Raw genomic sequence first — 72089 nt, forward strand, 5'->3', positions numbered from 1 at the left:
TCAATGTTTCTAAATGATTATATAATGTCAATAAAGACAACCACAAATAGAGTTTATGAGACGCTGTTTACAATTCTAACACCCTGCTGTTTTTGTCACTTTACAAAGTTTGCACAGAGAAGAATAATAAATGGTGTTCAACTGCAAATAACTTCGGGTAAAGGACAAAATGTGTATGTTTTCTTTTCATGTGATGCTAAAATAATATCTAAGATACACTAACGTCACAGGTTTGATAAAAATATATAAAACCAATCGGCATCAATTCGTGAACAGTGTAATGGCGCCATCCTAAGTATGCAACTCATTCATAGAGGAGCCAGAATGACATCACCATACAATCAAAACTTTAAACTGGTGTAAACATGATTATTTTTTTCTTCTTTATATTTCTTGTGTTTAACATTTTTTATATCCAAGCGTAAGTAGGATGCGAAATAGAACAGCGTTAAACGAAAATCGGCAGCGGAAGTAATCTTCGCTTGATAAAAATAGCATTAGTTGCCTCCCTTATTTAGTCGTGTAAAGATATAATTAATATTGGTAAGGGCGGTGAACACAGGTTTTGTCGTTTTAAATCGAATATTAATTTGACTTGCATTGCGTGTTAACAAAAGACAATTATATATTCCTTATTTTTCATCATAATTATGTACAAGACTTTGTATAACACACCACTAAGAATGACAGTGCGAGAAAACTTCTTTTATTTAGTGGTATTTATGCGTATGAGATTTAGCTGTCATACCTGATAGAAATCAGTAAAATCCTATCAATAAAATAACTCAGTTATACTTAAGCATGCACATCTTCATTAAATGCGTATACAGACACCTAGGTGGTAAAACAGTATATCAATAAAAAATTTATTTAATTTTCTTTGCATGATTTTAGAATGAAATACAATTTTAGTGAAATTATATTCTACTCGACTGCTTGCTTCAACCTGATTTATTTCTATGGAAAATATGACACACAAGGCCGTAGCACAACGACCTTTATTAAGAAACCCGGTCTCTGTTTGTTATAAAGTGTTTTTTTTTCCTTAAAGGTGTTTCAATCGTTGTCATAAGTGAAACAAAACCATGTTTTATTACTCAAGTATGGTTATTAGCCCAATATGGGGTATTTTATTTGTATGTATTACAGAACTTTGGAATTGATTATTAAATTCAATGGATAGCTATAGACACTTCAATTACTTTTTGTGGAACACCACATGAGTTAATGCGACCAAATTGTTTTCTTGGGAATTATTTCAGATTATAAAATGTGAGCAAGTTTGGGTAAATAACAACATCTACAAATAAATTATAGCACAATGGATAAAAGAATACTATGCGGCCTTTACAAATAACGACACCCACACTATGAGGAGCGAAAGTGATTGTCTTCAAAAATACATATCATTTGATTTCTCAGTATCTTAATATCTATACCATATCAGTTGTCATACATAAAATGTTGTATTTGTTAAACATATCTAACAATATTATAACTTTGGTAGAGTCTAAAATATTCACTTATGTGAAATACAAACATAAGCAGTATTTCTGTTTTAAACTAAACTATATAGTTATTATCATTTTAGCCAAATACAATTACATGTAGTTAAAATAACCCAGTTCTGTTTAGAATATAATACAAAAATGTTAACCAAACGAAACTAAGAGACTGTACAATTATTGCAATTGAAATATCACCCTGGATATGTAGTTGTATGGCCTGAATGCACTACTTACTATTAAATCAATGCATTAATGTTTACAGTGCAGAATTTATCTTACATGTAGTTTAACCAGCATTTCTTTACTAACTGGGCGGCTTATAGTGCATGTGCGGTTCAAATTGTTTGTAACAAACAAAGTGTATTACTATTTTTTAGATAATCGCGGACAATTAAAATAGCTTATGCTAACACGAAATTATCATGAACGTTATAGCTCAGCAGTCTTCAGTCATAGCTAATATATATTGAAGAAGTAAAATCTTAATGGTACGTACATAAAAATGATATTATTTCTCAATAATCTAGCAATTAGCATACTAATATATTAACAAGCAACGGTAGGTAAAGCCTACCATTCCGTATGTTTTGCTCAATTCATTGATGTCAATCATATAAATGGGAAACGTTCCAAGCCATTAAAGTGATGTCTGATTGTGATCTACCATGAAATTGAAATTGTCAGATATCTTAAATTGAAATCAGTGTAATCCAATATGTCTACAAAACAACCACAATATTTTTATCATATTTTATAATGTAGTGTTTATTTGTATATACTAAAGAAACGTTTCATTTATTGCCCAGACATTCATCACTTAAACGGGACATTTAACAAGAAGATGCTTTTTGCTGCCACACATTTTATTAGTTTTAGATACAATTGTATAACTTACTACTTTCATTCCCCAATACGAAAACAATAATAAGTAATTTTTCGATTTCATAAGTATACTGCTTATGCTCATTAAAAGACAAATTATGCCTCAGAAATGAATACATTTTGCATCTTTAGATACGCAAACATGACTTTCAAAATGAATAAATAACGGTTGTAGAGCATGTTAGATACTTATCATCTGCAAAATGTGAAAAAAAATTGTCATAAAAGTCGCAACATGCAAATAGATTAGTTTTTTGACTTCCATAAGAAATAACAAATCACTATAACTACACTAATTAACAAAAGCGACAAAAGCAAAAGTTGTCTGAGGTTTTGGGAAATTATTAAAAGATCTGGAAACTGTAACACGACATTAAAAATATAAAGCTTTTGAAAAATAAAATTAAAAGGATTTCTGAGGCATAATGAGTCTTTAACTACCAATACCTTATAGTATTAATATAAGAACACCAATACTATGCTCCTAGTACAGGCCTCGCAAATGTAACACCACACTCCAATGACAGTTTCGTGATAGGCCGGCAATATGTGCTCTCAATAATGTTATTACTAATGTGCAAATGCGGTAAGGTAGGACAGCAATGCCAAAGAATGGCATCCACACACAACGAATTATCACCAAAAATACAGAATGTTGAATATAAATGTACTCCTTCATTAAATACCAGTGAGTAAAATGTAACAGATCTTCAAATCTACATTACGTTTTGTTATCTCATTACTTTTTTTCTGATATATCTTTTTTCCAAATAATGTCAATACACGGTTTTATAATCTTTATGTAATTGGATAATTCATATCGGATAAGTCAAGCAACAGATTGCATATCAATATGTTTTACAGATTTTTCTAATGAATAGCTCTACTCTTGTAAGTGTTTAAACAATAGCAGCAAAAACTATTGAATTAAAAATTGTTTTAATAGTTATTTGATGTATAAAATTAATAAAATATTATACCTTAAATGGTAACCGCCAATTATACTACAAACAATATTGTTTACAGATAATAAAGCGGAAATTATTCACGGAATCTCTCTGATACATTTATATGGTACATAAGTCATAAGAGCTTTGTTTGATCTCATACTTACGTTGTTTTTTTCTTGAAAGAAATAGATATGGTTGGCGTTTTTAAAGTAGCGTTGTTGATTTTAAATTATAAATTATATGCACTTTGTTTATTGGTGTTGCCTTTTTTTGATCATGTTTTTAACAAAATTGTATCTTTTATAAAAATATTTCAAATATATTGCATATAGTTTGGTTATTTTCATGAAGTGCCGACACATATCTGATATATTTTTGTAAAGACAAAAGTACCAGGGTAAAAAAAAACATCGATTTTTATTACAAAAAGCAGTTGATTGTTATATATTGTTACACAAGTGTTTATTTTATAGTGCAAATACACCCTCTTTATCAATTGTGTAAATAAGAATTTATTAACATAACACAATTCATACTTACTCAATTATTTTCAAACAACATGTGGCATTTACTTAAGTTTTGTAATAATTTATACAATTATTTATTTAATGAATTTCATACTATCGACATCTCAGTTATGTTTACGGTTAACCACATGAGTTAATGAGACCAATATGTTTTTACTGTAAAGTAAATGAATCCGGATAAGTAATATGTGTCAATAATTACATCTACAAATAACATGAAGTGCAATTTCTCAAGTAACCGAATTTCACAATTGTAATAAGTGAAAGTAATTATCCATCGGCAGATCAATCGCCAAATTCGTGTATATGTTAAGTGCTTCTTCTTTATTATAATTATTAACACGAAATAGTGTGTTAAAGCCCATTAGGTGTCCAAACAGTTGTTTTAATCTTAATTGTCTTAAAATCACTTTTGTTGGTGTCCCTGTTATAACAGAATACTCATGGCCATATATATAGATAACCCGTATTTTGCTTCTGTTGCTTTACATAAAAATGATTTATTCATTTGTTGTACGTAAAATCACTAAACTTCATAATTACAATAAAATGTGAACATTTAAACCAGTGTTTGGTTTTACTTAAATGTGAGCACTTAAATCGATATATGTTTACTTTAAAGAAACATCCAAAAAGTGATATTATAAATGTGCTAACGTAATAGTACCTATTGCCTTCACTCTTTTATTCTGAGAACTAAGTTAAGAGTGTAATGGAACGTTCCAAATCAGTTTGGCTTCAATATATACAGATAATATTTCGTAAGATCTTGTAATGCCAAATTTGAAGTGTTGCCGTGATTATTTTGGCATAGAAGATAATATAAAAAACATATAGTTCCAATGAGTTCTATCTGGTAAATGTTATCATAATATGTGATCTATGCTTAAAGAATGCGTCTGAAACTTTCCACATTGTAAGTTTTGTTAAATTAATATACGGTGTAAATGCACTTTGTTTTTGGAAGTATTAAGGTAGATATAAGCAATTGAAACATGTATTAATGCGTTTTTGTTTGGTGTCTTGATTTGTACATATGTTCATAATAGTTTTATTTGTTGCTATTGATGCTGCTAAGTTTCTGTTGATATTTTATACTATTTATTTATTTATTTATTTATTTATTTATTTATTTATCTATTCATTTATATATCTATTTATCTATTATAATTATTTTTATTGAATGCATTTACGTTTACCACCTACAAGTAATGTCTCCAATGAGCTAATTAACATTTTCCCACATGTCCAACCAACCGGTCTGTAGAATGATGATACAGTATTAAAATTGATTATAATTTTAAATTAATTTCAAACCAACCAGTCAAAATATAGTTATTTCTGACAAAATTTACGAACAGTTTCACAGCTCAGAAGTCTTTGGCTATTTAAGAAAACTAATCGTCTAAAGATCTTGGTCTATTGTTTCTCAATGTCAAATCAATTATTGTGCATGGAATATAAATATTATTGCCAATTCAAAAGTTAATGGTGAGTACACAGGTGAAACTCAAAATTATTTTCCATTTTTCCATCATTGTGTTCAAATTTATATTTTGCTATGCAAAGCTGATTAAGTATTCACATGACCATGACATTTCCAGACATATCGTCCTGAATGTAACGTTAGCGGATAATTTTTAAAAAATAATGAAGTAGTACTTTTTATAATTTCGGTAGTTTTTATGATCAATTATTGATCAGTGACCATTAAAAACAAACAAGAATCTTCATAAATATATTACTAATTCAACTCAACTTAATAGCGAAAATCTAAGCATAAAACTAGTGTAATATAATGAATATATAATGGAAAGCAACCTCTATCATTTTAAGGGATTATGTAAGTATTAATTCATCGTTGTCAATATAATAAATTGACAAAAGCTCTACTATTGATTATGCCAGAATTTTGTCCATTTGACAACAAATTTATATACATGTATGTTTGTCATATATGATGGTGTATTGATCAGTGTTTTTGTTTATACAAAAAGTTGTACTTAAATATTTATTAATTCCCAAACACTAAATTTAAAGGCATATAATGCTCAGATTTGAGGTTTCCCTTCATTTGCTTATAAATGTGGAAACATGAGATAAATATCGTGTTAATAGTGATTTTAGAGATTTTTTGATGCAGAATGTACCACTGACTATGGAGTGATTTGCCATTAAAAAGGCAAATGTGAACAAAGCAGTATTTTGCCACGAAATAATAAATGACTATAATTGTTCTTAGTAGAAAGGAAACAGAAGCAAAGTATGGCTCAGACGAATATTGATTTTGAAACTATTTCTTGATACTAAAACAGATTATTTTGAAAAAACAAATATAAAGGCATTTCAGGAGCAGCATAGTCCTAAAATAAAACCAATCCAGGATCCATCATTAACAATAATATTTTTCTCATGAACTCACTTCCTCTTATAGTTCGCCGAGGTAAAAAATGAATTTTGTTTACTATCATAGCAAAAACACGCATTTTATAAAGTGCAGTGCAGATAGTGTTAAGGAAATAGGGATGACTCTTAATAATGCCACCTGTCACCTATTAAAGACCAAACGAACATTCAACATTCAGCAACAACAGCAAGTCAAATATGACTTCCTAAATTGAATTATTTGTAATAACGCCACATTCCATGCTTTACCCTTGTATTTCCTACTCCTTTTTCTAAGCCCCCAAAAAGGGCTCCTTGCCGATGTTATTGTCTTGCCGATTTTTGTTGGAGGATACATTTATTGAATGTGGCCCTTCCTTGTTGATCTTTGATTTCATATTATGACGTGAAATGTGTAGGACGCTCTTGATCGGTATATTTATAGCAACAAACATGAACTTGCATACATTGACGAACACAAAGTGAGGTTTAAGGGGCGTGGACGGTAGATTGCAAGTTACAGTACCGTCTATGAACAGGCTCTGCCACATTTTCAATTTTGTTGTGTTGGGCTTCCTTTGGGATTCTTATTTTTCTCTACTTTGAACATGAAAGGACAGGAATATTTGTTCGAGTTTGGTACGAGGATATCATCTGATTAAGGTCTAGGCAATTTTTTTGTGTGTTACATTTCAAATGAGTTACTTATTTGTTTTGTATCAAGAATAATATTTGTTATTTTTTGCACCGTTTGTCTCAAGTATTGACTCGTCGCTTGTATTTTTAGATTTGAATAATATTTTCTCATTATATTTTAACATAATTATATTAAAACCATTAAGAACACACAATTTTGAATCGTACATTTCTCGCAAAATAATTACTTTATACAGTATTCGGTACATTCCTTTGGTTTATTTTATTAATCATGTTTAATGTGTCTCTTCGTTATGATCACAAATCACATGAATGCACAACAAATGCTTAAAATGTACCATAAGCAATGATCTGGACCTAGACATTGTTCATCCCAGCGGCGTTACATATTCATCTTAATATGTCAATGTTGGCAATAAGTGTATATTACAATGGCTGGAATGCAGTTTTCAGACAAGCTCTGATTTAGTTTAATAATTAAGTTCTCTTTAAGATGCCGTCATTTTGATATTCAGTGTCACCATTTAGAGTTAATACAGACATTGTATTATAATCTATGCAGAAAAAAGGCAGTAGAATGAAATAAAAATAAAAGTAAATTAGATTATAGTATAGCATTTTAGGAAATTAGTATGTTTATGGAATCACTTTATACAGTTAATAATATCAAAACCAATATCAAATTTATTTACGTATTCTTATTCGATTGGTTCACATGTTATAATAATAAGTTCTTTGGAAGGTATTTGAGGACATTCTAGAATGATAAATAAACTATGACTGGTGTAATAAAACGTACAGTTAGATAATAGTTAATGTATTAAGTTATACGCAAGAAAGTGTTTTTTACAAAATGAACTATTGTGTATAAACAGTAATCTTAGACTTATTTGGAACAATCAACTATTACCAAAATTAAGATAATGCCTATGAAATATCAGTTTGAAGTACTAATTTTCAAATTTTGTTGGCTTACGATTACAGATGCATTTAACAAGGCAATAGCAACGTTCACAGACTGCAGCCCCATAACACAACCAAGCTACGAGAACTGAGCACCCAGAAGGCCGGAAGGAAGGGAGGGACACATTATGCGTGAAATAATAAAAACTGAAAGCTCGTATGGGTATTAAGGGATAAGGGATAAGTGTGAATAGAGGAGAAGGAATGGAAGAAGTCGGAGGAGGAAATACTTAAAGTTAAAGACAATTGAATTAGGTAGACATCACAAACATGCAAACATTCAAAACAAGAAACAGAACAGACATGTTTTCATAAAAAAAATAGGAGGTCATACGGTTGTTGTGACATGATAATAATTTATATAAGTCATAATTGCTGGTAAATTATAGGAAGCTTGTTAAAGAGTGATTGAAGAAAGTTTAAAAACATAAAATCGTATTTCAGCAAGAATGTAAATGTTTAAACACTCCCTCAAGGATAAACAACGTGGATAAATGATAACATAAACTATGGTGGCTGATTTGTGCCATTTCGCGTTTTCGCCCCGCGACCCCGCCAAGCGAAAAGTCGAGAATTAACAAGTTAAAATGGCGGGGGCGCGGAGCGAAAACACGCTAATAAGCGGTGGCGCGGGGCGAAAAGTCGAGATTTAATTGTAAAACCGCGGGGCCGCGAAGCGAAATATTTATTGTTATAGGGCGCTAATTAGCGTGCAGTTGTTCGCGCCCCGCCAAATTATTCTTAAAAACCTCGACTTTTCGCTCCGCGCCCCCGCAAATTAGCGTGTTATCGCTACGCGCCCACGCCGTTTTTGTAGTTAAAATCTCGTCTTTTCGCCCCGCGCCCCCGCTAATTAGCGTGTTTTCGCTCCGCGCCCCGCCGTTTTATACATTTATTAAACCTCGTTCGGCGCCCCCGCTAATTAGCGTGTTTTCGCTCCGCGTCCCCACCGTTTAATTTCTTAAATCTCGTCCCGCGACCCCGCGGGGCGAAGTTTAATTTCTTTTATAAGCGTGTTTTCGCCCCGCGACCCCGCCGTTTTATTTATTAAATTATTAAAACCCATTTTGAAATGATAAAACATATTTTTTCAATTTTTAGACCGCTTTCGACTTTCACTGCAATGCAATATCTTCTCTCCTCAACTGACCTAGAAGATAAATATCAAATACCGTAATTCTGTCTTTTTTAAGCAATTACATTCTACTGCATGTTTTGTGATGCAAATACTAAAATTGGAGCTCAGCAACACGAAAGCAACGTAATAAAATATTTAAAATATAAAATATTTTTGTAAGCTATCTATCCTTGACTTTACAGACCCAATCGATCCGCGTCTGCAATTTTCATGTAATTTTGTGCTGCTTTTAATGCTTCCGAGGTATCACGTTTTTTATCGCAAAACCAGGTGTCTGGTGCCGTGTGGCAGCCGTAAAAAGTTGCCCCGTACTTCACTTCAGACGTTTTAATGTTCTGGTCCTTCGGGATCATTGATATTTGTTAGTATTAGAAATTGAGTACAGCTCAAGCCAGTGCTAAGGGGGCATAAGTGACGTTTAAGCACCTTTTCATTATCCAATATACAGAGTGAATCAAACCAAGTCTGCGATTGGCATGTAATTTTGCTGCTTTTTATTTTTTCGAGGGATCACTTTATTGCAGATATTTAATTAATAACTGATTGAATTTTTAATGCCATGTTTCTTGTTGCTGGATCGTGAGGGTTTGCGTTCATTGAACGTTGATCTTTTTATCATATTTAAACAACCGTAAGGACTGTCTTTTCGAATTTTCACAATTTTATGACTTGTTAACTTTAGGACCTTTATTAGGACTTACAACTATCAGGGTAATTAGTAATCACAGCTATCAATTGGTTTACTATTCATCCGACAAGGAGAATTAATTAGTATCATCAGTAAAATGATTACAAAACATTTTATTCTTGTGTATCTTGTTTTTGTGTAATTCGGAATAAACGTTATCTATCTTCTACCTACACTATTTTGCATTGATTTGCAAAACATATATTTAAAATGCTTTTGCAAGAATTAAATAATAAACCATGTGCATGTACGGATTGTCACACAAAGCAAATTTAAGTCTTGATTTGCACTTCCTATTTTCTTGTCTGTAAAATTATAATACATCATGATGAATAAATGTACCGATACCTATATTTAGGAAATAGATATCAAATCTGAGTGCATTGTTGTAGAATAATGCACGGTTTGAGTTCAAATGCGTAGTAATATAATCACGAAGGCCGATAGGCCTGAGTGATTAATTACAAAGCATTTGAACGAAAAACGTGCATTATTGTACAATAATGCACGAAAAATTAATATTTATTTCCATTCTAACACGCCAAGAAAAAATATAATTATTATTATAAAGTTGGACTTTATGTCTGGTGGTTAAATTTGTTTTCGCCTGAGAGTTTCCCATAGAAACGTTCTTTAAAGGCTGTTCCAGTGGGTTGAAAAAACTGTCGTTAAATCTACCGTGTGTAGAAACATTTTCAGAATAACGAACTTTGAAAACGTTGATAAAACTTTGTTTGTTTACTTTATTTCACTCTATAATTTTTCAAGCGAAATACAAATTATTAAAAGTGAAATAAATGTAAAACTTAACTCGTTTGCGACATTGAAATAGCGTACTTGATTTGATTGTTTTGCACGTGCTGTTTGGCGCTACATTGTGACGTCACGTAAACAACACTTTAAAAGTCTGTACAGCGTTAACGACTGAATTTAAGATTTTGGTGTTCGGATTCATTTTCTTAGTTAGACCGTTTTCTTTCATTCTAGATATCTTTCACAACAAAATTCGACAAAAATTGTTTTTATTTATCAGATTTTTTAAACGAAATGGCGCCCTAAATGTGAAAATACACAGGGTGATAGGAAGAACGGCGAGTGCATTGTTGTAGAATAATGCACGCTTCAGGCCTTCTTTGTTTAGGAAATACATGTAGATATCAATTCTGAGTGCATTGTTGTAGAATAATGCACGGTTTGAGTTCAAATGCGTAGTAATATAATCACGAAGGCCGATAGGCCTGAGTGATTAATTACAAAGCATTTGAACGAAAAACGTGCATTATTATACAATAATGCACGAGTATAATAATGCACGAAGAATTAATATCTATTTCCATTCTAACACGTCAAGAAAAAATATAATCATTATTATAAAGTTGGACTTTATGTTTGGTGGTTTAATTTGTTTTCGCCTGAGAGTTTCCCATAGAAAAGTTTTGTAGAATAATGCACGCTTCGGGCCTTCTTTGTTTATATAGAAAAAAATCCGATAGTGTTAGAATTATATAGAAAAAAAATCCGATAGTGTTAGAATATGTCCCGAAATTATATAGTTGTTTTATTTCCATGTGCAGACTTGTATTTCAGTTTTATTCTTACTTTATGGTATTAATACAGGAGACAGGGCAGTAGTAGATATCCCATTATCATGCGACGTATAATGCTAACTCGTCAAGCTATAAATCAGAAAATAACCTATTTGTAATGTCAGTAATATCAAGATATTTTCAAGAGTTTCTCCTATGTAATGACGGTATTTTCGTAGGTAAAACATAAACGGACATTTTTATCTAAGATTTGGAAAAGCCATTAATATCTGATAAAATATTGGACTTGTTTAGGAAACTACGGAAGAGTATACTGATCCCCTTATATATTTTATATGCCTGTTTAAAATACGACGATACATGATAACAACATAGTTCGTAATGGTTTTTTAAAAGTTATATATATAGTACATATTGATCTTTTCTGTTTTTGGCTACTATACTCTTTAAGATACGTATTATAAACTTAAGTCTTTCTTAAGACCTTACTTTTATTTATAAGAAATATGTTTTTTCTTATTTTCATTGAAATTCTACCTCACGAAGCAGACTTTTTCATGGAGTAAACGCTTTTATTTATTTGAAAACAGTATGTTTTCGAGGCACTATTTATTTGACTGATATAGAGTTGATAAAATCATATATAATATATATATTCTTTACCTGAGTTTTAGGCTTAGATGATGTTTTATATGTTTCCTAAAATAAGTTGACCGTTATGATAACACGTTTGCGGTACAGGCGTACCTTGCCAGTATTATATAAAATATTATAATTTAACTGATATATATTATTATTATATAAATGGTATTGAAACTTTGAGTAACTTATACTATAAATATTTCTTACATCTTTTTTCAATGATTATACATGTTTTTTTATTATATCAAAACGAGAAAAGGGTCATTTAATATTATATTAATAGATGCGACTTATTATACCAAGAGAATCTAATTTAATTTATAAATTCATACATTTTTTTTTCACGAGATTCATATGATAAAGGCTAAAAAGTACAACTACTGTATGTTAAGAAGAACATTCTGTTCTCTTAAATTTCCAAATATCATCGAAGAAACAATGCATATTTGTGATTTATGGTGTATAATAACAGATAAAACTCTGCAAGATCTATTTTAGATATCATATAACTTGTCAAATTTTTAAAGATATGTATTATACAAAGTTTTTTTTTTTCTTGAAGGCATAAAAATATATAAGGGGGGTCAGTATACTCTTCCGTAGGAAACAGTACAGGCTTCAGTTGCACAGTTATCTCTGAACTGACATTCGAGGTAATAATATACTATAAATGGGACCTGTTTTTGTTTTGTTTTGTTTTTTTTGCTTTTGGGTATCTAGTTAGGCAAATGATGTACTGATATTTTTCGGCAAGTTTCCAAATGTACTGATAGAGTATTAAGTATATATCTAGGTCAATCTAAATATACATTGACTTGTACTTGTTTATGGCTCCATCAGGCTTGTTAGAAAATATTTCCTGACATATATACTTTTCATATTAAGGTAAATAACATTTGAGAGCTTTTTACAAATAAACTACTTAAACTGAAAATGAATTTACAAATGTTTAATAAGCCAATAGTTTCTGCTAAATTGAAGTAGAATAACGGATTAAAAGGGAAATTAAATATGTGTGATTCAATATTGCCAAATATAATAATAATAAACATTACATTTCATAGAAATAAGATACCGCTTATTGCTTTCAAGTTTAGATATTAAATCACACTGACATCATAAAACTGTAAATAAAGGCATCTTAAAGATTTGTTGAAATTTCCATGATGTATATTTGTTGTTTTGACATATGTTTAAAGGATATAATAACATATGTATTTAGATATATTTCTCTTAATCTAGAATAGATATAGCCAAAGATCTGACTTGGTGGCTTTAATAATGTATATAAAATAAAAAAAACTGTAGACCTAGTACTTAACTTTACCAAATGCTTAGGTAAATATACATAAAACTTTCCTTAAAACCTTTATTCTAACACTATCGGATTTTTTTCTATATAAATTAAGAAGGCCCGAAGCGTGCATTATTCTGCAACAATGCACTCGTCGTTCTTATTATCTCCTTGTGTATATTCTCATTGAGGGCGCCATTTTGTTTGAAAAATCTGAATAAAAAACATTTTTGTCGAGTTTTGTTGTGAAAACTATCTAGAATGAAATCCAGCTAGCTTACGGAACGTCGGTGGTTCTACTCATGTGCCCGTTCGTGCCTGAAATAATGCACGGAGGGGCACCTGAGGTCTTTCTCCACCAGTAAAAGCTGGAACGTCGCGATATGACCTATACTGTGTCGATGTGACGTAAAACCCAATCAAACAAACAAACAATCTAGAATGATAGAAAATGGTGTAACTAAGAAAATGAATCAGCACACCAATAACTTTAATTCAGTCTTTAACACTGTACAAACGTATAAAGTGTTGTTTACATGACGTCACAATATAGCGCCAAACAGCACGTGCAAAACAATCAAATCAAGTACGCTATTTTAATGTCGCGAACGAGTTAAGTTTTACATTTATTTCACTTTTAATAATTTCTATTTCGCTTGAAAAATTATAGAGTGAAATAAAATAAACAAACAAAGTTTAATCAACGTTTTCAAAATTCGTTATTTTTAAAATGTTTCTACACAAGGTAGATGTAACGAAAGTTTTTTTCAACCCAATGGAACAGCCTTTAACGAACGTTTCTATTGGAAACTCTGAGGCGTAAACAAATTTAACCACCAAACATAAAGTGCAACTTTATAATGATAATTATATTTGTCTTGACGTGTTAGAATGGAAATAGATATTAATTCTCCGTGCATTATTGTATAATAATGCACGTTTTTCGTTCAAATGCTTTGTAATTATTCACTACATGCACTAAGGCCTATCGGCCTTCGTGGTATAAGCATTTGAACTCAAACCGTGCATTATTCTACAACAAAGCACTCAGAGTTGATATCTATTTCTTTGTGATCACAGTTCTTTGTTAATTTCCTTATGAAATAGTGTATTTTCATCTATGACTGATACGCCCCTGACTTTGCCCTTGTGTACTTCTTTTTGCTTGTTTTATGCTGGTTGCCTTACCGGTGGTCCAGTGTGACTGTGTGTTGTTTAGGCTGCTTTAAGTGGATATCGCTCTCCCTTGATGATCCTTCTTTAAATTCTCAAACAAACTTACGAAAATTAAATTTAATGACATAAAAAAGTCAAAAAAGACTTATTGTGTTAATCTTTGTCATCTCATACAACTGAATGTTATTTGCAAGTTTAAAGATAAACACTAAGAAGTTGTCATTGTTTGCGTTTAAACTTAAATAAAATATATATTTGATATTCTAGCCTAGTAATGTTTTTACTAACATTAAGAGGGGCGTCCGTGGCCGAGTGGTTAAGGTCGTTGTCTTCAAACCACTTGCCCCTCACCGCTGTGGGTTCGAATCCCGACAGGGACTTTGGATTCTTTCATGTGAGGAAGCTATCCAGCTAGCTTACGTGACGTCGGTGGTTCTACTCAGGTGCCCGTTCGTGCCTGAAATAATGCACGGAGGGGCACCTGAGGTCTTCCTCCACCAGTTAAGCTGGAACGTCGCGATATGACCTATACTGTGTCGTTGTGACGTAAAACCCAAAACAAACAAAAAACAAAACTAACAGTAAGATGTTATATCAAACATTTAAGTTGAAAACAAAATGTTTCCCTTTTTTCTGGCTCAATACAGAAAATGTTGAGGCCATTCTAGTCGAATGATATATAATGTCCAAATCGCGATTGTGACAAACAATCGCAAATCTGAATGCAAATATAGTTGAACATATAAGAGAAGTAACAAATACAGATATACTGATATTATTATCGATAAACTTAAGTGTTTATGTTTTTAATAACTTACAATTGTTGGATTACACTATATTTAACTTAAAAAACGTATGTTGCTTTCCTCGTTGCATGCAAAACAATACAGCAATATTACAATTTTGTTCCAAGGAATTTAAATCCTTCCTAGCCATTATTATGGTTATTAGATTATCTTAATGTACGTATTGAATGTCTTCTCTGTCACCTTTTAGTGTTCATTTCCTCTTATTAGAAGGTTTTATAAAATGAATTTTGCACAATGATTAAATGTTTTTTAAGATATTGTGATTCACCATTATATACATAATTAGGGTGATATATATACGTGACACTCATATATGGATAATAAGTTCACGATTCTTTCATTTAACGCTTATTTATTACTATTTACCTAAATAAGTGCATATATGTAGGTTCTGGTCATGATATGCATTATTGACTAAACAGTCAGTACATACTCTAAACATTTCCCTTACATGATGACTAGTTTTGTCCAGATTGAAATATCCTCTTAGTATAATTATATAAAACGGTAATGTCCAGTTATTTCGGCTTAGCAACATGCATTCCTCTAACAAATAGTAAAACACCCATAATATTGATCATTTAGATATTGTAGCAGAACGTTTAACAAATTTCGTAATAAAATTATTTAAAATTTTGTAACTAGAAAAACAAGAGCGATCGGTGATCACATGTGTCGCCTTATGATGGCCAATTTCATGTTGGGACAAGTTTTGTGACAGGCGGACAGACAGACGGACAGTGCACAACTAGACTTGATACTGATCATTCCTGTAAAGTTTGGATAAAATTGCACCAGTAGTTTATGAGGAGTAGTCCGGGCAAGCTTTTGTGTATCTGGCAACACACAGAAAAAACACCTTTTTATCAAAGGGCCATAACTCGGCTAAAAATCATTCAACCGGAAAACCTGTGCAATATGCACAAGGACTTGAGCTGCAGATCAATTCTGTAAAGTTTCATTGAAATTGCATTAGTGGTATAAGAGAAGTAGTCCAGACACACTTTAAAAATAAAAATTATTAAAGGGCCATAACTCTGACAAAATCATTAAAACAGAAAATGCTGACAATATGCACAACTAGACTTGGTACTGATCATTCCTGTAAAGTTTGGATGAAATTGCACTAGTAGTTAATGAGGAGTAGTCCAAACAAGTTTGGTGACGGACGGACAGAAGGACGGACAGACAGACGACGGAGAAGTGATCCCTATATGTCCCTACTACTCCGTAGAGGCGACACAGAAACAAAAATTAGTAAATAAAAGACATAAACATATCACAGCAAGGACAGGAATGTTTTTCTATTAACTTTTTAATAAATAGAAAAAAAAAACACTATAATAATAATTATTCCTTTGCGGAAAGAGGTTATTATTTGATAATACTGGCGGGAAAGAAATATCACATGTACTTTTAGAAAGAAATCTTCCCAAAACAAAGTGACAACGTTAGGATTTAATAACACATTGCACTTTAAGCATGTTTTTTGAAATATGTTATCTTCTCCCTACATACGTCTGAACATAATATATCAAATATATCAAAGAATTGACACGCAAACTTGCAATGTTCGTAGACTGCGCAAAATCTAATTGTATTTGCAAATGGCAAGATAGTGGAACGTGTTATTGTGTGTGAGGAGGTGGGGGGTGGGGGCGCTCATTTTTTAGATACATGTATTCTCAATAGAAATATTAACAAACAGATATGTTAGCAATTCCAAATATGTTCTGAACAATTATGTTAGTACATTTCATTTGAGAGTAACAAAAAGATGATTGTCAGAGATGTTGAGCAGATAAAGATTGGTAAATGGTGATAATGACGATAATAATGGTGACGATAATGATGGTAATGATGATGATGATGTTTATGATGATGTCATGCAACACCTTACAAACCGATGACAGACGGCTAAATTATTGAAATAATTATATAGTTGATGTTGCTGATGATGAGTAGCAGAACATTTATGATAATTATGACGTTGAACATAATGATGATGTTGATGATTTCTTATTGGTGTCATGTCAGCTATTCATTATAATTCTGGATAATGATTATGAAAACAATTATGTTTATGTTATTGCTAGAAATATAATATTGTCTGAATGATGATATTTTTTTCCCTTTACACCAGAACAATTTAAATTGACAATATATCGAAAAATATTCTGCTAAAAGGTCCGTTAAACATCCCGAAATATGCTAAAACGTTTTTTATTTTAGTGTATAATTTTGAAAGCTTAGTAAATTGATTCATAGTTAAAAATTTGGAAATGATCACTCATGTTTGATACTCAATACATGTACTTTATGTAACTAAAAAGATAACGAAAATAATTTTATATCACGTAAGCAATGACCAGATTTCAAATTTTCATTCGTATTTACAATTTATTTATACATTCTGAAAACACCGATTGTTACTGGGTCGGGTGGGGACTGCGTTCATTGAACGCCGCCTTTCCTTGATGATCTTGTTTATCATATTTTACACATTAAAAATGTTTATTTTTGAAATAAAAGACACACAAAGTTTAAAGTATGTATGACTATAAGTTTAAAATTTGATGGACTACAACTAATAGATAAATATTGATGCTTAGTATTCAGTTTTGAATCAATGGCGAATTCATTTTGATATCAAAAGTAAAATCATATTTATACAGTAAATAATAACAACACCAATATCAAATTCATTTTCTTATTTCTATTCGGTTCACATGTTATAATAATAAGTACTTGAAAATGAATTTGCGGATATGAACGATAAAAAACTATGACTAGTGTAATAAAATATACAGATAATAGTTAATGTATTCAGTTAAATATATGAACATATTGAACGCAAGAAAGTGATTTTTTTAAATGATATATTGTGTATTAGCAGTAATCTTAGACTATTTTTGAAACAACCAACTATGTACAAAACGCATACCTTATAAAATATCAGCTTAAATACTTATTTTTAAATTGTGTTCGCTTAACACCAAGGTCACACACGAAATTTCCTGCTTTATAGCTGAAAATGAGGTTGTTAAATAGTCACGCAAACAAGAAACAGAAAACACGAGAATAAAGAACGGCAACGTTCACAGAATGCAGCCCAAAACACAATCACGCTTCCAGAACTGAGCCCCCAGATGGCCTGAAGGAAGAGAGGGAAACATTATGTGTGAAACCATGAAAACTGAAAACTGACACTCTGCCTCTCTCTCCCTCTCTCTCTCTCTCTCTCTCTCTCTCTCTCTCTCTTATATGGCTATTGGAATAGATTCTGCACTTTTTCTTTTAAAATGTCAATCATTATTGTTCAATCATTCAAGAAGTTAATGGTTAAAATATGTCTCTTTCCCACCACGTCAACACAATATCTTTACAGATAATAACCACAACACATAGTTTTATATTTTTATTTTTTTAATAGTATTATACAGATTTCTACTGGCAAAAAGCAGATAGAAGATTAATTTTAAAAAAAAACAACTTTAATTGCAAAAAAGCGTACAAAATAGGAAAGATAAAAGATCCAATATTAGACATGGGACAATCTTAATTTGCATAAAAGCGTAAAAAGTAGGAAGGGTATAAATACATGTATTAAAAGATCCAATATTTGACAAAAAAATGTAATGTGAGGGAAACAATAAATAGCAATATATTTAATGATCAACTACAACTTTGTTGATAATTGTCAAGCTCGATGATTGATCTTATCACATATATAGGATAAAATATGTGTCTAACATACAAAAGACTAAAACATATACACAATACCAAACGAAAAGTGTTATGTCATCTAAAACATTTACCATTGAATATGAAAATTAACACTGTATAATATTGTTTGGAAATGCAAGTACATTGATCAAAGTAATTGATTACTTAATAAAACTAATTAGTACTAAATGAAAACAAGTTTTGGTACAACCACACTAACTTAGCATTTGTCAATGTCACAAAATTCCCAATCAAGTTCAAATCCGTTCAATATGTAGCACCAAGGACGCAGTCCACCACCAGGAGCCCGACAGTAATTTGAGGCACCTTCCACTGGTATTTCCGGAAAGTTTGGGACATAGTAATCGTAATAATTGGAGTCTGTTACCTCAGACCAAAACAGGCACTCCTTACCAGATTTTGTGACACTGACATGTCCGTTATACTTGATGGCTGTTGTTTCAAAGCATTCCTTGCCTACAATAGAATTAACACAAATGTAATACATTAGTTGATACTATCGTTCAACAATGAGTGCCTAAAATCATGCATGTGAATAAAGATAGTTTAGTCAGGCCAAAAATGTAGGTATGTTTTGTATGCATGAGACGTTGTTTAAATTAAATGATACAAAGCGATAATACGTTTCATTGAAAACATATTTGCTTACGTCGAGTTTCGATCACCTTCACTTTTCTCGGAACACATTTACCATTAATACACCACTGCAATAAAAAAATAAAACATTCGTTCATGTTTAATCATAATATAATTGATAATGTATGGCACCAATACAATATGAATTGACTTTTTAATTAAAAGAAAATAAAAATTGATAATAAAGCGGCATTGCCAGATGTCGCATTACGTTTTTCGTTTTTACATAATTATGCAAAGTTATAAAATATACGGCCACGAGTAGGTAACTTCCTTACAAAGGTTACACTATCATTAAACTTAGATGTTTGTTTAACATTAGTTTTATAAGAAAAGAAAAGTCAATTATCGTACATATGTAAGAGCAAGAAAACTGTGTACTTAATGCAGTCTTGTGTTACGTATAGCAAGTGGTTTGATAATCAAAACGTTCGGAGAGGTTTAATTTTATCAACTTCCAGCTATCCTAGACTCAGAAAACTTGTGTTATAAAGACATTGTTATTTTGTTATTAAGTTGCAATGACATGTATCACAGTTCACGTTTAATAATCCTATATGGTTGTATTTGACAAATCATGTATATAATATTTGACCTTATTTGCATCAGGGTTACCACAAGGAGATCCTCGAGCAGGTGTGTAAGAAGTGCAACCATATCTTCTAGAACATAATAATTCCTGGCAAATTCTCTCATCTGTTTCCGGTAATCCACCAAGTTTTGCCTATATTGAAATTCATATCAAATTATCGATACTTAATGTATTTGATTCTACCACCAAATGTAAGAAAGTTCTCAACAATTAAAGTTTGTTTTAACTACCACACTCAACCTTGACATATGAATGCTATACCGATATTTCTTGAAAGACAGCAAATAGCTAATTTTATCACACGCACCACTCTTATACTGAATGTGCAAACTAAATTTAAATTGTTTGCGAACGTCATTAATAGATGGAAGAGTATATGCCAGTAATTTTAAATACCGATCATATAGAATTAATCGTACTCGTAATTTGTTAGAACGAAAACATGTTTTAACAGTACATTTATGTTTGGTGTACTTACAGGGCATACGCCAGAATAATCTCCCATGTGCAATTTACATTGTTGATCAAGAGTATGAAGCTCTCCAGGTAATATCTTGTTATGTTTGTCCCACTCTGTTTTATCAAAATAATCTCCGTGGTCTCTCATACATGAGGCGTATTCTCTGAAATGAGAATGCATCAATCAGTATGCATAACGCAAGTGATCAGCAATTTAAATGGACCGTTGGTAGGAATTCATTATATCGGATAACTACTTTATACAATAATTACTTCATATCAATTATATATTTCTTTACTGACTTATGTGAAATAATAGTAAAATAATAGTCATTAGAATTAAAAGTCATGTATTTGTCAACATGCAATGATGAAATATAGAAATTGGTCTACTGTGTACCTTTGTTCACTTTTTATAAATATTAGAAGTTCCATGTTCATATCAGTCATTGTAACAATGATCAATAGAAAACAAAACAAAAGAGCTAGACAGAATAAAATGTTATCTATTTAACTTCCACCACAGCCTTAAAAACTATGTGTGGTGGGTTATGATATAATAGATTTACTTACGATTGAAAAAAATCCTTGATCGATTTAATAGAGCATGGGCTAAATCTCCAAGGATTAACCTTATATGGATTGTTATACGATAACTGGTTAGTGATTGGTGCCATAAGATACATGTCTTCCTTTTTGCAGTTATTATAGCGGTTACCATCATGAACGGCATTCAAACTAAAATATATATTGAAATAAATGACATAAAGGTACACATAAAATTGTGTCACGAAAATGAACCACTTAACAATAATCGCAAAAGCCCTTATCTTGTTATCTACGCTAATATTCTTTATGCAGTACATTTATAAGGATGAGTATCTTAAACTGATGAACAGCTTGTGTTTTCTGGACCTCATTATGAATTTGAAATGAAACGGAATACACAAAATAGTTTAATTTTATCAGTTCACAGATTTTTTAATTGAAAAATTCTGTTAAATTCTTAATCGGATGTTATTGGAGCATCGGCGTCCAAACCAAATCAGCAATGGTTTCAATTTGACAATTTGACCTTGTTGACAATGTTAAATATTTAAAACTTGATCTATAGAATACATTTAGCCACAAATTAAAATGCATATTGATGCATTTGTTTAAAAAAAACACTTACTTGTGTCCAAGTTCATGGGCCGCAGTAGTAGAGAGATCATAGTAGCCTGCATCCTGTTGAAGAGAGAGTTTATATTCACTACAAGCACCACCAATAAACGCAATCCCAACCATACCTGTGTTTGCAATATCTTCGTCAAATAGTTCGCAACTAAAGAAGGTAAAACATGAGATACTTACATATTAGCATTTTATTGAACGAAAATGTATGAACTTTTTCATTTATAAAAGTCATGAATGCGACAATGTCGTACAATGTTTTTAAACATACTAATATATGAAAAACAAGATCAACAAGGAAAGGCGGCGTTCAATGAACGCAACCCCCATATGACCCAGCAACAAGAACCAATGGCAAAGGAGCCCAGGCGGACCCCAAACATAAAAAGGACAGGGCAACGACACGTTAATCAATAAATGATAAATAATTTGTAACTGATTAGGAATTCAAAGAAAATAATTTGTAACTGATTAGGAATTCAAAGAAAATAATAATAGGCCCACAAAGGGGAAGGGGACAGGAGACGGCGGGAAGGGGGGGGGGGGGTTAATCAAAGAAATAAAAACTAGAGGCAATGGGGAAGATACTTACCGTAGACGAGAAAACAACAAGGGACACAAGCAAAAGTGTCACCAAAACAGTATGAAACAACATAGACATACATCTGAGGAACACAGTGGGGCGCCGCCTTGGAACGGTCAGCAGCATAATAATGACTGCTGGGGAGTTTAAACCGGTTAATGGTGCACCAAACCTCGCTCTTAGCCCCACCATGTTCCTATAAACGAGACAGTGTAAATAAAATGAATCCCCGCCAAGTGAAATTCTAACAGTTGTCATGGTTACAAAAGGTTAAATAAGTAAAACACTAAATGATCATGTAGAAACATATAAAAGTAAACCCAATGACCATAACAAAAGTACTCAATGTCCTAAAGGAAGACAGAGCAACAAGAAAATCACCTACAAGGGCCCGACGAAGCAAGGCAGAAGACGAACATTAAGACAATTCAGTCCCAAAGGGCTTTACGAACTATCCATCATAGAGTCTCCCACTTGGTCCGTCAGATGCAATCAAAAGAGGAAAGCGTAGTGTCCAACTGTAAAAGGGTTGAACACTAAACATGCAGTATGTCTTAAAACTAAATATAATATAGATTATCTACACATTAAATGTCTAAAATCGCACATTAAAATTGTTATTCTGTGAGATAAAATACGTTTTTCTAAATACTAAATATTTAACGCGTTTCGATAATGATAATAGCATGAAATTATTGTCTTTCGCGGCATTTCTCATCCAAAAGGGTACATGTATACTGATCAGTCGTGTTTAATGAAACATGTTGTAAAAATATTTTCCACTTCCAATTTAGCACGTGGCATCCGGGGTGACTTGGGATGAAGGAAGCAGTATTTTATCGAGTTTAGAGTCTTCATCAGACCCTTAACTGCAAACATTTGAGAAGAAAATCTACGACATTTCACAAAATCAAATATCGGCGTGTATGTTTAGTCACGGACAACAGTTTATGGTGAATGTTAATGTAAGGGAAAAACGAGACAAGCAGACGGTTATTTTGCCCGCTTTTACGAGGGATTCGTCTGCAAGAAACGCTGGAGAAACGATTTCAAAAGGTATGGAATTTTGACCACATCTCCATAATGTTTAAATTATCAGACAGTTCAGAACATGGTTGTTGAGTCGTACTTGAGTCTAAGGCTTATGTGTTTGCGGGAAATTCCGACGATATAAAGAAAATCTTCAAGGCACGATTTCAAGCAGAAAGTAAGGTTCATCAGGAACGCCAAATCAAGTCACCATTGCCTTCAAAAAATGTCTACAGATAGTCGTCCTCAAGAACAAACAGACATCAAACAGGAAACCCAGTCCTTGTTTCTAGTGCGGAAAAACCGGAAATTGGTGGGCAGAGTACCGCTATGATGTGCGGATAAGAATGGCAATGAACAGATAAGCATAAATTATGTTTCATATTTGATAAATAAAGAGATTGCAATATTGCATTAAACACTTACAAGAGGCGGACCAAGGGAATATATGTTCAGTGTAGATTCAGAAGAAAGATACAAGTTGCCTTTTAAAACGATGCCAAAGTATGTTGAGCTGAAAAATAACGAGTCTGAAAGAGAGAATGTTGTATTTGTTTCGAGTGAGATCCGAACCTTCTTACAAAGGGTTGCATAGAAGAAGTTGCGGAGGCGCCATGGTAAGTTTATTTATTGGTATAAAAATCTTAAAAAATTGAAGGAGGGTTCGTTACTCTCTGAAACTAGTAAAACGGATAGGTCTTTGGTCTGGAAGTTGTAATAATGCTAACGTCTTTGTGGACGTAAGTAATGTAGGGGGTTATATATGGTATTGCAGACAGTAATGATATCGGTTCTTTGTTAGAATCCGACAACATCTTTACTACCACGTGGCGTAAACTTGAGTCTGTTTATATGGAAGTACACTTAAATAAACCTAATCCTTAAAAAAGATAATACAAATGTATGTAGTGTGTTGTAAAAATGGTAGTAGCAAACCACTGTTGCAAGTGATTACTTGAAAGGAAGAAACTTTGAGCGATGACAAACAAATAAATTTATTTACATTCACATTGGTTGCCAAGAAAAGATAAGTGAACGTTGAAGCTGATTTTCTGAGCAGATGTACATACAGTTACGATTGTTCAGCCGGTGACTGGTGTTTCAGTCGGTGACTGGTTTTTAATGTATAAGATGAAAAATTGGGAAAGAATATGTTTACCGATTTAAGTGTGATAACAACACTACATGAACTAAATGTTTAATTCAAGTGTCGGTGCCCCGGTAAAACGGGTAATTGCTTTTAAAAATTTTGGTGTCGGTGAAAAATAATTTTTTTTTTGCATTTCCAAGTGAATCGTAATAAAATTTTAACGAAATTGTAGGGGTATTTTAACCGTCCCCATTTTGGGCTTTGTAAAATTTTTGGCCCCTTTCTATAATATTAACCTGCATGGAAACCAGCGAGCTTAATGAAAGATGTAATTTTGTATCAGCCAGGAGTTCTTACGAAGCGTGGTTTTGGATGAAACAGCGTTTTTGGTTTGAATGTTTGAACTTGGCATGGTGCTAGGAGAATAAGGCACAAGGAACAGGCGTTTCAGGCAGTTCTTTTAAAGATACCACTCGGGAGAAAGCAGATTATCTTGTTAGCTCTAAAAGCGACAGTTCAGTTAAAAATATTATGAAATGCGAAACTTATATTTAATTAAAGGCAGGCGACAGTGTTTCAGCATAAGAAATCGTTATAGTTAGTTTCTTAAATGAGTTATTACTTATGCCATGGTTTCATCTACGGTCTACGGTATTAAATGAGCCAATTCACTCCTTAATCAACCAGATTCTACGGACATTTCAACTTGTTTATAAAAAAGCTTGTTCAAAACGGTTTAGCGTATGTTTTTTAAACAAGTCATCAAAAAAGAGCCAATATACACAGACATGATTACTGAACTCTTTGAAACGTATGCAAACAGTTTTGACATTTTTGTTGTTCGAAGATTTGTGATTTTATTGTGCTATATTGAATTTTAAAGGTTTGACGAGATTAGAAATCTTAGATGTAGTAACATTACTTTTCATGACAACTATTTAAAAAAAAAACAATAATAGCAATACTGATCAGTATTGTTTTGTCACATTAATTGTCATAGCGAAAGGGGTTTCTATATAAGCATGGTCATATTAAATGCTGCAGAGGTATTTAAGAACTTCAAAACAAAGAATAAGCAGTCCGAAATTTGTATTATGTCCTAGTCAAAATTTTATAGTTGTCTGATTTATAAAGACAAAACCTTGTTGCACAGGTTGAGAGAGGTATTTTTTTAACTTGCAATTGCATTCCTTACAGTCTGGACAGTAGTAAAGATGACTATGTAAGATAAATAAAACAATGAATGCCAGCATGTTAGGGAAAGTAAAACTTACCCGGTGAATATCATGACATGATCGTCATTTTTCATAGGACTTTGTTTCTTAAGCCAGTGTAGCGAGTAATATAGATATTTTTCTCCATCAACTAAAGGCTTGTCGTTATTAAATATAGGCGCATCCTTTCCCTTTGGAACCGGGCTAGTCTCATCGTCTTTCTAAAAATTAACAAAGTACAGTTGAGGGCCCTTTGTTTTTGATATTTAAGTACAGTATCAGTAATTGAATCTACAATGCTCTTATTCCATTTTTCAGTCATTACGTAAGTCAAAATTGCTCTTTCTTCACATGAAGAGGTAAAAGTTCAAATTTCGATTTGTCTTTTGAAAAACATTTATTCGATACCTTTAAATTAAACCCTTTTGTTGTATTCTTTTAAAACAATTGTTGAATTAATACAAGTATAAAACGAATCAACTTGCGCACTTAAGAGTATTGTAAGGCAAATATTCTCTAAAGAACGAATATCGCAACTGGATAGGTAACGCATCCGTTTGTTGTTTTTGTTGTTATTTTGTCTAAGTCGTGAGAAATAATTGAAAGTGCAATATATGAAACAACCCAATGTCTTACATTACATTTCTTTAAAACATTGTTAAAAAATGTAGAATAAAACGAATGAACTTTCGAACTTTAAATTTTGTAAAGCAAGTTATGTCCAAAAAATGAATATCGCAATGAATTTCTTTTTGTTTGTTATTTTTTCTAAGCCTGTCGTGAGAAAGTGTAAAGAGCTCATTAAAAAATGTTTGAACAGAGATCCTAAAGAAACAGAAAATAACGAAGTATATCACAGTTTAAACGTTACATAATAAACAGACCACAAGGTTTAGTACAAATAACATGAGCTATCGCGGGTACGTATGTAAATAAATTATATCATTACTAAAGCCTAATTACAACGCTCACCTCATAGTAAATAAAACCTGATATCGTCACGTAAATGTTGAGTTCAGGATCTTCAATACTTTCGTACATAAGACTGACCTGTTAATCAAATAGATTTACATGTACTAACATAATTTGCATTATCATTGCAGTAATTTCTTTACCAGTTTTCTTACACTGTAGTTAGTTCTTATAAAAAGAGAGGTTTATTTTGATATTTCCTATAGTTAAGTGCGAAAGTAAACGTAAACTTATTTTTTATCATAATCATATAAACTGTAAGAACGTCATATAATCTGTGAAGTTGAATATCTGAAACAAATGTGAAAAACGATTAAAGAAATCAATGGAACCGTACAATAATGCAGGTCTGATATAAATAATGGCCAGGAATGAATGACGCAACACATGTACTAAACATTGATACCTAACAAACTTTTGTTTCTAATCCTAAAGTTTTGTAAAAGGTAACCGTTTCCATCTTCTAGGACATGATGTTCATTAGCGAAACTAATTTCACTTCATTTCTTGAGTTTTATTTTCAAGTGTTTTGATAAGTTCTTCAAAAAATGATTAGAACATCTGTAATGTATCATTTGGATATTTGTTATGAAATATTTCTGGGGAAAAATGTTTGTCAAGTTCTACGAAGAATTAGTTATCGCTATATATGTGAAGAATTTTGTTTATAGATCACTTTAATATCTGCTTAATATTGTTATGTCATATCGGATCATGTTGCTAACACTTGCCAACAACATCCATTTATAAATTCTTAGTAGTTTGTTTTCACTTATGGTACTAAAAACCATCAACATAGTTAAAAAATTCACTTTAAATTTTGTTCAATCGAGCAAACTTGAAATTACACGTTAGATAGTACTTATCTTTTTACAATTGCCTGTTTTGATAATGCAATTTTTATTTTAATGTCGTTTATATGACTGTTTTAAGTAAAGTTCCTACCTGGAAACACATGTCTTCGTAAAGATGTAGGTACCTATAAAATCTATTTCGTAATTATTTCAAAATGTGGAAAGTAGTCAGCAATGGCTATAAAAACCCCGATGTTCATTATCTTTAATAAACGATTATAATGATAATGTAGCTTAAGATGTGATTGCGACTATCTGATTTTATCTTCTGTGTTTATGTCTATATTTGTGCTTATGTTTAATGTTGTTATTATTTCAAATGAGCAGAACGTATATTTAACGATTGGCTGTGGGATTTATCAATGATCTCTGATTTATCAATCTCTACTGTTGATCGACAACACTCTGAGAATAACCTTGTATTAGTAAAATGTTTATTCTATACAGCAATAAGTTGGTTTTTATCACCAAAATTGACAAATAATTATTATACTTACGCCATTTATAACATGCGTGAGATGTCGTCTTAACCTATATCTAGTTGTTTCCCTCTTGTCTTTAGAATCTTTTGTGCGCTCATAAAATCTGTAATCAGAACATAATAGTAAAATATCTTTATGCTGAAAGTAATTAAAGATACGAGTAACTGAACAAAGTGTGTTTTTATTGGAAATGTTGAGTATAGTGTTAGAATGTCTAATATGATTTATTTTAATTTTCCTGAATTATTGTAGTAGTAGTACGTGGTAGTAGTAGTGGTAGTAGTAGTGGTAGTGGTAGTGGTAGTAGTGGTAGTAGTAGTGGTAGTAGTGGTAGTAGTAGTGGTAGTAGTGTTAGTAGTGGTGGTAGTAGTGGTAGTAGTGGTAGTAGTGGTGGTAATAGTGGTAGTAGTGGTGGTAGTAGTGGTAGAAGTGGTAGTAGTGGTAGTAGTAGTAGTAGTGGTAGTAGTGGTAGTAGTAGTGGTAGTGGTAGTAGTAGTGGTAGTGGTAGAAGTAGTAGTAGTGGTAGTGGTAGTAGTAGTGGTAGTGGTAGTGGTAGAAGTAGTAGTAGTGGTAGTAGTGGTGGTAGTGGTGGTAGTGGTGGTAGTGGTGGTAGTGGTAGTGGTATTGGTAGTAGTGGTTGTGGTAGTTGTGGTGGTAGTGGTAGTGGTAGTAGTGGTGGTGGTAGTAGTAGTGGTAGTGGTAGTAGTGGTAGTAGTGGTAGTGGTTGTGGCAGTGGCTGTGGCTGTGGCAGTGGCAGTGGCAGAGGCAGAGGCAGTAACAGTATTATTCTTATTATTATCATTATTATTATTTATTATTATGCTCCCAAAAGAATGAGCATATAGTCGCTACTTTGTCTTGCCTAATTTTAGAGTTATTGCCCTTTGTTAATTTTTTACACTTTGAACTTTGTCCATGACATTACCATAAAATATAAGAGATATTAACATGAAACTTTGTAAGTAGATAAACTTATTAGGTAAAAGTGCATTGCAAAGAAACGATATCTCTGCCTTGCTTTTTTACAGTTATTGCCCTTTATTCATTTTACACGTTGAGCTTTGTCCGGGACATAACTCTGAAACTATATGAGATATCAACTTGAAATGTTGTCGGTAGATAGATCTCATTGGATAAAATATACAGTGCAAAATAACTATAAATCTACCTTGCTTAATTTTGCAGTTATTGTCCTTTGTTTTGTTCTTTCACTTTGAACTTTGTCCGAGACAAAGCTCTTAAACCATAATAGTTATCAACAAGAAACATTGTAGGTGGATTGATATTTTAAAATAGACGTGTATTGCAAAATAACCTTAATTATGTCTTGTATAATTTTGTAGTTATTGCCCTTTGTTCATTTTAACACTTTAACATTGTCCAGGACATAGTTCTCAGAGTATAAAAGATATGAATAAGACACTTTGTTGGTACATAGATTTCATTGGGTAGAGGTGCATAACAAAAGAACCATAACTTTGCCTTGCCTTATTTAAGATGTTTTGCACTTTGTTCATTTTTACACTTTGTCCGGGACATAATTCTGACTTTACAAGAGGTATACATTTCTATTCGGGTTCAACCGGCGCTTGTTATTTATCATTATCATTCCACTGCTAATAATTTTTAGCTAAAATGATGATCAATAATGGGGAGTTGAAGTTATTTAATTTGTGTCCAAAATGTAAAGTAACGATATACATGTATGATAAACTTACTTTTTCCAAAGGTAAGGATCAATTACAACAATACATTCCACAGCATACTCCGTCTGCTGTTGACGTTCAAACGTATTTGCTCTCTGTTTAATCTGCAAAATTGTCGCATGAAAAGCATAGTCCTATTGTTAATTCAACTAACTGTTTAACAAAAGACAACTCTTGATTATTATACGATTTCTGTATACAAAACATTTGAGCCGGAAAGAGATTTTTGGCACGTGTCGAGAGAATTCTCCTTTAAATCCCGCAACCAACCTCTTCACAATGTTTCAAATCATTTTTTTTTCCTTTCAAACATCAAATTATTTCTTTATAAGACAAACAAATCTTTCGAAAATATACGTTCTTGCTTAGTTTATATAAAAAAATGATGCCAAATTTTAAACCTATGGACGAAGTAGTTATATAACTGTTAGAATGCATACTTTTCAAAAGTTATAGAGTGTACATGTACTAACTGATAAAATATATATTTCTTAAATAACTGAATATAGTATTCAAGAGAGCAACTTCTTTGAACAATAAATTAAACAAAATCTTCCTTTGAGATAGAAAATTTCTAATTCCCAAACGACCTTAATATTTTCAAACTGAATATACAATGATCATCAACAAATAAGGTAACATGTGTTTAATTAAAAGGCTGATTAAAACAAAACAAAAACTGAGGTTTAATGAATTAACATAATTATATATTTAATCTTAACTTACATTTATAGGTTTCTTTGCTCCTGTATTTAAAAAAGATATAATATTAGAAAAGAAATTATATTTTATAGTGTCTTATAAAAGAACACTTAGTATTATTTTTATTATCAAACATTTATTGTTAAGCTTTATCTTTAGGAATACTTGCATGTTTTGTTGTGTTTCTTACGTGTTTGTTTCTCTGTAATTCGCAACAACAGATAACAGTATTTTCAATATAGAATAGTATTTGCAATAACAAATCAGCTCAATGGAGCCAAGTATAATTTAGGTACCAACCATTTGTATATCAATATATAGAAATTGTGTGATCATGGCATAAGTTTGAAAACATGATATATACAGGACCTATCCTTGACAGTTTTATGGACAATCATGTACAAAAATTGACTACTTGAAATACCTTATCATCTTGCCTTTATAATACATACATTAGTGAATGACACTGCGAACTGAAATGATTTATTTTGCTACGTTAAACTTTATTGTAACACATTTATTTATAAAACTTGCAATTTAATATTATAATCTTCCATTGTGGACAGAAGGATATAGATTAGGCATTGCTCGTCTGGAGATTTGTCCGACCGTCCGACATTCCCTGCCTCCGTCCGTTACAAATTGTCTGGAGCATAAATCATAACAGTTTCAAATAGAGACTTAAACTTTCATTGCGGTAACAACTCACGGAGTGTATTTTTCAGAAATCGTATGTCTTTTCATCACTAATTTGGAGTTATGCCCTTTGTTATGTCCAAATTTTATTTTGTGCGGGTCATGATCAAACAAGTATCGTGTGAATGAATAAAAGCTTTACAAATGGTGAAATCTCACCGAGGAAAAGTGTAAATGAAATGTTCTCTCTTGTAGATATTCTTCATACCTTTACATTTTGCAAGTTTATAAATAATGTATAATTTGAGCTGAAATCCCACGTTAAAAAAAAATTTTTTATATAATAAATTTTTAAATTTTCCCTTTAAATTTTTATTTTTGTTAAAAATTAATAAAAAATATACTAAAACAATCAGCTTAGAACTTTATAGATTGATAGATCACATTTTTTTATCGTTTGGGAATTATTGTACACTTCTTTTGCAGTCTCCAAATTTACGTTGTTTGTTTTATGTTAAATTATTGTTTTCTTAAAAAAAACAACTATGTACAATTGCTCCTTTTTCTTTATTGAACTTACCTCATTAGCAACATTCTATAACTTATTTATCGTCTACCGAGATTCCGACTAAGTATTTTAGTATTTTGTTATCACTAAAAGTTTATTTGATCCATGAGAACAACTTTATTTAATAATTTTTAAAAGTGACATGATGCTTATTTTTAATCATTGTCAAGTTCAGCTAAATGACAATATATTTTCAAAAGATTGACTGTTATAATAGTAAGTGAACAGCGGTTGATACTAGCATATGATTAAGATTGAATAGTAATCTGCCTAAAATTAAAGACTGTCCCACTCTTTTGATGACTAACTGTACAGGTTTATTCCGATGGATATTTATTTTTCCGTTTGAAACTTTTGATCGTCATGCAATGTAAATTATTAAATTGAAATGATATATGGCAGAATGCAAACTTATTTTGACTTTTACCAGTACACTTACTCTTTACCATTGGATGGGCATAACGTCAGTTTAATTGTACGAATCGCTTGTCATTGATATTATATATTATGATTTATCTAAAAAGACCCCCTTTGCTGAAATGGTAATTCGGACAATTACAACAATTATCAAAATTTTTGATATTCATAGTAAAATGATGATTACAAGGTTTATATGTAGCAGGAGAGGGTTACTCCCGAGGCGATAGGTTGCATAAACAAATCAGAACATGTATTAATATACAAAAAGAAAAGGGAAACAACCTACCCTTCTACAATATAATCGTCGCTTAAGTCTCAGTCATCTTTTTTTATTTGAAACATAAAGCACTTTTTGTGATATGAAAACAAAATCATTTAAAACGTGCAAATGTTTACCTATGTAGTCTTTCAGTCCAATGCGTTTTTTGACTGGGTTCATTTTAGCAAAGTTCTTTTTATGCAATACAACTCTGTTAACAATGTGAACGTTTAGATTAAGTGCTCGAAGCATTCTGGAGACCATGGGGTTACTTGCTGGACGTATTTCATACGTTTCTTTGCCAACGGTCAAAAATCCTTCCTTTAAAGTATCAATAAATTATTAATCTACCATTGCTAAGCTGTTTAAAGAACAGTTAAAGAAAAGTTAATGTTTATTCATACGTTGCAATAAAATTGAAATTCGCAATGAACCAATCAGGGAAACAATCTACAGGTGCCGGAAGCCATGAGGCATGTCTGCATATTAAACATGAATTTTATGTAACTTTTTAAGCAATTCTAGATGAATATTAAGAAATTTCACGAAAATTCTTGCGCTGACTATATTCTATGCTAATTTTGACCAACTTAGTAACTATTTCCAGATTTTTTCTTAATGGTTATAAAATAGGAAGTAAAATTTATTTACATGCATTTAAAAATAAAATGCATTTCATTATAAGTTCATACCAGAGTTCGTTTACATGAATCATCGGTTGTTTTTACACAGGTGACACTAATAGCCGCCCCATTTTGCACGTCATGATAGTACTTAATATCCTGAAGTAATTCTCGTTAAAAGAACCTAAATCAAAACACAATTATATACAAATAATGAATTAAAATGAAATGGGACCATTGTTTTAATATAAATGGGGTATATAAAGCCTGAGCATACTAAAAACTTTCTTGATATCAAACCTTACTAATACTATTTACCATTGTATATAAACCAATCACAGTCACATTATAGCTCACAACGATCTTAAAATCTTACTTAACTTTTTGTCAGTCTGTTTGGCTACGGTACTTGTTCAAGACTCATGCTTAAGTTACCCTTTACAGCTTACATTGACTTATTCCAGATTATAGTTCAACTGTTTCAAAATGTTTCTTCTAATAACTTACATTAAACGAATATATATAATTAAAGGCATACATATGTGTTGCAAACCTTTTATAAAATAAAACAATGGACTTCAAAAATTAATCACACTTTTTATATCGCTTTTTGTACGACTGTGTGTAAAAATTGTGTTTTACGGCTATACTTACAAAGGTATAGTGTGAACATTCTGTATTCATAAAGAAGATTTTTTTGTTAAATTTATATTTAAAAGTAAAGAGTTGATTTTTTTTCTTAAAAGCTGGAAATGGACACGGTTTTACAACAAGCAAACATAAGAAATCGTATTCATCATTGAAGGAAACGTATGTAAAAAGAAATCATTACTTTACTGGAATCCATACCTACCTCCACTTGTTTATTGTTTGTCTCTAAGCGTCTCAATGTAGCCTGGTCAATATCTTGTTCATAGATATCAGCGTTTACATTCAGACGTTTATTTTCTTTCAGATGAAGCCTAGTAATGTTATCTTCTCTTCCAATAACATCCATCAAGATATGTTCAGGCAGTCCAGGTTCCGGTGTCATGTCCCGAAGACTTACGTAATGTTCAAATGCTAAGAATTAGAGAATTGTGATTCAGAAGGATTTTGTCAACAGTAAAAAGAACAATTTGTATCTTTAACTGTAACAACATTATGCAAAAAGTATGCCAACTTAACAATGCCCTATTTCTTACCACTACTTTTCGTGATGAAATGATCAATTAAACGGTCTTGTTATTGTAATGCAAAGAAACTCAACAGAATGGTTTCAGCTTTTATGGTTATAAAGCTTCAAAAGATTCAGTAACATTTTTGCTATTCAAATTTTGGGCAAATTGTTCAAATCGTGAGTAACGATCTACATATGAATTGAAAGTAGACAGTAAATGATAATTTAAGAGCACGATACATACCAGAAACAGATGTTAACGTTAACAAAAACAGAACGATCATTTTGTTGTTCTTCATATAGTGTCACGGAAATCAGTTCTTATTCTGAGAGTTGTTCTGGAATGTCTACGTGGTTTGTCGCAAATATTACAATGCAATGCTAAAATAAGATTTGATATGATGATATATTCAGAATAAGAAAAAATGTAAATGTCAAACATATATAATCAATATATATTTGCAGACAAATCACTTATTATTTAAGAATTATATTGATACTATTTTGTAAAATACTAGCTCCAAGAGCAACATCTTTGATCAGAAAACGGGCAACACTCTCAGACACAGAGCAGTACAAAAGGTTCATAGTAAAGTAAATTGTGATGATGCCATTGCACTATTAAGCGGTAGATTTGCGATGTCCTAACTGCGGGTGAAAATCTAACAGTAATATTGAGACATTAAATGAAGAGTCAAGAGGTGTTGCGACAAATAACGGGCAACATTATAAATTATTTTATTTATCAATCAAATAAACAAACTGAAATCCGAATTAACTTGATAATAGTCTACGTCTATCTAATCTTCGTCATGAATTATCACTCATTTTAAATAGTTTTGTAATTGTTTAAATACCAAACAAACACCAATAACATATTCGTGATTTACAATTATTTTTATGTAATTTCTGTTACTGACAACTAGGTGTCATAGTCACGATATTACGACATTAACTTTAAGTAAACCAGTCAACTTTGAAAAAAAATCAATCAAAATAATATTAATGCGGCGATAATAGTTAATAATTGTTTCACTTACCTTTCTGATAGAAAAGTTAACAGTTCCAAAATACTTTACAACATAACATATCAAATTCATTTGACAAATGTAAACTTAAACGTACCTTATATTCCAATGTATTAGAGAGGATAGATTTTCCAAATATTTCGTGCTCCTTGGCAGGTATAATTTTAACTCATATAATATGTGCAGTCATTCAGGTAATGTTGTAAAAAATTAACGTTATGCATCAGTTCCATTTAGCCAAAATAATAGCACAATTTAATTATACAGTCTTAGATCAAATATTATTAATATTATTATTCTATTTTATGATTATATGGCCGGGTATATGCATCAAAATATCTAAATGTTTAAATAATGATAAAAGATATTCGACGCAACCCTTATATAAATAGTAATATCGACACGATAAAATCTAGTAGTGTTTTATTTCTTTTATAAAATGGCAAAAACAAGTCAAATTTATGATTGCATGTCAAAATAGTTTTGTTTCCTTTTATGATTTGATTTTTGATAACGAACATTATTGCTATTTGAAATTCAGTAAGGCGAACAGTCTACCAGCAGTTTTCTCTTTTCATCTTTTCCTACCTTAACTTCTAGTTTCTTAATGAAAATACGTTTTTATGTTCGATAATTGAAAAGATGATTTTTGCCAAACACTGAACAATTTAAAAAAAATGGTGTAGTCAAAGTTTTGGTTGGTGTTTTTGTGAACTGCATTTTAAATGCAATCATCGTATACGCTGCATAGCAAAATAGATTAGCTTTTCAAGTTCTGTAAATTTTCGTTTAAAAGAATTCCATATAATAAGTTTTACTCTGCTAGTGATGGCAGCGGGGGATTTATTTCATACGTCTGCTTTATCATTTAGTTATTCATTAGGTCTAACTGAGACATATACAAGTACATTATCGTCAGTTAGTCAGCATCAGTGCATTTCAAATCATTTTGCATGAAACGACTGCGCGCCACAAATTAAATGGAATTATTGCTGAATTCACAAATATTAACTAACATACATAGTCGTTGAACTTTGCGCAGTTCGAGCGACTATAATACGCTGATTTTGATAGGATAGCATTAAATAAAATTTAAGTTGGTGCTGATTATATGAGTGAAAAAGATTAAAGATTTTTTTAAAATGGAACGATTTTATGTATATGATTTCTATCAATAGTCATAAATAAAATAGAATTGTTTTCTGGTGAACCAGCAATTCCCAATATAAATAAAATTGTTGCATTTTGTATTTGTGTAAAAAAACAACAAGAAATAATAAAATCGACAACTTTAATTTGCTCCTGCAATCATTTAGTTTCCATGTAGAAAATTTGCCTTTTTATAAATGCAACATAAGGTGAATGGATACTATTAATAAATTTATTTATAATAAATATGCTTTTGACTCGGACCGATTTGTTGTGACAGGATCTCAGGAGGAGCGAAAGAGCTGTCTGGTAAACTTTATGGGTGCAGGTCACAAGTATTAGTTACTCTTACAAAATTTTACCTTATTATTTAGTCTATATATACTTATAATGATTCCAGATAATATTTGCATAAAGTAAATGTATATATAATGATGTTTGTATGTTTAAAAAGCCCACTGTGTTCCTGAAATGCATTTATCTTTATTTTTAATAGCTTGTTTTCTGTTTACTTTATATTTTCCATAAAGTAACGAACAACATTTAGTTCTGTTGATATCGAGTAATTAGTATAATAAGTACTGATATGTACGTGATTATATCATTTATATGGAAGTTAAAATGTTTATATATCGCTGCATCTACTACGCAGATACTTAATTCAGATCACAAGCATCTAAATGCATAAAACCTATTTGAATGTTAATATACAATTTCATGCTTTCAATTTCTAAAGAAATAAGATATAAATTTTATTCGCTTTTACGCATTTTATAAATAACAAAAAAAAGAAGATTTAATTAAAAAGTTACATTGACTTATAAATATTACCCGGTAATAAATAAAGGCGTTGTTTCCTTTCTAAAATCATCAACATTTGATTATTTCTAATAATATAGCATGCCATTTAAGGTGCTGATAGTTACTTTTTATGCCCCCGAAGGGTGGCATATTGAAATCAAACCGTCCGTCTGCCAGTCTGTCAGTCCATCCGTCCCGCTTTGTACAAATAGATAGTCCACTTTGAAACAGTAAAGCATGAAAGGATTTTCTTTTTTTCTTTTATATATGAAATAACAATAGTTGTGTCGCAAATAAAATTGGGGTTATTTACTTGTAATTTTTTATATTGTATAAATATAGAAGGTGGTCGTGTCTGCTTTGAAACTTCAGAATACATGAACGGATTTGAGTTTTTGGTTACATATGAAATAACAATAAATGTACGGTGTGTTGCGAACAAGACTTGGGTTTCTACCATTAAGGTCAAGGTCACTTTTGGGGTTCAAACTTTGTCATGTTTTATGTTATATAAGTATAGAAGGCGATGGTCGGGTCTGCTTTGAAACTTTAGTATGCATAGAAGGATTGTAATTTTTCTTTCACATATGAAATTACCATAGACGAAAGGATTATATTTTTGATTTCGCATATGATATTATCATAAATGTTTGATGTGCTGACTTTAAGACCCGTGTACCTACGCCTTAGTTCAATGTCACTGCTGGGGTTCAAACTTTTTCAAAATTTATGTTATATACATATAAATGGTGGTTGTTGTGTCCGCATATACACGGAAGTTTTAATTTTGTATTTAAAATATAAAGTGACCATAGATGGACAAGACCCATGTGTCTTTATCTAACTTAAAGGTCATAGCTGGGGTTCGAACTTTGTAAATTTTCACCACAACACTTTACATGTAAAAGGTGGTTTATAACTAGAATCGTTCGGCGGCATTTGTCAATTTCTGTGACAGCACTTGTTTTACTAATATTTCCTTTAAACATCAATCATTAATGAATAAATACTCGCCATTCTTGAAAAGGGATACACAATACCGCTAATTCACAACAATGCTGTCACGTATTTGGCGAAAATAAATCTTTTTATCAAAGATCGTAACATGTTTAAAAGCCATTGGAAAAGGATTGTATCAGAAGATACTTGGCCTTCACCTAAAACAAATTTACAATGAAAAGCTTAGAAGTACGATGTCCCGTGAGTGCCAACGACACATTCATACTAGAGACAACGAAAACACGAATTTACGATGGTGAAAATATATAGATATAAAAAATTATAGGAAACGTTGTAACGTTTAAATACATATATGCATACAAATGACTTATTACTTATAATTGAAATGATGCTTTTTTCTAAAATACCAGCTCAATGAGCAATATCAAAGGGCTCATAGTTTTTGATACTTCAAATTTAATTTTACTTTTCATTAACCGGCTTTAACCTTGCATTTATTATGTTCTGACCTGTTATCCATATAAATAATGACACCAGTCTGTTTTCAATATCACAACACTTGTAAGATACAACCTGTCGTACTGGTTACTTTGTGTGTACAATATGACACTTTTTATATATTTCACTTGCCGATATCAAGTTTTTTTAAGTAATTAAATGGAAAAAAATATTTTTTAAACGAATTCTATCATTTTGAGATGCTCTTTTTATCGACAAATCAGTGTCTCAGCAACGTAAAATATACAATAAACAGCGATATCTATTTCGGATAATGACTGGAAAAAATAAAGATATTTACCTGAATCATGGACATCATCTGGTTATGTGTGTAAACTATGAGACCATTAGTGCATTAGAACTTAACATATATCCAACCTTTGAATGAGATAAAACTCGTGCGAATGAACTTTACGGAGACTGCATGTCCATGACACGCATGTAAATGTAATAGTGATATCGGAATGTAAAATATCATCACAATAACATTATTGTATTACAGGTAACTCATATCATAGGAAGCATCAGTCTTAGTTTGATAAAATCTCTCACGATAATATCTAGTTACTATGGTGTTGAATTACATGTCTAAAAGTGAAAGTTTTATTTTATATCGTAATAAAATATTCCTTGTAATACCGACACAAAGAAAGATAATAGTTATGTAAAAGTACTTTTTTCTATTTTATGATTTTATTTGTTATTCTAAATTACATAAAATCCTTAAATGGTGTTAAACTTTCAAGACAAACTTTCCTATGTTACTGAAGGAATGTTTGTTGTTTTTATATAATCTCTTTGCTTTCTCGATTAAAAATTTGTCGTTTTTAAGATAAAAGAAAATATCAAAATTAAAACCTTGAAGTTTGCCCACACTTTCCAAAATAATGAAATTAGTGCAGTCTACGAGTTGTAGACCATTTTCAATGATAATAAATGGCCATTGTCCATGTTTCATGGCAGTTACTTAACCAGGTATCGATCGATATCATTATATTTTATCTAATAGTGTATATCCGGTGGGGACCATTAGTTGTGACACTTTAATGCCCGTCCGTAAAATTTTCGTACTGTACACGAGAAAGACAACTTTTGGGATGAACATTGAGAACACCTATCATAGGGGACAGCACGTTCTTCTTATTTTGATGATGAACGTAGTGAAAAAATACAACTATTTTTGAACAATTATTAAAATTAATAAATTTCTTAATCAATACCTAGAAATATACTCAAATATTGAATATTTCTCTGCTATGGAAAAAAAGGTTTGATGTAGGTAAATTAGTAACAAAGATAACAGGATAAAATAACAATGTTTTGTTTAAAATCAGATGTTTCTAGAAATATGAAAGCTCGAGGTAAGAGCCTTATTTATATGAAGTGGTCATCAGTGTTGATCAGGAACATATGTTTGAAATTTGAAATTGATTTATATACAAAGGAATAGAGAAGAGGAAAATTATCTAATGTTCAGTAATATTTTAAGTTAAACTGGCTGACGATAAAAGAAATGTATGTGCTAGAGTTTAATTCTTCTCACATGAAAAATAAAATATATTTTAAAGTTTGCCGTTAATACCTACGTTCAGTAAAGCTGTAACAAACACGAATATTGACATGGTACATATTTGTAACAAAGGTTATGGAATTTGCATGTCACTGAAAGAGGTTTTCTTCAAAGAATATGACAGATGTTCTTTTTTTGTTCTAGATCAGTTTTGTCTTGAACGTGAGGCAGTGCGGCATTTAGTTTAACTTTTTCAAAAATTGTAAGTCGTATTCGCGTTTGTCCCCGCCTTTTCAAAGAAAAAAAGGGGATATAGAAATAGGCCCCGTCCGTCTGTCCGCCCGTCCGGCCGGCCGTCCGTCCGTCACACTTTTGTGTCCGGTCCATAACTTTGTCATTTACCAAAGGAATCTGAAATAACTGGGCAATAATGTTTGTTATAATAAGACGATGTGTCTTGCGCAACAACCAGACCCCTACCTTCAAGGACAAGGTCGTACTAGTTCACTGAAGGTCAACATCGTCTATTTGAGGGTAAATGTCGTGTCCGGTCCATAACTTACTTATCTTTGAAGGGATTTTGTAAATACTTGCCACAATTGTTCACAATAATGAGGTCACCTACCTCCAAGGTTAAGGTCACACTTGGAGGTCAAATATTAACATAGTCTGCTTTAGGGTGTATTTTGTGCCCGTCCATAACTTTTTTATAGATCAAAAGATTTTGAAAGTACTTGCCACACATAGTCACTATAATAAGACAATGTGTCATGCACAATACCTGCATCCCTACCTCCAAGTTCAATGTCACACTTAGAGGTCGAAAATTAACATAGTCTGCTTTAGGGTATATTTTGTGTCCGATCAAGAACTTCTTTTGGATTTTAAAATAACTAGGCACAATAAGTCATAATAATAATACAATATTTCAAGTACAATACCTGCATCTGTACCTCAAAGGTCAAGGTCAAGGTGACACTTAGGGTCAAAGATAAACAGTCTGTTATATGGTATATTTTGTGCCCTGTTCATAACTTCTTCATAGATCAAGGGATTTTGAAAAAAACTTGGCACAAATAGTAACAATGATAATATGATAGGTCATTGGTTACACCTGTGTCCCTACCTCCATGGTCACGGTCACACTAAGAGAGGTCAAAGATTTTCATAGTCTGTTATAGGGTATATTTTGTGTCCGATCTATAACTTCTTCATAGATCAAGGGATTTTGAAAATACTTGGCACAAATAGTTACAATAATAAGACGATGTGTCATGCATAACACCTGCACCCCTACCTTAAGCTTAACATAATATTTTTTTTTTAATTTCGTGTTTCATTTTATTTCTTTAAAGATTTATTGTTGCATTTGCAGATCTAGCATTGATCAAAATTTTGGACTCGAAAGTCCTGAAATACATACCTAAATCTTTTGAAATAGCACAATTTTATGCTTCGTTTGAAAACTCCCCGAGATGGGTGACGTTGGTATTTCTGTTACAAATTCTTGTTAATCTTTCAATAACAAGGAGTCAATAAACATAGGATCAACATGGAAGTATAATATCTATAAATGAAAAGTATACGTCCACTGAATTATTTAATTCTCAATTTCTATAATTTAAAGCATTTAAAAATATATTCCCGTGATGAACTGCACATACATTCATGTGATTGTAAACAATGTTTTTTATTTAGAAGGCAAACATGACCGAACGAATTTTTTTAAAAATGTTTTATCAAATTATTATTCTTAAGGTCCTTTAAAGTCATGTTTTCGAGTTGATTTTTCAGCTGAATTTAGGATTATATATAACCATATGACTATATACCTAGAACAGTAATTGTTATTTAAATTATGTCTTTTTAAGTCAATAGTCAGTAAAATCATTTTATAGTAATTGTAGAAAATACACTTAAATACACCATTAAATAACTTGTTCCCATTATAAGCATATTGAAGGCAGACAGTGTTTTCTCTAAAATGGAACGGTCGCTAGGGCGTTCGGTCTGTCGATCGGTAGCTCGCTCGCTTTGTCAGTCAGTTTTTATGTCTATTTTGGCACTCTTTTGTCAGTCTGTCAATCTTTGTACCTTTTTAGTATTATTTTCTTATTGATTTTGTCTATAAGTCAAGAAAATAATTGTATTTATATGTTTATCTTACTGCATATGAAACATTCAAAGCAATGTTTTAAAAACAATGTAGCTCCATCCCACATAGAACGACCTCAAATATGTCCTTAAAAACTGTCATCTGAGAAGAGTGGCAAAATAAATTGCGCGGCGTTTTGCGTCATACCAATGAAGTGTTTAGCGGTATATGTTGTTACGTCTCAATTGTAGATGTAATTGAAAGTTAAGAGGTGTTACAACATATAACGAGGCATCATATTTATCTTTTGAATAAAACCACTTGAAATCTGAATTCACTTGTTAATAGACTAAGTCTATCTTCATTTCGACATAAATTATCTCTGAATATTAATATCATTATCAACATTTTTTTTATGTTGTTTAAAAAACAACACAATTATCACATTCTTGATTTAAAATTATTGTAATATAATTTTTGTAATTGACAACTAGGTGTCATAAAGTAACCAGTGTAAAAACTATAAAAAATAATTAACCAAAATGAAATCAATGCAGAGGTAATAATTATTATTTCACTTACCTTTCTAACAGAAACTTTCACTGTTCCAAAATGCTATGAGCTCCTTACAACATAATATATAAAATTCATATGGCAAATGTAAACTTTAACGTATTATATATATATATAGGGTTATGGCATGTTTTGAAATCAGTACAAACACTGATTTTAAAATATCAGAGAGGATAGATTGAGACATACATTTCGTGCTCCTTGGCAGGTATATTTTACCTCATTAAATTGTGCAGTCATTCGGCTAATGTTGTAATAAATAACCGTTATGCATCAGTATCATTCAGCCAAAAAATAGCACAAATTAATTATACAGTCATAGATAAAACACTATTACATAATAAAGAAGCAAAATATTAAAGTAGGGTGCATTGCCCGTAAAATGTGTCTTACATAAAAAACAATTTAAATTAAGCTAAATTTGACTTCACAGTCTAATACCAATATTGTGTAGATAAAGATCATATAATTTAAATAACAAAATTGATCAGATCAAGTTTTTCTAATGTTATGTAAATTACAGGTCTGTTCAGACTGAATTTTTTCTGCCGTCACGTTTTAATATCAGTTGATAAAGAAAAACATTACAATTTAACTATTATTATTATTATTATTTCAACAAAATAGAGGAGGGAATGAGATATAAATGGTTTTGTACTCAAATTTGCTTTAATTATTCCTTATTATTTTTGAAATGTTAATTTCCCCAAAACCAATGGAAGTGATTCTTACTTTTAATTCAAGTGAACCACGTGACTAAACATTTGATATTATTACCCGTCACTTTTTTCGTAATGCTAATTTCCCATAGGCCTCTGGGAGTTATTTTAACTGTTAATGCAAGTGTACCACGTGACTAAGAATTTTGTACTGTTACATAGGTAACAGTGTTTTTTAACAGTATAAAATCTTGTCACTAGGTCTATTTTCTAAATAAAATGGCCGCCATTTTTTCCCGATTCATTCTTATTTTCGACGTTAAACCCCGATAGGACATCAATTTCTTCTTTGGAGTAACTATGACACTCATAAAATGTAGCTGTTCGCACCCTGGTGTGATTTTCGCGTACGATTTGAGCATGCAACACAGGATTATTTAACAATTTTAATCAGTGAAATGTTACAGATATGGTGGACAGACATAGGATATCATCGTTATTTTGTCAAAAAACCATGCTAAGAATATTCTGGAAACAGAAGGATCAGATTTCACAGATCATAACCGTGTAAATGGGTAAATGTTTTGTTTTCTAAATAAAATCTAGCTTATTGTATGTTTATGATTTGTAGATATCATCACTTGCTTCAAGAATAAAAGAAAAAGAAAACTTCTCAAGTAGGCCTAACTTAAAAGGTAAGGACAGTTTAGTTATTGTTACTCTTGGTTGATGTTTGTTACAGTTAGATTTAGTTGACAATTTCAGATCATCACAGTATTTTTGTTCGGGGTAATAAAATAAATAACACATGGGTTTGTGAGTAACAGTAAAAATATCATCCCTCGTAAAAATACTGTTACCCTCGGCTACGCCTCGGGTAACAGTATTTTCCTTGGGATGATATTTTTACTGTTACCCACAAACCCATGTGTTATTTATATACTGTTACATAGGTAACAGTTATTGTATTTTTTTTAGTCAAAATCTGAAGAAGGAAAATACATGTTATAGAAACATGTTGTTTTTTGACATTTCGCATGGCCCTTTGCAGTTACACGCGTGGAAAGGACGTTCAATAAATACTAACAAAAAATACCATTATATGGTTATTTGGCCGCATAGAATAATAAAAAATATCTTAAATGTTGAAAAAAAAAATTCGACACAACCGTTATATAAAAATAGTATCGTCATGATTAAATCTAGTAGCGTTTTTATTTTCTTTTATAAAGTGACATGTCTCATACTATATTAAGTAATATAAACTTTCTTCATACATTTCAAATTTATAAGCACACAAACTAATAATTAAACGTCAACATTTTTTTTATGATTTGACTTTAAATTACGAAAATAAATGCTTTTTAAAATGCAGTAAATGAAGTCTTCTGTACTAACTTTTTTCTACCTTAACTCTTACTTAAAATACGATTTATGTCCTAGATTAAAGACATTAAACACTCCAAAATAAAGATGCAGTCTAAGTTTAAGTTTTTTTTGTGTGTCCTGCATTTTAAATGCAAAAACAGCGTTCAGGCCCATAGCATAAAATGTTTGCTTTTTTCGTTTAAAAGAATGACGTATAATTTTACGATACTAGCGAGGGTAGCGGAGGATTTATTTCATATGCCTGCTTTATCCCTTAGTGTTTCTTTACGTCTAACTTATGTATAGTATCAGTCAGCATAAATAAAGTTTTATCTGTCAGGCACGACTCCGCGCCACAAACGAAATGGAATTATTGCTGAGTTAACAAACACTGACTAACTTACAGAATCGTTACGCAGGGCGACTATAACATTAAATGCAAAGTTGGTGCTGAATAAATGAGTTGAATGTATAAAAGAATTTATAAAATGGAACGAATTAATTGAATAAAATATAATTTTAACCACTGGTCATGAAAAAAACAGTTTTTCTACTAAAAACAATACCCAAGTATCAACAAATACAATGAGCATTCTATAACAAAATGATATTCGTCTTCAAGAGAATTGCATATTGAACATTTTCCATCTTCTTGGGATTGTGCCCACCATTTCAGCTTCTACTTGATATATCAATGCATCAAGAAAACCTATTGAACAGAGCATATCTTTTAACAGGGAATGCCAATTTTGCCTATTTTCATGCTGTTCAAAATCATCATTTAACAAATAGTAAATAATGAAAATAATGACACGAGTTTATCGAACAATTCTTATTTATGTTTTGTTGTAAATAAGTAAATTTGCATAACGAAACCTAGATGGTGAATAATCGGAAGTTAAGAGGTTGAAACGTCGGGGGTACGGTGATGAAAAGTCGAAAAAGGGAAATCAAGATGGTGAAAATTCGATATTATTACTGTGAGTTTGGCCTTTCATCAACGTGCGTTGTTTCGTTATTTCGAAATTTCAGAATCGTATTTTCTACTTGTGCTATCGTTATGTCGACTTCCCATCATTGACTTGAATTGTGTCCATCGTATTTGCACAGAGATCATAGCAATGGATGACAACGATATTTTTTACGAAGGATATAATAAAAAAAGTAATAATAATGTTCATGGAATAGTCTTATACATCAAAGATTCGCTATTCTACAAACGCCGTTTTGGTCTCGAACCAAGATATATTGTATGTCTATAGGTTGAGATTATATTTTCCCAAACAGAACAATATTCTGTTCGGTGTTTTCTATCGACCCCAATGCAGATGCACTTTACACAACAATTACCGAGGATTCTGTTAACATGGCATTAGACTCAAATATAGCAGACATCATCTTGATCACTGCAAACGGCCTTTCAACGCATTTTGTTTAAGATTGTCTTTAACTGTCTTCATAAAAATGACGTTATATCTCCTTTAAACCTGGTGATTCAACTGTGAATCAACACACTTTTCTTGACAATTCTTTTTGTTAGGAACTTGATGATAGTTTTGAGATACGCGTCGTGTTCTTTGACATAAGCAAGGCTTTTGATAAAGTATCGCACACAGTTCTCCTGCTTAAGTTACTAGGCGCTGGTATTCAAAGACCTCTTCTTGATTGGTTTTCAAACTATCTTTCAAACAGACGTCAATCTGTGATTTTCCTGGTGCTAAATCTTATTGCTCTTCTATCAAAGCTGGAGTCCCTCAGGTAAGATCTTGGGTCCACTTCTTTTTTTAGTTTATATAAATGATATTGTTGTAGACCTACAGTCTTTTCTAAGTCTTTTCACTGATGATACCAACAAAATGTCCAAAGTTTTTATGCAGTGTTATTAGTAAATGGCAAATATACAATGCACGTCTACAAACTGAATGTTGTTCTCTCAACTACATGCATATCCCTTATTCAGAAAAAAATATACTATTACAATCATTTTTCATCACTATATATAATGTAAGCAATTATATGTAAAATATGTTTGAGTTAAAATGTTTGAAATAAGATATGTTTAAACTAACAATTTAACATAAAACATACTTGTGAAACAAATTAATTATATTTTAAGAAAACGTGATCTGAATGTAATTACATACATGTTAAATTACACATTCATTGGGATTTAAATGGTTCACAAATATATGTACCTCTGGTGATGATAATTTGTGTTCATGTTATTGCTATATATCAGTCCTGTGATTATTGATAAAATATTTCAACTGACTGTCTTAATGTCTAAAATACCATTTTGCGAAAAATCTTTCGGGATTTAAGCATCTTTTTGCAAGTCACTTCTGTCTTTGATTATCATGGTAAAATAGAACAAAACTTTCTCTTTTTCCTTTTATCACCACTTTAAATTCAAATGAGTCTTCCTTTTTTAAAGTAGGAATATTTATTGTCTTTATAAAATGTTATTACATTTATACATAACAGATGTTTATTTAAGTAACTATAAACAAGAAACTTTCTTCAGACCAAGATATCAGACAGTCACTAGCATATCAAGCATTATATTATTTATGAAACTTCGTGACACTGATAATGTGCTATGTGATGCTAGGATTAACCGACCTTTTATTACTGAGGTCTTTAATACTTTATAATAAGGGAGTCTGAGGGATGTTTCATGGTGTAAATTGTTACCCAAGAAGGCGGAACAACATCTTGGCAACAGAATGTTGGTCGGCCGTAAGCGGGATTGAAGACGACCTGTAAATAGATTCTAACAGGCTAATAACTGTAAAGTCAGTGAGCGTGTTTAGAGTATGCAAATAGGGCTAATCATCTTGCAATGATTTTATCACACTGTAATACTGATATGAAAAAGAATGTTTTATTCAGTCTCATGTTAATGCCATTATTGTAATCAAAGAACGTGTGATTAAAATGGCTTATTATTGTGAACACTTCTATCAGCAAGAAAAAATATATATAAAAAAAAACAGAAAAAGTAATCTGTTGGGAACAGAAAAATATATAATGTCACTGTTGGTGTTATTTAAGAAATAATTTATCCCAAACTGTGATTTTATTGCTCAATAATATCACTGTTTAGAGTTTGGATGCGGGGAATTATATCACGAGGGCTACGCCCTCGTGATATAATGATGCGCATCCGAACGACAAACAGTGATGTTATCAAGCAATAAAATCACCGATTTGGATATATTATTTCGATTCTAACACGACATCAACAATTAAATGCTGCCGTACATGATAATTAGCTAAATTGCGCCTGATTTGTTTCCGTACTTATTGTAAGCATTTTTACTTTCACATTTTTAGAAGTCACGTGTATAATGATTACGTCACATGTCTAAATATTAAACGTCAAACAGTGATTTTATAGCAAAATAACACACACTTTCGGTTCTTCTATGTTCAATAGGGAAAAATGTGGGTGGTGTTTGAATTAAAGGCAAAACAGTCATGCAATTCTTAGAAATATTGATCAACTTGTGAGTTTCTTACATGTTCTGATAAAATATTTGAAAACAAATGTTCAGTTCATAAAATACATTGTTGTTATAAACACTTTATTTTATTTTTACATTTACAATCAGTGACACACACCTGATATCACGGGGGTTAAATAACAATCCCTTTGTAGATATTTGTAACTCTCCTGTATGTAATACTTACCATACGAAGAAAAGTTATACATTATAGTATTTACAGACCATGGTGGTGATTAAAAAAAACAATTGTATTTTGTACTGCATATCTCAGCTTTCTGATACATTTGATCAGTTTAACCTTTAATTTTTAGGGGTTTCTTTGGTTAATTTTAGCGTGATTATCAATGTGAACATTTGTGCCAAATTATTTCAAGATCCCTTGATCAATGAAAAAGTTATTGACCGGACACAAAATATTGTCTGTATGTTTATCTTTGACCTTCAACTGTGATCTTAACCTTGGTGGTAGGTGACTGGGTTTTATATATGACACTTTGTTTCACTATACAATGGATAACAATATTATGAACCGGACACGACATATACCATAAAATAGACATTGTTGACCTTTAATCACCAAGCGTGACATTGACCTTGCAGTTAGGAATCAGGTTGTTGCATATGACACATCTTCTTATTATAACAAACATTTATGCCAATGTATTTCAAATTCCTTTGATTATTGGCATAGTTACGGACCGGACACGAAAATGTGACGCATGGACAGACGGATGGACAGAGGGACTTACAGACGGAACCATATCTATGTCTGCCTTTTTTCTTCGAACAGTCGGGGGAAAATAACAAAACATATTAATAAAGCTATCTATATAAAAGTCAATAATAATTATTCAGTGTGTCTGTTTGAATTCACGTAAACTTTTACAGAGTTATATTTAAACAGTTTCTATATGTGTGTAGTATACCATTCTTCATTTTTGTTTTAAAATGTGTAAATTTTGTTTAATAAGCAGTGATTTAGAAACGTTATGCATTGTAGTAATTATAAAATAATATAAGAATTAATCTTCGCTGAAAAAAACGTAATTGCGAGAAATTAAAGGTTTGGACTGTGCTTATCACAAATGACATATTCCCTAATAGTGTCTTGTTTCCATACTTGACATAATCAACGGCGAATGTTTTATATAACAACTTTTCTCTTTTGAGTTTTCCGAATAACGAAACGATACGAATTAGCCATATCATTTTGATTGATAACTTTTACTTACCTAAAATGGCTACAAATCATTATTGGATAAACGATGGGACTTACTTTAGTTTCTTTTGTTATAAATGTCATATCTGTGTATTAAAGCCATGATACAGGGTGACATTTACAATATTCGATTTTATAATGAAAAATTGCAAACTTTAGATTGTCTTTGCAAGACTGCATGGCACAGGTACATTTTGAGGTTAAAATTGGTCCCTGCAGTGATAAAACTTAAAACGTTTTTCTATTTTCAGTTTGACTTCTTGTAAAATGTACAGAGAAGAACTGAATATAAGAAGAATTTTCAGTGGTCTTTTTAAAATAACAAATGAAACTTTGGAATATCATAGGTCATTTTTATATGAAATATATATAAAAGTTCTTGTCATTTAAATTAAATCGGAAAGGATAGTTCTTGCCATTATGAAATAAATTGTAAATTATAGTTCTAAAATAAAATTGGACGGGATAGTTCTTTAACGTTATAGTTGTTCAATTAATATAAAGTTTATATTTTGTTTATATAATTTTGCATATTAAGTATTTATAAGTTTTACTTCGATCAAGTATCTTTTTTAAAAGATTTTTCTTATTAAAAATAAATTGATATATACACTTGCTTACTATCTATGATGGGTCCTCCTTTTTATGACAACATTCCCTGTAGCTTCGGTATGAGCGTTAACTGTGCTCTCGCACGGATACGTTTCCCATTATGACATTTAGGATGCCATGTATGTACTGTTAAGAAATACATTCTGTTTTGGGCAGGTTATAGGAGAAAGTCTTTTTAATTAACAAAGAAAAAAAAGCAAAATTTTATAACTTTGATATTTTCAGAGAAAATTGTTCTAAACATTTTCCAGTTTAAGGACATTATGAATACTGTACAGACCATACATAAATTGTTAATAATGCTGAACAGAACAAAACAGAAACCGTTTACAATTATATATATATTAATATAAATCACAATATCAGATCTAAAAAATGTCCGTTTCAATTAAATATGATGATGAATTATTAACAAGTTAACTACTATATTTAAGTAAGTTTCATGAGGCATCGCATCCCTTATACGCATATTATATTTAAAAATATACATCTAACAGTTTTTCTCATATGATACCTTCCAGTGTGATTGAGAAAAGTTGAAAAACATAAAATCGTAATTAAGCAAGAACGTAAATGTTTAAGCACTCGCTCAAGAATAAGAACGTTGTCAAATGAGAACATAAACAGATAATTGATAACTTTGAGATGACAAATACTTTAGCCACATCCGTAATAAATTGGTTTGTAATTAAGCTTCACACTATAAATCCGATCTTGTATTCCAATTCAGTGTTTTGCATAATGTGTAAAAAAATATGTACTTAAAGTTTAAAATGTAGTCCTCTAGTTAAACCGAAATAACGGGAATTTCATCCATCTCCTTTCTAAGGTAAAAGTACAGCAATTTAAAACATTAAAACCCGAGCGACAAAAGTAAAACACAAATAATGTATCATTACTAAATCGCATTATATTTCTTTATATATCAAACATACATACATAAATGTTCACAATTTATATAATGTCAATCATAGTGAAGTGGTGTAACATCCCGGTCAAACTTCCCTTTTTCACAAAACCACGCAGCTTATAGGTATTATTTACAGACACAAAATGGAATTTAATAAAAGAAAAAGAAATATAATTGAACAACATCCAAATCATTAAATAAGAGATATTTGTTATCCGTATTACAACTTATCAGTCGGTTTCCGTGACTGAAGACACTGTTTTAGCTGCCAGATATGGTTCTACCTCACTTTTGCTGTTTCGTCTAGAGCTATTTTGACTCGAATAGTTATTTCATCTAAAATAGCAACTATTTGTAATGTTCAAAATAGTATAATGTAAACTCATTTTGAAATGATAAAACAGTCAAATTTTTAAACTTTAATATCGCTTTCATCTTTCACTGTAATGCATTGTCTTCTCTTCTCCGCTTACCTAGAGGATAAATATCAAATACCGCAATTCTGTATTACTTTTAAGCAATTACGTTTCTACTTCATGTTTTGTGATGAAATACTAAAATTGGAGCTTAGCAACACAAAAGCAATACAATATTTAAGATATAAAATATTTTTGTAAGCTATCAATCCTTAACCTTACTGACATTGCAATATTCATGTAATATTGCTGCTTTTAATGCTCCCGAGGTACCACTTTTTTCAAGATATTCAAACATTGCAACACCAGGTGTCTGGCTGGTTCCGCGTGGCAGTCGTAAAAAATGCCCCGGACTTCACTTCAGAGATATTTTATTTTTCTGGTCCTTCGGGATCATTGATTTTGTAAGTATTGGAAATTGAATTCAACTCAAGCCAGTGCTAGGGGCGTAGTTACGTTGCACCTTTTCAGCATCAATATAAAGAGTAAATCAAACCGAGTATGTGATTTGCATGTAATTTGCTGCTATATGTTTTGCTTCCGAGGGATCACTTTATTGCATATATAACTAATTGGATTTATTAAAATGCATTTTGTCTTTTTACTGGGTCGTGTGGGTATTGCGTTCAGTGAACGCCGCCTTTCTTTGTTGATCTAGTTTATAATATTTTACAAACCGTCAGGACTATCGTATGTTCACAATTTTAGGACTTTTCAACTTTTAGGACCTCTATTAGGACTTACAACTATCATGATAATTAGTAATCAAAGCTATCAATTAGTTAAATATTCATCCGACGAGGATAATTAATTAGTTACATCAGTATACTGATCACACAAAATTTTATTCTTGTGTATATTTTTGTTAATTCGGAATAAACGTTATCTATCTTCTACTTACACGATTTTGGATTGATTTGCAAAACATGTATCTAAAATGCTCTTGATGTCATCTTTCAACTTCTAAATGTTAAGGAAAACCTTTTCGCTAGAATCAAATTTATAACCCATGTGCAAGTACGGATTGTAACACAAAACAAATTTGATTGCACTGTCTGTTTTCTTATCTGAAAAATTATAATACTTCATGATGAATAACTGTACCAATACCTAGAATATGTCTTAAACTCGTACTCACTAAATTATATAGCTGTCTTATTTCCATTGCAGTGTTATTCTTACTTTATGATATTGTTACAGGAGACATACAACAGCTGATGCCCCGTTAACATGCGACATAAAATGCTAATTCGCAAGTTATAAATCACAGAGAAAATAACCTAATAACTTTTGTAATGTCAGTAATATCAAGATATTTTCAAGAGCTTCTCCTATAGGATGTCTGTGTTTTTTTAAGTGAAACATATACGAACATTGTTATTTAAGATTTGGAAAAGCTATAAATATCTGATAACATATTAGACATGAAAAGGAATGGTACATGTAAAACTTAGAATTTTGATGAATTGTCCTAGAATGATTACATGTTAATTGTCATGTCTTCTGTGATTAAAGAATTATTACTCTTTTTATTGTATTGTATGGAGAACCTTTGAATATTATGCGACAATGATCATAAAATTAACATTTATTTTCTCATTACCATAACATCATTTACGGTAACAGACTGAATTATAGATCTAACTAATTATGGAAAATATAAACGTTAGACGAGATAACTTTCACCCATTGTAATCGTTAAAATCGGATAACAATTTGCAGTTTAATCAATGTATATTAAGTTTCCTGAAATAGTTTAAAGTTCAAATGCCGGGGAAATAATATTCTGCAACCTACGTTCGGATGACAAAACCCACATAAAAACATCGTAAACGATTATAATATATATGGATGTGAAATAAATATAAACAAACCCGAATCTGTTGACTGATTCTATCATTTAATCTTTTGTCGTTTGTTTCAGTCTTTATTTCAAAAATGTTTAAAACTTTGAATAAGATTCTAAGCACAGGTAAATTTGCCGATTGTCGCGCTTGGAACAAATAATTTAGCAACAGAGGTTTATACTTATTACTATTATTTGAGTTTATATCTCAGTCAATCTAAACATTCATTGACTTATATTTGTTAATGGCTCCAACAGGCTTGTTAGAAAATATTTCCTAACATATCTATTTTTCATATTAATGTAAATAATATATGAGCGCTTTTTACAAATAAAACTATTAAAACTGAAAATGAATTTACAAATGTTTAAACCAATTGTTCCTGCTTAACTGGAGTCAAATAACGGACGAAAAGGGCAATGGAATATTTGTGATTCAATATTGCCAACTATAATAATAACTAACATTTCATTTAATAGAAATAAGACACCGCTTATTGCTTTCAAGTTAAGATATTAAACCAAATTGACATGGCAAACTTTAAATATTGGCATTTTAAATATTTTTTGAAATTTAAAGTTTAATATATGCTGCTTTACATTTGTTTAAAGGATATAATAACATAGGAAATACGTACTTTTCCTTATCTTGAATTGATATAGCTATGGATTGATAGCTTTAATACTGTTTATGAAATAAAAAAGCTGTAGTACTTATCTGTACTAAATGAGGTGGTAAGTATACATAAAGACGTTATCCTGTTTAATGCCTTATATAGACTCAGACCTCAACAAGATCGGTCTTTTATCATATCATCTTATCAATTTGAATATAAATGAGTTTTCTCTTCCGGATATCCGATCATCTCCTTATCCCGTGTACATTGCCCTGAAACCCATTCCCTGTATTCCACCCTTACCCGGCCATTTTAGTGAAATTATATATAATCTCCAAATCACAATTATGACAAACAGTTGCAAATTTGAATAAAAATCGTAGTTAAAAAATATAAGGAAAGTAACATATACTGATAAAACTATATTAAACTTAAAATATGTGCCACGTAAAAGCCATTTCGTAATTTCCATTTCCTGTTTGCAAAAAAAAAAACAACAACAACAACAAAAAACAAAAGCAATATTACCATTTTGTTCCAAGAAATTCAAAATCCTTAAAGGCATAATTATGGTTATCAGAATTTCTTTATGTACTCATTTGATGTCTACTCTGTCACCTTTGGGTGTATATTTCCTCTTACTAGAACATTTTCTAAACTGAATTTTTTTACAATTATTATAATGGTAAAATGCATTTTTCAGATATTGTGATTCACCATTATGTGCGAATCACCCTATAAGTGTGATATACGTACGTGTCACTCATATATGGATAAAATGTTTATTTTTCTTTCATTTAACATAATTGCATATATGTGCGGTTTGATCGTGATTTGCACTGTTCATTTAACAGTCAGTATATATTCGAAACATTTCCCTTACATAATGAATAGTTTTGTCCAGATTGAAATATCCTCTAAATATATATAAAATGATAATGTCTAGTTATTCCGGCTTGATGACTTGCGGAATCTCATGTTCATTAACAAATAGTAAAACAACAATAGTATTGATGATTTAAATATTGTAGCAGACAATTAACAAATTTCGTAATAAAATGATTTAAAATTATGTAACTAGAAATAGTAAAAAATGTGTCAATAAAAGAGTGTGAAAAGAATGTTTGAACAACATAAAAATAAATTTTGAACGTTTCATCGTAATTCTCTCAGTTTTATGCACTTAATTGTTTTTTTACTTAATACTATTGCTTATGGCGAAATACTTGAGGAAAAAAGCAGCTGACGATTTGCTTATTAAATGATTCATAAATAAGCGGTATTGTATAAAAGGGAATACTAGTAACCTTCATAGTTTTCCATATCGCCCGAACAGCATGATAATGTTAGGATAGTTAATTAAAAGCCCACTGTGCCTTAAAATGTTTTTATTACTATTTTACACAAGTTTCTGTTTATTTATTGTGTATTATTTCCTAAATAATACTAATTAACTTATAACATGAATAATACTTTACTTCTGTTACAGTTTTTGAAAACAAAATACCGTTATAGCTTTTTAGTATTTTGAATGGAAAGTCTTCTTTTATGTCGCATTATTGCACATGTATATCGCTACTTACTACAGGTTACAAACATTTTACATACTCTTAAACCATTCATAAATGACACGGTTATAAAATTCGTTTTTGCCATTTCTAATATTATTAAATAAAAATAAATCATTTCAGGGGAATTATATGCCTTATCCCACTATAATTATTTCTTTGAAAATAAATGTTATTATTATGGTGATAATTCTGGCGCGAAAGAGAACTTGTACTTTAAGAAAAAAAAACCCAAAACAATGAGATAACGTTAGGATTTTATAACAAATTGTTCTTTAAACATGTTTTATGAAAATTGTTAGCTTTTCCCTAAATACATCTGAACATAATATATCAAAGAATTGACACGCCAACTGGCAATATTCATAGACTGCGCACAATTTAATTGTATTTACAAATAGCATGATAAGAAGAGCGGAATGTCTTATTGTGAAAGATACTCATTCTTTTCATTGTATATGCTCTAATAGAAATATTAACAATCATACATGATAGCAATTCCACACATGTTCTGAACAATTTTGTTAGTACTTTTGGTTTGAGAGTTACAAAAAGATGATTGTCAGAGATGTTGAGAAGATATTGATTGGTTAAAGGTGATATTGACGATGATGATGATGATGATGATGATGATGGTGACGACGACGATGATGATTGTTACGATGATAATGATGTCATCAGCACCTTTCAAACCGATGAAAGACATATTTTTGGTAATGCTGATGATGCGTAGCAGAACAATTATGATAATAATGACATTGAACATAATGATGATGTTGATGTTTTTCTTATTGGTGTCATGCCGCTATTCCTTATAATTCTGGATAATGAATATTTTAAAACAATTATTTTTATGTAATTGCTAGATAAATAATATTGTCTGAACGATGTCTATAATGATGACAAAATGATTTTGTTTCTCAAAATTTCAGAACATTTACAATGGACATGATATCGATAAATATTCTGCTAAAGGTCCGTTAAGCCCGAAAAATGCTGAATTTTGTTTTTTCATTTTAGTGTCTAATTTTAAAAGCTTAAAAATTTTATTCAAAGTTAAAAATTTGGAAATAATCACTCATTATGATACAGTCAATACATGTACTTTATGTATCTAAAAAGATAATGAAAGTAATTTTATGTCAAGTCAGCAATGACCAGATTTCAAATTTTCATTCGTAATTATTTATATATTCTAAAAACACCGATTGCTTCATACATTTGATATGTGTATTTTTGAAATAAATGACACACAAAGTTTAAAGGTTGTATGTCTATGAGTTTAAAATTTGATGGACTAAAATTGATAGATAAACATTGATGATAAGTATTCAGTTTTGAATCAATGGCGAATTCATTTTGATTTCAAAAGAACTATCATAAGCAGAATGTTTTCGGCTGAATGTAAAAAAACATATGGTTTGTATTCATAGATGTAAGTTTTGAAAGATTAAAGAATAAATTTTTTTTAGCAGATTTGTGTGTAATGTTAGATAAGTTTCAGCGAATAAAATGCATATCACTATCCATCTCATTGCATTTCAAAATGAAAACCTTCAAAAAAAAAACAAACTTAAAGACAATTTAAAAGAGGTTGGGACTAATGACATAACGGACACAGGGCCACTGAAAATATATTATGCATTTACTAACAGAAAACTGATCTCAATTAGTCTTTGTTTTTTACATAGTGTTTGATCATTATTCTGTAATGTACTTTTTGGGATGAAATCTTAATGTGTTTAACGATAAATCAAAACGATTTAGAATCTATGAATAATAAATCTTTTGCTTTACCTTGTTTTAACATATTTTTTACCGGTAATGGAAAGCTTTTAGCCACTTAAGGTTACACTTTTCACCTCTACACTAAAACAAGTATTGATTAAGATGACTTTAGTCTTTGATTACTCCTAAATATTATGTGTAAATGAACTAACTAAAAAAATATTTGGTGAGGATAGTTATATCTTATACCATTTTACGGCGCCTACATTTATTTTTTTCAACAATAACTCAAGAATTACAGTTATAATATTCCCTACTCGACCCTCGATTTCGGGCAAGACATTACAGATACGCCTCTTGAAAATAATTGTTATTTGTTTAACATTAACTTATATTAATAGAATCCCCCATAAGACTATTAAAAACGACTTTGAAAAATTGTTAGCGGTTTTCAATTAATGGATATATTCTCTTTTTTCTTAAGCTCTATTTTTTGAAAACCTTTACATAATACCACGATTTTTATTATTTTATTTTCAATTTGTACTGTTGTCTGAAAGGTCGATGGCCAGATAATACCATAACACCATCGAATATATACGTTAGTTTTTTTCTTATTGAATATAAGTCAAAGCATTCTGTCAAACTCCTACCAAAGATACATGTATACACTGATTTAAACCAATGTGACTAGAAAGAATGAGAGAGCATATCTTATTACACAACACCCACTTGCTAAAGTTATTCTTTCATTAGTAAATGCGCTAGATATTTCTAAGTTCATTCATTCAATTATCTCAAATATTTCATTCGCAAGTTTGTAACAACAACAAATTTAAACTCAAATGTAATTTGAATATCAATTTTAGTTTAAGCACACATCAAATAATTATTCAAATACTGTCAACATCTAATCATTTGTTAAATCTATATGAGGGTTTACTCAGCCTGTACTTTCATCTTGACTAATAAAATTGTTTATGCTCTCACTAGCCTGATTTTTAGACACATGTTAATCTACATAAATAGATACTGAATTAGTTGGTACTGTAGACAATAATGTTTTTGGGGTGTCATAACTTTTATTGAAAGAAATATAAATTCCTTTATATCATGAATTACGGCGATTTCTTGCAATGATAGATTTCGGTGTCTCACCAAAAAAATCGTGGTCTTCTATATTAATGTCTTTCACATGTACTCCTACATATAAAAGACATCTGCGAAGATATTGATGAAACATAACACGACTAAGAATTGTGCCACATTTCTTAATAAACTGAATGCTTCCATTCAATAAATCTCAAATGTTAAGATAGATTTTTCTATTTCCATGTTTCATGTGTCTCGTTAATTTTGCACAACCTTATAGTGCCTCTTGTGGCTGATTAGTTGGGTTTCAGGATTGAGACATAATAATTACCGCCGCCGTTGACCTCTGTGTTATCGTAACAGGAGACTTTATGGATTCAAATAACTTGAGTATAAGCAGCTCGTAAGGTTGTCTTGGCCGCTATGTGTTGCTTTGAAGTTTGTTACATCAGAGGTGAGCAATTTTCATCTTTCGAGTCTGCGCTGTTTGACTTAAACCGTATTGATACGCCGTCAATCAAAAAAAAAATAATAATAGAGTGTTAAAGTAGCTGTCGTGAATAAACATTATGCAGAAGCACAAGGACACATGTCAAGTTCGATCCCGCAGGGCAAGTGCCCGAGGGCATCAGTAGATTCACGAGAAATAGTGCATTAACACTATTGTTGGATAAGAATAGGTGACATCAGTAACACCGGGTTTTGTTACTTGTTTCTTGTATAAAAAAAAATATTACAATTGCTTGGGTCGAGCGACCACGTGCTAGTGTGATGTCATTTGACAGTTATGTTTTGGTTATAAAATATCCAAGGCCGTTTTTGCATGAAGTTAATTAAAAGGTTATTAAACTGTGCGCTGAGCGTAGCAAATCCCCTCCCCCCCCCCACACACACACAAATCGAGCAATAACGGATATGATTTTTCCCAATGCCCAAAGAATGCAAGAATTTCACACCCTAATATCCAATCGTGTATCTCACAACTGTTGTTACTTTATATTCTATATTCTTAATTTCACAAGATTTCTGTATCACCATAAAAGTCATATTGTATTTTGATACACTTTTAATAAAACATGATTTGGTTCTGTGGCAATACAGAAGATTTTCGCATTTGTCTAGGTATCAGCATTGGTATGTTATTAGATTAAGGAATTCCCATGTGTGAGATAAAAAATAAACGTTTCGTTACTTAGATAAAGATGACACGTAAAATGTAGAGAATTTGTCATATGTCGCATTTCATATATTTTACGTTATATCATTGACATATCATAAATTACACGTAATACATATTTTTATTATATACTTACAAATGAAATATTGAGAAATATGTATGAAATAAATTGCATTTTGTCATTTTCCGTATTTTCACAGTAAAAATTTAAATTTCACTGCAGTGAAACATATTTTCCGTATTTTCACTGGTGTCTTGCCGGACTACTTTCTTTTAATTTCTGCCAGTATACAAAATTTAAGGAAAGTCTTTCAAATTTTAATGTCAAAAAAGAGAAAAATGTATATAATAAACAGAAAATTCAAGTTTTTTCTATAAATACATGCTTTATTTTCATCTTGTGGCATGAAAATTACCATATTTCACTCGTGGCTACCGCCACTCATGAAATATTTATTTTCATACCACTCGATGAAAATAAATCATGTATTTATAGACAAAACTTGAATATCCTCTATAAGTTACAAGTTCGATCTATTTGCGTAAATATTGTTTTGAGATGAGTATCCATAATTCTAGTCATTGCACAAATACATACTCTATAAAATTTGTCAATTTAATCGCACAGTGAAGATAAAAGACATATTTTCTTCAAAGGCAGACAATTTATTATTATCCATACCCTATACAATCATATATATCACCTGGTGTTACATTTATAAAGCGACACAAAATGTCGATTTGTTATATTATGAATAAAAATATTAACCTACTAAACTATTAACAGAAGGGAAATGTCAAGCGTAAGGAACCAGATCGGACATCATTATTTTTAGTGTTTACAACAAACAACCGCGTCTTCCGATAAAATTGTTTTGATATGAAATTTTGTATCTAACGAATAAAGAATGCTGAATATTGCAAAAAATAACAATAATCAGCTATACAATAACATTTTGTTCCAGAGGAAATGTAATTCAGATAATGTTTTAATTAAAAAAGTTCATAAAACATAAACAAGACTGCTTTCATCGAAAAATGATGCTTTTTTAAACAAAGACCGTTGACAAGTCCCATTACCTCAGACATGCCGATATAAAACACAATGACGTCGAGTCAATGTCCTTTTCTCTAAATGTAATTCGTTTTCTATGTGAATTGGTTGATTTCAAGCTTCTTGGTGGTATTATTATTACATTTGTTCCAAGAATGATAGATCCGATTCTTTCTCGTGAACCATTCATGACTTCAGTGATAATATTATATTGCATCAAAAACGAGACCATTATTTTTGTTTTAAATGACATAATCATATCATATGAAACTGCATACTAAATACTAAATAATATTTTAGCACAGTATAAAGGCTGAATAAAGGCGTTAAATAAAATACATTGGACTCATGGGTAATCTTTTATTTTGTATTTACAATTGTTTGCGATTCAAACAGCCTCCGTGGGGTTTTCGAAAATACATAAATATCTGTTTAAACGTTGCTTAGGATCAAATTGTTGCATACCATAAGACGACAGGAGAACACATATGTCAAGAGTGCGTACTAGGCACAAACGCATGTGAACAAAGAAGCAGTGCTTATCAAAGAAGTTACCGTTGCGGTCTAATAATCTAGAAATACTTATGCTTATAATAATACATACTTTACCAACTAATGATAAAATCAAATTAAATATTGCGTTTCCTTGCACTGACTGCATTTTTTCGTAATTATTCCTGTTTTGCAGACTAAATTAGTTATTCTTTTATATCTTACGCTTGACATTTTAGTCATTAAAGCTACAATTGAGTTATAATCTGCAATGTTTTCAACATTATAAATTTATTGTCTATAAGATGCATGAGTTTAAAGTGTTAGGAAATATATCACAAAAGTACATATTTGACTTATTTTAGCTACAACTATAAACATTGTTTTAGAATAGTGTGTTGTTCACTTTAATAACGAATGTTTTCAATATTGTTTTTGAACATTTCATTCAATGATAATAAAAAACGAAAAGTGAACATTGTCCATAATGGGAACAAGTTCTTTCTTCTTTTCCAGGAATGATTGTTTCAGAACTTGACATTGATTTAAGATAAGAGACATATTCTATTTCATGGCGGAAGAAAACCTGAACTAGCACAATCAATGTAAATTGGTTGTAGCAACTGATTGGCCAGCTTTGCATTAGGAAGAATCACAAATATACGAGCGTAAGGTAAGTTTCCACATAATCACCTGACGAATAACAACTAACGATGTTTTCTCTTGCTTTTATGAGAATTTCCTTTGTATCAACTGCAATCAGTTTTCACATACCGTTTAGTACAGTACACAAGATTCTCTTATATTATGTATCTATCTGTTTAATACGCGCTATATTATATTAAGTTTAAACGGACAGATCAATGGGGTATGTTATTCTTATCAGGCATCAGGCTGGAAACGACTGGCCAAACGATTGATTAAAATGACTTTAGTCTTTGATTACTCCTAAATATTATGTGTAAATGAACTAACTAGAAAAAAGTTATTTGGTGAGGATACTAATATCTTATACCATTTTACGGCGGATGCATTTACTTTTTTCAACAATTACTCAAGAATTGCAAATTGCAAACAAATACATTTAATCTAGTTTAAGAAAAGTGTTTTTAACGGTGCATTGATAGCTTTATGTGTCGTACTATCATGTTTTCATAATGCCCACGAGTTTGCTATGAAGGGGGACAGGCAGTCTAACATTTAAATTCAAATTTATACATGATGCGGTGATTTGTGTAACAAAGAACCAAAAAAATGTAGTATTGACTTCAGAACATAATTGCGTGAGATTGAAAATATTGTTTTTATCTTTTTGTTTTGAGAGAAAATTCCATATTTCTAGTGATTGCGCAAATACATACCGTATAAAATTGATCAAAGACATCGCACAGTGACTATTATAAAGACATATTTTCTTCAAATGGAGACAAATTATCTCTGTCTATACAGTCATTGCAAAGACTATATCACCTGATATTACAACTATAAAGCGGCCGATCGGGCATTATTATTTTGGGTTTGCAACAAACAACTGCGTCTTCCAATGACATTATTTTAATATGAAATAATGTGTCTGACGAATTTAGAATCCTGAGCAAAGCAAAATATAAAACAATATTCAGCAACACAATGACATTTTTGTAGGAAAAAGGCAAATGTATTTCAGATAAGGTTTTAATTTCAACAGTACATACTACATAAACAAGACTGCTTTAATATACACTTCTTTTTGCTTTCTTAATCAAAGAGCGTTAAAAAACGTATTACGCCAGACATGACGATTGTAATGACACCAAGTAAATTTCCCGTTTGCTAAATGTAATTCATGAAATTGATTATTCTGTTTCTATTCAAAAAGGTTTCAAGCTTTTTGGCAGTATTAAAATTATAATGTTGCAAGAATAATAGTTCCGATTCTTCATTCATGACTTCCGTGAATATATAACGTTGCATCCAAAACGAGATTATTTTTTGTGTTTTAAATGGCATAAACATATCATACGAGACTGCATACTTTAAACGCGCTCAACAAAATATCTTAGACCCATGGGTAATATTTAATTTGTTATTTACAATTGTCTGCTTAGCATAAAATACGACAGCAGGAGAAAACGTATGTTTGAATGTAAGTTGCGTTAAATACATGTTAATTAAAATGTTTGTATACACATTAAAAAAGACTGCGATTGATGAAATAAACATTTATATCATTTTTGTTTTCTAATCTAAGTTACGTAAATTACATATTAACTTAAATGTTTTGATATACATTAAAAAGACGGAAAATACATATTTACTTAAATGTTTTGATAAACATTAAAAAGACTGTGATTTATGAAATTAACATGTATATTATTATTGTTTTACTATGTATGTGTTTTTTTTCTTTCTTGGATATTGACTAAATATACATGTTTCACAATGCATTCAATATAACTTCATAATTTCACTAAACATGTCACTCAGCCTAGTTTTTTGATAGAGTGTTATAGACATCACCCGATGTAACTGTATTCCGCGCAGTCATGCACGTACGCGGGCGCGTGATTGCGTAGGCACAAACGCACGTGAAACCGGAAAAGCAGTGTATGTGCAAATATCACAATAGCTGGCACGTTTATATTGACAAATGATAAACTGCATCTGGTTTGATCTGTTCTTCAAAAAGTATCTATAGGATCTTGCACTGACATTTGACGCATTAATAGTTCCCATAAATACTTTTGAATGACATTTCTTCTTTTTGAGATGGAAACGGAAATAGGCGGGCTTTTGAAAAATCAATGGGCGGCATATGGGGCATGAAAAGGAGGGCTATTCTTGTTTCGTACATTATGTTTAAATTGCTAAGGTTGTAAACGCGTTAGACTGGTAATCAAAGGTATCAGGAAATGTTACACTTGTTGCTTAGTACTTGTTGGTTTCAAGAATTGATTTGGGAGTGTTTCGTTAAGCTTATTAATTTAACTCAGTCACACTAAAATTCGTATACCCTAATATTATATTGCAACTATTTAATGCAGGAAAATAGAAAATACTAAACCTATATATTGCCTTTAATGTATAATAATCATGTCCATGAGTCATCGCAAAAGACTTTCATACAAATTGGTTTTTGTTTTCTTCCTCCAATATTAAACCATCATCTTTACTTCTGAAGGGAGGGCAATAATGTGTTGTATATTGTATTTGTAATGGAATAAGGTATGGTTTAATGCTTATCACATGTAAAGCAGTGTTGAATTGAAATAATCTGTCACGTAAAAAGCAACATGTAAACAAAGTGTTTTTTTATCTTCCATACCAAATACTAAATCCCTATAACTTTACTTTATTACCACAGCGAAAATATAGCAACATATCTAAGTATTGTGATATTTATTTCAGTAAAATATTTAAAAGAATATAGATTCTTATTTTCAAATACATTTCTAGTATAATTATCAATTTGATCTAAATATATTGTAAAGTTCGTGTTTTTACTTAGTCAGATTATAATCTTAATAATTATTAATAAGTACTTTAATGGTGCAGAAAAATGCCCTCATCCATATGGATATGAAACAAAGTATTTACATATATAAATGAAAACTAGATAGAGAACAATTGTAAAATAAAATAAGTAGATGTAGACTAGTAAATTGATGATAAAATTGATAAGTGAAATTATCATTTAACAAGCTGTGTCAACAATCTAAATCAGGCGTTGAAAAATAAGGAACACCTCGTTTTAGTCAAGGGCTGCAAGCTCTGTGGTATTTTCTGATCTTTGCAATCTAAATCATTCTGTATATATGTATGTATTTTCCTTTTATATACTATAATTCATCTTAAAGGGCACCGAGATGCAGCGACTGCGTTTAGATTTTTTACTATAACACTTTGAGTTTGATACATACGGAATTTTGCATGACTAGAGTTGCATCAAAAAATCATTTATGGTCATTCTTATGACAGCCACACTTTATCCTTGCATATCGTGGCTACTTCCTTATAAAAAGTACACTTAAAATAAGCTGCCTCGACTGGGATTTGAACCCCAGATCTGTCACACCCTAAACGAGCGCGTTATCCCTGCACAAGGGGGGTGGCTATAAGGAGAAAGCCTGAATAAAATCTATAATTTTAAATTTAGAATTTCCATTTCGGGTTTGTATTCCTTTTTAATTTCTAGGTATTTTATTCACGATAAACCTGTTGTTTAACACGGATGTACGAAACCGTCCGACATGTATATATTTCACTATTCGACAGTCATATTTATTTAGTATTCAGTAATCGAAATTGCTAAAAATAGCAGTTTTATTAATTAAAATGATATTCATCCGCGTAATTTGTGATTTGCATTTATTGACAATTCTTTAAGCCAACGCTACTTTCAAACTTTGAATGCGTTGTAATTTGTTCGATACTTGTAACAAAATAAAAATATTTCTTTCTTTTACATCGCTAGTTTTAAGCCGTTTTGAGAACTACTTGTTGTTAGGTTTGTCGTGAAATTCTGTGCCAGAGATTGAATATCAGCATTGTATTTCCTGGTCTGCGATCAGAAAATACAAAAACGTTATTCATCTATATTTTATCATATCTGCCAATTATGTACTTTGACATTCTTGTCGGGTACATTTAAATTTTAAAAGAACGTCTCTGTCGGGGTCAAACAACAATCTATTTTTATTATTTAATTTAAAAACAGTTAAAAATATAAAAATATGTCAATCTGAATTGTTTTTCACGATTTCACTTAAAACTTCACTTTCGATATAAAACACTATTATTGCGTTTTTTTATCATGAATACTTTGTTGACACCCTCTTTTAGAGGATTAAACCGTTTGGGAAAATTATCTACGAATAGCATGATTAATTGAAAGTCTAGTTTTGTATCTATCTTAAAAGTGTGGCAATGCAGAAAAAAAATGGAGAAAAGTAAATTTAAAAAAGCAGAAACAAGCAAAAACTGTTGAAATTTTAAAATGTTCATTTCAAGTCAACACTCTACACTCCCAATTTTAAAAGGTTTGTTTTATATATGTTACGAAAAGATTAATGACCACAGTCTTGAACCTATAAAAACTCTATATTGAAGATTGAAAACTTTACCGATCTAACAATTTTACTTCTATCAGCACTTCAGAATTACATAAAAGCACCGTTTCATTTATTTCTTTACTTACGTAAGAAAATTCTAATTGCATATAAGTCGAACTTTAAATTGTGCCATGTCGCATCAGCGAATTTTTCTAAACATCAAAATTTCACAATTACCATGTTACAATGTTGAATTCTGCTTAAGCAAGATGTTAGGTAGCGTCGTGAAAAAATAGCTTTCACTTTCCAGTTATGTACATAAACAGACTCAAACAAACAGAGCCTGTAATTTTCAATTCTATAGTTTTAGATATATATATATTTGATAGTTCGTGGTACTTATTGCACTGTCAATGGGTAGAAAAGGCAACGTACAATGCAATAAAGCGAATAGCTAACTCGACATAATGTGTTACGTCCGCCCTGTAATGGTAGATATCAGTAAGTGACTCATTAATCAGTACTCAAACATGAAAATTTCTAATTTATATATTTATAGATATTTATTTATTTATTTATTTTAGTCTCATCTGTGTACAATTACATATATTTCAAAATAAAAGATAAACATTACATTGTACATAGCCATTCTTTAAGTAGAATTACAGGAGACTTAAGATATTTTACATATTTTACAATTAAAACCATATTCTGTTATGTTTTGGGCATATGTATGTGTATATATGAAATATATGCACATATATATGCAAATACAGTACACATTAAAATTAAATGCATATTAAAACGTCACATAATATCCACTAAAAAATCTGCCAATAGTGACAGCTCTAATAAAAGCTCACTATTAAAATGTAACAGCTTTAATAAAAGCTAACTATTAAAAGGTAAAAAAAAGAAGAAAAGTGTGCATCTTTATAATATTATTTGTCTAGAGGTTATCTTTGATTATGGAGTGGTCTAATTGGCAGAATTTACTATGTTAATACAGAATGCAACTCAATATACATTAAAACATGATAGTTCATATTTTAAACTGATATAAACATGATAAAATACAGTCCAATTTTGTTAAGAGATAACATATGTCATAGCAAGTCAGTTGTGAAGACAATTATTATTTATATGTCTCTATCGAATATAATTTGCCGTTTGAAATTGAAAAAAGCAATTTTTATTTTATTTTTATCAGAACATCATACCTGTCTAATTGCTGTTCGTTTGATAAATAATTATAAGTCGATGTTCAGCTAACGAGCGAGAGCATCAATCAGTTTAAATATTGACACAGTACATTCATCACACAAACCACAACGCGGGAGTGTCATAAACCCATTTAATGAAAACGATATTACACTTTTTAGTTAGTGTAATAACTTTGACGTGACGTAATTTCCGCTAAATACAAACATAGCGGTAAAGCGCGCTAGTGCTAGCGATATACTAAAGAAAAAAATAACTGTCAACCTATCTAACTTTAGACAAGTGATAAATTGAAGTTTATATACTAAATACTAAATGTATTTAACTCGATGAAGAAACAACAATATTATGCCCGCCAGATAATATAGAGGATATTTGTTTAATTCAGTGTAAGATCGGAATATATTTCACCGAGTGAGCACCAAAAGGTATATTTCACGAGTGGCGCAGCCACGAGTGAAATATGAACTTTTGGTGTTCACAAGGTGAAATATATTTCGATTTTACACTAAACTAAACAAATTTTCTTTTTATTACATGCAAAGAAACGTTTTAAAAAGACATTAAACCTAATACTGGATAGAAAGCGCGCCAAATAATAATACAACGTGACGTCATTTACGACGTCACGTCATTTAGTTGGTACCCAGTACTGTGTACGCTTGTATTTCACTGAAACAACGTAAGGGGCTTAAATTCAAAACAGTGAAATTATCAAAGTGGTAATTTCACTGTTTCAAACAGTGAAATTACTAGTTTTATTTCACTGATATATTTCTATAAACCACCGAAAAGCATGTAATAAATGATTCTATTCTACTCTTTCAATAAATTATGTATTTTCTACACTCTCATTATCATATCATTATAATATCGACTAAACATATTTACGTAAATATAGTGTAAACATCAACACCTAAATATATGAATATGAAATTTGCTTAAACTGATGATATTTTATAGTTGTTTTTTTTTTATTCCAACATCAATTCATGTTTATAATCTTTCTTACATAAGTACCGGTAATTGATATTGCCATTTGTGCGAAGATATACATATCAATAAAGTATAAATTGATACTTTATAATATTTAATAATAAATGTTAACATAAATAGAGGATATTGAATGAGTGTAGGTACTGAATGCATTGAACGATTAAAATAAAAATGTAATTTGCCAGCCTCTCTCGTTCAATAATTTCAGTATTAAACTTACACGAATTTCAAATTCAATATTTTATAAATCATATACACAAAAATAACGTAAGAAGAAGGCATCTATAGTATAACGTGAACATTTAGCTAATATTTAGCGGTTCTTTACACTATGTTTGTATAAAGCAAATGCTGTGTTGACAAAATATATGCACGGCCGAGCAATGCCATTTTTACAGAGTCGCAAAACCGGCACGGGCATGAATTAAATTATTAAATACTATCCATAACACTTGCGTGTGACGTTATCGAAAACACAAAAATGCGTAATTATCAAAATTTCTACAAAAAATGCCAAGTTTTTGTAAAATCTCCAAACCATAGTTACTTCATTATTGGGGATGACTTCTCCTTGACACACAGTATTTTTTTAATTGTTACTTCTAAAGACTCTCGTTAAATCCATACAAGATACATTTACTATTACCAGATGAGTTAATTCATTTTTGCATTGGTTTAAACAATAACACTGTCACCCTTTTGGATTTATTAATTTGTAATACGATCAAATGATTATACAATTGATGAATGGATTTGTGTGTCATTGAATCGTGTCATTTTTTCTTCCAAATTCACCAATACAATATTATGAATCATTGTTATAGTTTTTATATGGATTTTTTGAAAATCCTAAATAAAACATTATATTACAATGTTTTAATATTGCGTCTACCTAAAACTGACAGTAGGGGTATTATCGGAAGCTTATATTTGCGAATACTGTCAAAAGCCATTGTTCATCAAATGAGCTTGGAAAGTTTTCGAAGTTCAAGTTTCATTATATGTCACTTTTTTTGTAGAAGATTATTACAGAATAGTTAGGAATTCACTACCAGTTTTCGTAATGTAAATGAGCTTTTAATGTTGTGAACTATTTAAACTTTATTCCCCCATATGTTTTGTGTTTTACTAACATATATTATTTCTCAATTAAAATTCCTAATGTAAAATATCTTAGCTGCAATTATATAAAAGTTGTTTGAAAATGCATTGAACTAAGACGTTGATTCACATATATATGAAATCAGTGTAAATTACACGGTTTTTGAGAGATATATTCGCCTTATTACTCATGGACCAGTATGATACATTGATAAACATCAATTGTTATTCAATAAAATAATACACATTCAGATAAATATTGGCATTGTATAAACCGGAAATGAATTAGTTTGTTTAGATTTTATGTAAACAGTACTTTTGGATATTTACATTTTAATGCACTCCAGATTAAATACCTTTATTCTTCTTATATAATTATAAATGCTTGTTTTTATAGCCACATGGAATTTTATTCATTTCCAGTGTGATACCTAAATGATTCCTTTATATTTTAGGATATTTATTTGTTTTTGTGTCAGATTAAATTTTATTTCAACGAATGAGCTTTAAAAACAGTATACTCAAGAGTCGGGTTTTTGAAGTTCACGTGATGGAATAAAATAATATCTTGCACACACAAAGAAACTCCAAAAAATGTTCTTTCTATTTTATGCCTAAATACAAGTTTAAAAATATCCTCGATATTAACTAGAATATCAAATCAAACAAACAATTCAAGAAGAAGAAAAAGTTACACCATGTCGAGTTATTTCTTTTATTATCTGCGGAAATTTATATAAGACTGTCTTTTGAAATGAAAGCGACCGCCATTTTTTAAGGAGAAAAATAAAATGTGTTTGATTGTAAGGGATTTGTGGTGTTACACATTGCATTCGGAAGTCATCAAGAGCAGTTTGCATGTGAACAGAAGTATTTTTTAAACTGTTGAAATGGAATTGGATTGGGGACAATATTTGGTGATTGGTTAATTGCTTGAATTTAAGTATTTTTTTACTATTTTATTACGTTTAAAATTTAAGTTCTTTATCAATTTCAGCTTTGTTTTCCTTTAAATAGTCCTTGCAATGTTATAATTGTAAGCAGACATTAAATTGAGGTACCACATGGGGAAATTATTTTAAAAGTGAGTCGTCCCTAAATTTAAAATTGTGATTTTTTTTTGATAATTTACACTGTGAAATAATCATACATTTCTGACGGCCACTCAAAAGGATAAAATGATTTGTACCTACTGTGAAATATCCATTTAATCTTTTAGTCAAACAATATACGTGAACGTTTGTTTGATCGTTTTGTTTACTATTATTTGAACAATAATATGGATGGTATCACAACTGTGTGCTCGGGTTTGAGATATTTTCCAAGAATTTTACACGCAATCGTCATTTTTATGGCAAAATGTGAAACTCTTCATTTGCTTTCGATTGGAAAAAAATGTCGTTAGGATAGTTAACGATTTTTACAGTATAATTTTGTTATCAGAACCCATTTAAAATACAAACAAATTAGTCTGTCCTGAGCATTAACAGCTGTGAAATACATAATTAAAGCAGAACAAAGAATTCCTGATAGATTTACAAAATTTCTAACATCTAAAGAAATAAATATATCCTTATCATTAATGACTTTTCGCATGACGTAGGCTCATTACTCTACCGCACATTAATTTTCTAATGTTATATAAAAGTGAGTGCTTAATTGTTAACGCCATGCGTGTATGCAGTCTGTCTCATTAATATTGTGATATACTGCCTTCTTACAATAACTGTTAAATTAATTTTTATTATCCCTGAAATTCCGAGGAAAATGTATGATACATATCTAGGGAAGGAAAAAACTTACGATATCCAATCTATATGTGATATGTTTCTTTTTAACAAGTAAGCTATAACTTAATTCACGTGCAATAGTTCATGTAGTTAATGGAATGTTAATGCTATCTAACAACATACAGTAGAAGATCTTTTATTGCTTGAAAGCCAGAACGATTAAGAAGTAGGCGGAGGAGTGTTGCAAAAATAAAAATTAGACAATGATGCAGTCAATAAATTTTAGAATGTTGTGTTTGTTTGAATAGTATTTTTGAATCATATGCATTGATTAAGACTTTGATATGCTATAAAAGTTAATGAGAAGGTTATATTGACTGATTTGTCTTTTGTCTGACACATTTCTTAACTATTCTGTTAATTCTGGTAATATTACACAGAATACACTCTTGAGATATATTTTATGTGCGTTTGACTGTAATAATGCAGTTGCTGTCTTTTTCCTTTGAGCGTAAATGTCACAGTTCTAGTTACTGCACAAATATATACTTTATAACAGTTTCCAAGAAATCGCACAGTGGCTTATATGACATATTATCTTTACATGTGAAAAAAGACAAATAGTGTTTATCAAAAAAATTATTTGTTAAAGTCATAAAGTCTTAACATAAATCTTACTTTGTGCTAGTATTTTCTATTGTAGAAACGACGAACCAGCGAAAGATAAACTCAAATTAAATGTTGCATTTTCTTGCACTGACTTTATTCTTGTTATAAACAATAAATACTTTATATCTTATGCTGGACATATAAGTCGTTTAAGCTACTAATAAGCTATATTCGTCTATTTTGACATAATAAAATACTGTCTATAAAATGTTTGAGTGCAAAGTATGAGGAAAAATATGACACCAGAAGTACATCCATGTGTATGCCTGTATTTGAGCTACTGTTATAAACACGGTTTAATAAAATGCCAAATCATTCCATTATCCATTGTTTTTATTTGTTGTTTTCAAACATATCAAAGATAAATACATTTTTTTTCAAGAAAAATAGA

At 30.8% G+C, this 72089-nt stretch overlaps 1 protein-coding gene across 4 annotated transcripts; it reads right to left on the bottom strand.

The window, feature by feature from the left end:
• Positions 1-18571: 18571 nt before the first annotated feature.
• LOC132716763 (A disintegrin and metalloproteinase with thrombospondin motifs like) lies at positions 18572-42821 on the bottom strand. Of its 4 annotated transcripts, none has more exons than XM_060700099.1 (16): positions 42694-42821; positions 34315-34451; positions 33765-33973; positions 32981-33070; positions 32426-32609; positions 30430-30449; positions 29716-29807; positions 28013-28100; positions 26662-26739; positions 25750-25910; positions 21775-21924; positions 21174-21338; positions 20620-20764; positions 20145-20273; positions 19563-19617; positions 18572-19369 (listed from the first exon to the last, which is right to left on the bottom strand). In XM_060700099.1, exons 2-16 carry the CDS (start codon positions 34367-34369, stop codon positions 19113-19115), a joined length of 1878 nt encoding a protein of 625 aa, XP_060556082.1. In that variant the 5' UTR covers positions 34370-34451; positions 42694-42821; the 3' UTR covers positions 18572-19112. The 4 variants fall into 4 exon arrangements, with proteins under 4 accessions (XP_060556082.1, XP_060556081.1, XP_060556083.1 ...); XM_060700098.1 differs by lacking the exon at positions 42694-42821 and adding an exon at positions 35196-35769; XM_060700100.1 differs by lacking the exon at positions 42694-42821 and adding an exon at positions 35111-35176.
• Between the last annotated feature and the right edge of the window lie 29268 nt (positions 42822-72089).

Source organism: Ruditapes philippinarum, unplaced genomic scaffold, assembly GCF_026571515.1.
Source record: "Ruditapes philippinarum isolate M1 unplaced genomic scaffold, ASM2657151v2 ctg900_1_1_1_1, whole genome shotgun sequence".
NCBI classification, from domain to species: Eukaryota; Metazoa; Mollusca; class Bivalvia; order Venerida; family Veneridae; genus Ruditapes; species Ruditapes philippinarum.

What these genes read in the sequence shown, in the direction of transcription:
- LOC132716763 (XM_060700099.1), bottom strand. Translation starts at nt 34,369, where the DNA reads ATGAAGAACAACAAAATGATCGTTCTGTTTTTGTTAACGTTAACATCT. An exon ending in TCACGCATGTTATAAATGGC is followed by an intron (nt 26,740 to 28,012) that starts GTAAGTATAATA and finishes TTTGATTAACAG; the next exon opens with GTCAGTCTTATGTACGAAAG. An exon ending in CAGGTTTTATTTACTATGAG is followed by an intron (nt 25,911 to 26,661) that starts GTGAGCGTTGTA and finishes GTTAATTTTTAG; the next exon opens with AAAGACGATGAGACTAGCCC.